Genomic DNA, 72,089 nt, shown 5'->3' on the forward strand with positions numbered 1-72,089 from the left:
ATTTAGATTCCCCCTTGGGGGTACAGCCTGACAATAATTGAAGAATTTTCACAGGAGAAAGACCATTGCTTAATTCTTATTAAATGAAGAAAGTGTTCCTTTTCCTTTTCTGATTGCAATAAATGTGAAGATTTAATGAGTTAGATTAATTAATTTTGCAGTGGTGCATGGGCCAAATGGACCATATCCTTCATCCGAGTTTGAGCATTCGTCCATCCCTGCAACTGTTAAGAAGATCTTCAATCTGAAATCAGAATTCCTGACGAAGAGGGACGCTTGGGCCGGCACTTTTGAAAGCGTTTTACAACTTCGGGACAGCCCACGAACAGACTGCCCGGGTATCTACCTATCTTTCTACCATAAGAATTAAAGATGAAGCGCCCCTATAGCCTGGTAGATTACGCTTCGATTTCAAATCGGATAGTTATGCTTTAATTTCTAATTGAATTGTTATTTTTGTGATCAGATGAGTTGCCCATACCGCCCCAGCTGAGACAAACGGAAGCAAAGGAAGATGCGGCTTTACACGATTTTCAGACGGAATTGGTGCTGCTAGCAGCTTCATTGAACGGAGATCACGCTTTGGATATCTATCCAGATGAACTCCCGAAGAAGATGAACGTGGGAGAAGCGTGCGCATATGCTGAGCGTGGGGTAAAACGTTTTCTTGATGCGTGTGAGACCGCCATTAGAAACGGTGAAGATCCGGAAACGATTGTGAAGGTTCCTTGTGAAACACCCCCTTCTCGTTCCCGAATTCGACAGTTTTTGGCGAATCTTGGATCCTGCCTCGTTTGCAAATCTGGCTAGTTACTGGAGTGTATTTTTGAAGTACGTTGTGCAGCTTATTTTTTTGAAGGAGTCAGTGTATTCGGCTGGCCGTAACTTTGAATTATTCGTCGGGTGTAACTTATTATTTCTGGTCCGGTGTCGTGCCCTACTCGAATATTCCTTCAGTTGATTCCTGGTCCGTTGTCGTGCCCGACTCGAATATTCCTTCCGTTGAGGAATGTTCCCTCGGAGTGAAAACTGAGGGTCTTAGATGATATTCAGTTGTCTGTACCCGATTTATTTTGTGCTTGTATTTTGGAAGAATAATTCGAACATTTTGATTTAATTGTAATTAATTAATAAATTTGTTTGTACCCGATTTATTATGTGCTTATATTTTGGAATAATAATTCTAACATTTTGATTTAATGGTAATTAATTAATAAATGAATGGATGTAGAGATTTTTAATATATAAAAAGAGATTTTTAATATTTTTAATAATAATTGTAAATTAAAGGGGAAGATTTTTAATATTTTTAATAATAATTATAAATTAAAGGGTAAGCTTTATTTAAAAAAATATAGTTATTATTAATTTTTTTAAATTAATTATTAAAATATTATATGGATAAATTAGGATATTATAGTACAATTTAGTAAAGTGAGAATGAATCTTCATGATTAAGGATTTTATATTTATAATCTTGTTTTATATATATATATATATAGATATAGTCTAACTTATATATGAAATGATTTTTTTCACGATAATTTTTCTAGTTAATTTAAAAAACTTGAGTTTAAGTTATTTAATCAATTTTTCTTGTTAATTTTAACCAAAATCTCGTAGAAATTTTAAAAAACTCGAGTTTAAGTTATTTAATCTATAGAATTCAAGTTTGCCATAGTGTTTTTAGGGTGCTGAATCCATAAATGGATTTAAAAATGTATTTTAAGAAATAAAAAAATCATGTTCTTGCTTTAAATTCTTTTGACAGATTAGTGATTAAATTAGTGATAGCATCCCACTAATTTGGTTAATTTTTATGTTTTTTTTTTTTTTTTTTTTTTTTTTAATTCTTGGCAATGTGATATGTATCATGAGCTTCTTCACATTTAGTAATTATGCCAAGACGTGCTCTACAACCCAGTTCTAGAGGTTGGAGATGTTGTCACTTAATATTACATTAAAAAACTTAAAAAATATATGTCTGTTAAAATAAAGAATAATATTGAATATGTTGGTTTAATTAAAAAATTTAACAAACACAACATATACACAATAATATTATTGATCACAAAAGGAAATAAAGGATAGAAAAAATTCAAGAAAACAAAAAAAGTATAAGGTTTGTTTAGGGAAAGAAGATCGATGCGGAAATATTCAATTAAGGCATGTTTGTTCTTAAAAAATTCTTAAACTATATAATATGTAACCTATAGTCATGAAATGAATTTATTTGTCTATAAATTCTTCATGGCTTCACTTTGGGACAACAAACTTACCAACACCTCATTCCTCATTCTAGTTAGCTTTGAGGGCATTAAGAAAAACATATTAGATTAGATTAAAAAAATCATATATTAGATTAGATTATTTTCCAAAATGTGAAACTAGATAAACACAAGGAAACTCTTACTACAAAACTAAAATGCTACCAACCAAAATTACCTAAATTGACATTATAGTTAAAACTTGTTTGTGTGATGTAATTTTTATCATAGTAAAAAAGAATTAGTATTTCAAATATATAAATTAAGTAATTGATATGGTTAAAAATGTTTTTGTGTGTCCTCGATCGGGGTGTGTGTTGATGGTAAATAGATCTGCAGGGGAATGATGGTGTTAATCCCAAGAAGTCCCCCTCCATCCTCCACATGCACGAAGCACATGGATCGGTGGCTCCTTGCATGCGGCGAGTAAATGAAGGCGGCATGGTCATTAACGAGAAATGATTTATCAGTTTTCTTCATGGTCAATTTGGTAAGTTTATGTATTTTGCTCTCCTCATGTCTTGGCTCTAGTCTGCGCAACACAATGATGGGGAGATGGACATGCTGGTGTGTTTTCCCTAGAAGTGGGCTCAGTCGCGGCTGATCCTAACTCTAGTCTTCAGGTATGTTCATAGTTTCTTCACCTGTGTCCCTATGATCCACTATATCTGTCTATTGGCTTTCAGATTGAGAGGTTGTGGTGCAATCTGATCTGGTTGGAAGGTGGTTTCTGTGGTTTCACTAACAAAAATTTCAACAAGGGAAGCAGTGGTTGTGATTTTTTATTTTCCTGTGTCTGTTGATTTTGGTATTTATCTGTCTCGAATGGGATTATGTTGTTTTTGGTGCTATGACTGCTCCTAGGTTCTTGTTTATTTTCCTCTGTGGTCTTGAGGCCTCCTTTCAAGTCTGTTTATTATTAATTTTGAGTTGGCTGCCCCGAGGCTCTGGTATGCAAATGATTCAACTTATAATTTCGTCTCTCAGCCTGAACGGAAGAGGATGTCTATTGGGTTATGGGGGTTTCTTCCTTCTCTCTTGTTTTCTTGTGTCAAGCATACGAATTGGAGTCTGGTTCAATTTTTAGATTTCCATCTGTTTCCCCTGGAACGTCCTCGGCTCCATGGTAGCCCCTGGAAGTTTGTGTTTCTGGGTCAGTGCTTCCACCTGGGTCATTTATGGGGTCTCTGTTTGTTAGATATTGATTTTTCAGGTATCATTGGACGATGGCTCGCTCCGCCTCTAGCAAGGGTAAGGCTACCCAAGGCTTGGGTGGTCACCATAAGAGTTAAAGGAATTCCCTAGGGGGCAACCGACCCAGCTCCTTTAGGGGTTGGAGTCACGTCTGGAAATCAGTTTCTTCAATTATCAATGAGGCAGCAATGACTTACCATGAAGGCACCTCGGCTTAGGTTCGCCAGTTGGTAGAGGAATGGGAGGAAGAGTTAAATCAGAAAGTAGGGCTCATGGATATTGATTTGGAAGACTGACAAACATTAGTGTTGGACCCTGGGCATACCTAGGGTTGGACTACCCAATTTAAGCAAACACTCCACCTGTATTGGTTAATGAAGAGCCCGCTGGCTAAAGCTCTTCAACAAATCTTGGCTAGGGTGGCGACGACCACTCATGGGTTCCGTGACTATAGTAAAGAATTTCAAAAAATTTAGTTTTAATTGCAGCAGTAGAATGGATGACTTAGTCAAATTGAGCAGCACATTTTGTGCATCCCTCAAATTGAGCTCCCTGGATCTAGCGCCAAAGACCCTACTCCAGTTGAGTCAGCAGAAGATGATTAGCTTGAGGTTGGTCTTTCAATCCTTTTTTTTTATGCAGAAGTTTAGTATAGTTCAGTATGTTTATAGCGATGCTTTAAGTTATTTAGAGTCAAGAAAGTTTAAAGACAACCAAACTTATTTGGCATGGATGATCAGACTTATTACATTTTGTTATTGGATGGCTTATCATGTTGTTAGGTGGCCAACAGACCTGGTTTCCCTCTGGTCAGGTTGAGGCCACCTAACCTTTTGGATCTGGATGTAATCTACCTTTTCTATGATGAAATAGAAAGGTACTATCAAATTTACAAAAAAAAAATGTTTTGTGTGATTTAAACTTTCTTAAAATTAAAAACAATAAACATTTCTAATATATAAACCAAGTAAATTGATATGAGAGTCAAAATGCTTTTGTACCAGTTAAAATTTATCCAATTAAAAATTAATAAGTATTTCATATACATAAATTATGTAGATTGATATTATAGTTAAAATGTTTTTGTTTGAGGTAAATTTTATCTATGTGAAAATTAACGAGCCTAGATTCATCTACCTCCCATCTACCAAGGGATGAGAGGGATCAAATCTCTTTTTACTCTAAAAGAGGTTTGCACCTCAAGAGAGAGATTTGATCCCTCCCCTCGCTTGGTGGATCTAGAGTTAAGATGAATCTAGGCTAGTGAATTTTAATTACGTCGTAAGGCGTTCCCTTTGAGAAGAACTCCCTTCCCATGTCACATGCGCCTTCGTCTTCCTTTGATTTGGGTGTTAGACAATCGAAATAGCTTGGGCCATCGGATTGATTGCACTGGTATTAATTAGTTACAAAATCTCGCATTCACTGTGGGATAATGGAAAAAGCGGCCGAAGACAAGACTTGTGACACAATAGTCAAGCTTCTCAGGATATGGCTCGAAGCTCAGACCCACGTTTTTTATCTCGACTTCAAGAAGATCTGAAAGGCTCTCTTCTACTGTGTCTGGCATGCCGACAAGCACCAAGTGGCTCAACATATCGAAAAGCTTTCCTCTCTGATTCGAACCCTCGACCTCGTGCTCGCTCGACACTACTTCCAGGTGTTTCTCTTAACCATGGTACACGAATGGAGTGGAATTGATCATCCACACCTAGACAAATTCTATCTCATGCTCAACCATTTTATTCATCATGTTTTTCTCATTTTAAATGACCAGGGTGGTACTATGATTTGACAAAAGGGTTCATGGCATATTTGAGGTACACAACCCTTTTAACCGATGATAAGTACCCAAAGACATGCTTGTTGAGGATTCTCCTCGAATTTTAGACTTCGAAGGGAAACTTTTCAATGATTTTTCTCCACTCTCCACACAAGGCATGATGAATGTTGTTGTTGTTGTTATATCTAGCGATGGGAACACCACAACAAGGTTCAGAAAATACAAGAGTCATGGGATCAATACTATTTCTCCAACGAATCTTGAGGACTTATTTGCCTCCGAGGTAACATCTCCTAGAGTAGAAATTCTTGAAACCTTCCATCTTTTCTTAGATGAGTCCCCAAATCCAAGCTCATAAAAATTCCCAGGCATATATGCAGATTCAAAACCATATGCTACCTCTTGTAAATACACAAGATTTTTTGCAGGGAATTACATAGATGTAGTAGGTTGCAATAGAACTTCAGAGCCTCGGTCATTCTTTGATGCAATCACCTTTCCAATCTTCCTCATATAGGTTAGGCTCCCCTAGTAGAATGTCACATCGTTGTGTGGATGTGGAACACGATAATACATGTTGGTCTCCCTTATCATCGGTTATGCCTACAACCATAGATTGAAGGCTTGGTGCTTTTGTTCAAAGGGAAAAACAAAGCCATAGTTCTCTTGAATTGGGAGCTAATGTGAATCCCAATTCATGGTATGATTGACGATCTCCTATAGGTAAATTTGACTGGGGAGTTCAAGGAGAAGAGTTGAGAAAATTAAGAAATTTGGCCTCATTTGGTCCCCACAATTATGAAGAACCAGATTTGTCTTGGGTTCAAACGTTGGTAAAGGAGAAAGTGATAGTGTAACACCCTCCTCCCACATTCACCCAAGCTAACCGGTCCATCGAGGTAAACATGTGGCGAAGAGTTACCATGATATGATTCAACTCCCCAAGTACCGTTAAGGAAGTGGAACCGACATGAAAAGACCAATTTGACCTTGCACACATGCTAGAAAACCTCTAGGAGCTAACCAACTCTTTTAGGTGACAAACCCTTGAGAAAACTTACCTTTTTTCTGAACTAGAGCCCCAATCACTCCCTTTCCAAGCCCTCCACGTGACTCAGAGACTCAAGTCGGTTCCATGAGCCTGCCTAAGTGTGATTGTAGCTTTTTTCTGCTAGTGCTATGCGAGCGACTGCGCGATTTAAGGCTATTTTTCAGGGCTAGGACCCAGTCATTGCCCAGAACTCCATGAACCTTCCAAAACTCATAAAAGACACAAAGACAATGCTTTTGATAACAAACATGATCAAGGAATTGACTGGACCCCCACTAGCCATGACAGGAATTTCGTCAAACATACCACAAATATACAATCTACAAGTCATAACAATAGATCTGAGCATAGGGGTCTCATACTTATCTGTGAATCACTAAGAAGCATTGATGCCTTTTCACAATAGCTGCACTATTATCTATTAGGTCATATATCCATTGTCATTCATTTATTAATCAAAACATGATGAGAGCCAAACATCATCACCGTCATAAAACTTACTCATAACCAACATATAACCAACATAAATAACAAGGATATGACAGCCATAAAAACCACATATGGAACAATACATTTACACATAAAATACCAAGGAGAAGGAGCTCTTATTAATGAATACAAAGGCCGATTAGGTATGGGACTTCCATGAACCACCCAACCATAGATTGGGCTAAGCTAAATATCTCTTTCAGCTAATCAACCCCGTCCATATTCCAAGCATGAATGTGGGATCTCATGAAACCAGTCCAACCAAACAGAACCAGGGATTCCAGAAGCCAAGCCACCTTAACCATCAACCAATGATTCCACCTCACAGTTGGACATCACTAATCATCACCAGATTGGTTTCCACCCAAGCTCTCCAGGGCTCCACAGAATTTGTTCCAACTAAGGCTTTTAGAAGCCAAAACACCTCAACCATCAACTAATGATTCTACCTCACGGTCAGACATCACTAATCATCACCATATTTTTTTCCACCGAAACTGTCCAGGGCTCCAAAGAATATGTTCCAACCAAGGCTTCCAGGACTAGTAACTCAACCCACAATTGCTGCTGGGCTCCAGAGCATTTGTCCAACCAAGGCTCCAGGACTAGTAACTCAACCCACCAAGGGTTCCAAAGTGTTTGTCCAACCAAGGATCTATGACTAATAACTCAACCCAAGTTGTTACAAGGCTTCCAGAGTGTTTGTCCAACCAAGGATCTAGGAATTAATAACTCAACCCACAACCAAAGGAATATGAAAACCAACAAAAAAAAGAAGAAGTAAAACCCACAACACCAGGACTATTCATGAAATGGAAAGGCTAGGAAAAACCATTGCCAATCCAGGAAATCCTCCATGCCAATGACATATCATAACCAAATAACCACATGCATATGCCATGTATGCCAAAACTAGCAAGGAAATCATACACAGAACTTGATACGTGCAAGCCAAACTCGTTCTAGTTATTGATCCCGATGTCCTCTTGTGTTTTCCTAGTTTTTTTTTGCCTTCTTGCTCCAAATCCCAAGTATTCCACACTCCCCCAAGAGTGCTCCAATAAAACTCTAATGTACAAGAGTATGAGAGAGAGAGAATAGAGAGAGAGCTCCAAAAACCAACTGAATAAATTCTGTCAACTGATCCTCATAATCCTTTTTATTAATGAAGCCTCTATTTTCTTCAATTTCCATTATTTTCCTTTGTTTTCCTCCTCACATGCAACCTGTGACATTTCACCTTCCTTATCTCCTAATTTCCATTATTTTCATAAATAAATTGTCAATTAATTCTACTTTGTCTTTCCAAAGCCTTAACCATTGCCTTTGCCAATTTCCATGGCCATTAATTAATCATAAGTGATCCCCATCACTATTTTTTTTCCCAACATTCAGCTTGGAATACATGTCCCAATAAGGTCTTATTTTTCCTTTATGAAATTTATTACATGGATTGACCAGGGTTGTTACAGATATGTAAGGGTGGATATGGGGTTGTCTACAAGGGTCGATTGTAGTTAAAAAACTTTTCAAAAATTTGTAGGTTTCACTCTCTAAGTTGGCCTATATTTTTTTATTCTTATTCCAATTTTCTTTACTTGCTTTTATTTGTTTTGTCTAGAAGAATTATGTACTTGTTATATGGGTTTTTCTCAATCTTTGAATATCTATGATGTGATCTAAAGGGCAAGCAAAAAAGGAGTTTAGGGCAGAAGTTGAGGCCATAGGTCACATGTGACACAAAAATCTAGTATGTCTCCTTGGATTATACATGGAAGGAAGGAACTCACATGTAAATTTTACAATACAATAGATTAATTTCCCTTCACTTCTCATAGATGTAGCTTACATGAAGTTAGTTATGTTCAATAAATTCAACTAGGAAAGATGTCAAAAAAATATTTTAAAACTTATAACATGTAAGCTATAACAATGCTAACTAATCACATTTGTTAAAATATCATAACCCATTGATCCTTCTGTTTCCATGTAATTCAATTCTTCATTTAAAAATATTTTTAAAATTTGGGAAATTAACGAAATCAAATAGTTTGCTTCATTCATGTAACTCAAATTTCCAGAATTTACAATTTGTCAATCTAGTCAAGAATGAGATCAATCTGTAGGATTTGATTGCTTGCACTAAACACATTGACTTCAGTGTAGATGTTGATTTCTAATTATATTTGATTGCTTGCACTAGATGCATTTATTTTAGTGAAGATGTTAATTTTTAATCCTATTTGATTGCTTGCATTAGATGCATTGATTTCATTGTAGATGTTGATTCCTAATCCTATTTTATTTCTAGCACTAGGTGCATTGATTTCAATGTAGATGTTGATTTATGATCCTATTTGATTGCTTGCATTGAGTTTAGTGATTTGCTTAGTCGAGCAGAATTAAATCTTTCTTGAGAACTTGGTATTATTTTTAGTCAATTGGCATCACTAGTCATAATTTTCCTTTCCTTTCCTTTTGGTACTTTGTATCAAGTCCTAGTTTTTGAAGAGAAGTGATTTTTTTGCATAATGCTACTATATGAGTATTTTAATAATGCTAATTTAGAGCAATGGCTTCATGGAGCTATGAGACAATAAGTTTTATTGACTTGGGAGGCCCGCATGAAGTTTACACTTGGAACTGCAAATTCGCAAGTAATTTGCCTGCCTTCTTGCATTGCTTTCTTTACTATACCTTTAGTTGTTAGATTTATTAACAAATTTTAATTGGTAGAAGTACACGTCATAATGTTGACTAGAATTATATGCCGCACATTGATTTTTTTGTGAATAAAATTTCACTACATTGTAGATTTTCATGCAATGATCTTTTTCAATGAATTGTTGGAAATATTAATTGACTGATTGTTTTTTAAATTGTAGGCTTGCGTATCTACATGAGGCAGTTGAACCAAAGGTTGTTCATAGGGACATTATGGGGAAAAACATCTTAATTGATAACGAGTTCAATGGAAAGCTCTCAGATTTTGGATTAGCATAGTTTCTTAGATCAGAAAAGAGCCACATCACAACTAGAGTAACAAGCACTTTTGTGTACTGTCTCCAAAAATATTTCCACAATTGTTTTGGTACACATGGAATTTTATTTTTGTTGCATTTTCATGGAAACCTTTGGTAATTCCCACTTTAGAAAGTATAGTTGGAAACTTGGAATCCTCTGTTCTCCTTGCCTACCTAATGTTATAAAATATATGCATGGCTCATCTCTAGTCTGGGTATTATTATTCAATCTCTGAGACTTATAACTTGTAGTTATTTCCATCTATATTGGAATTTCCTTGTGAGGAGATCCATACTTCTATGTGGCACTTGCTACGTATAAAATTTGCATGATTGTAGTTAATAACCTTTTTTACAACAATTTTTAGGTTTCACTCTCAAAGTTAGCCTGTAGTTTTTTATTCTCATTTCAGATTTCTTTACTTGCTTTTATTTGTTTTGTCTAGCATAATCATGTACTTGTTGTATGGTTTTTTCTCAATCTTTTAATATATTTGATGTGATATAGAGGACAAGTAGAAAAGGAGTCCAGGGCAGACGTTGAAGCCATAGGTCACATGTAGTACGACTCCTTGGATTCTGTGTGGAAGGAACTCACAAGTAAATTTATTAATATAATAGATTAATTTCTCTTATCTTCTCATAGATGTAGCTTACATGAAGTTAGTTATGTTCATCTCCTATCATTCTCTGCAGAAGTAAATATTTCTTGAGAACTTATGATGGCATTGTTGTCATTGATGGCAAAGGAGCAGCAACAAAGTAACAAGGGCAGAAAAAGAGTAGCAAAGGAACAACAACAACAAACGAAAAGGAGCAACAACAAGGAACACTAGAAAAGCATAAAAGAAGAGCAACAAAAGAGAAACAAATTAGCAACAACAACAAAACAAAGATATGTCATTGAGAAGCAAGAAGATCAACAAAGGAGTAGTAGTAACAAAACATAGATATGGCATTGTGTGTACATTGTATTAAAGGGATTGTGCATTGTAGGAGAAACAAGGTATGAAAAGGAGAAGATACATATGTTAGATGTTGCATATGTTGTTATAGTTGCAAAGTAACAAGTTATGCTTGGTATGCTTGATGACGACAGAACAAAGGAGCAACAAATATCTTCATGGCTTGGCATAACATCGATGCTTGCATGTGTTGTGTATACGACTAATTTGAAGATTGGTTCGTTGGAGAAAATTGTTGTGATGCAAGCAAAACTCCATGATAGCAAAGGAAAGGCTGGTAAGACAATGACATGAATATGTTGTGATGCAAGTCCAAGGCAAAGGAAAATATGTTGCAGAGATTATTGTGATGCATTAATGGTAAATTTTGTTACTGATCATGAGAAAGAATGCTCAATTATATAATCATATGTTATTCCTATAATGTTACATGATGTTGGCATTATGTTGATGAATTTAATCATTACACGTGGATGAAAATAATATTGGGTGGAGCATTTATTTTTGTGTTCTAATATTCAAAATATGAAGAGTTTGGAAACGAATGAGTGCAAGGCAAAGAGTCAAGCATGTTCACTTCATATTCTTATGTGGGAACAAAAGCAACCATCAAAGTTCATTTATAAATTCGTACAAGGCTAGAGATATGGGGGTTAGAGTATTAGAGAATGTGAGAACTGATTGAGAAGCTATGCATTAGTTACCTGGCACATATAGAGAAGATGTGATGCAGATTTAAGGAGAAGAAGAATCTGAATCAGAGATGGAGATATGCAGAACTATAGACCAGGTAAACCAACATATTGTTTTCATTTTTCATGAGGGATTGGGGTGTCCTTTCAAGTTGTGGTTGCAAATATCAAGTTGGAGCCTATTGAGGTAGGAGCCTCTTGAGGGTTGTAGCCTACAAAAAACGTATGGGAGTTAGAACTTCCTTGCATGTTGTATCTTGCAGAAAATTGAGGTATCAACACCTTGTAGGTTGAAGTATAGAAAATCAGATGTAATAAGGGAGTAGGAGCTTGCCTTTGCATCACAACAATACAAAAATTGTGAAATAAGGGAGTAGGAGCTTGCCTTTGCATCACAACAATACAAAAATTGTGATTTTCTCCCTTTATGGTTTTCCACTTATATTTGGTGTACATATGGGCTTGATTTTATGTGCTACTGTGATGTAAGGGTTTTCTTATTACTTGTTGTTCACATATTCAATATGTTGGCCATTATGTGTTAAGATGCTCATTTAAAAGTTTAGTTAGTGAGTTTTAAAGAAAATAAATTAATGTCCATGAAAGTACTAAACTAATTCACCGCCCAATCCCACCCCCCACCCCGCTCTCAGTTTAGCCAAGATTTCATCAACTTGGTATTATTTTTAGTCAATTTTACATCACTAGTCATACATTTCCTTTCCTGTCCTTTTGGTACTCTGTATCAAATCCTAGTTTTTGAAGAGAAGTGTTTTTTTGCAGAATGCTACTATATGAGTATGTTAATAATGCTAATTTAGAGCAATGGCTTCATAGAGCTATGAGAAAACATGTTTTTTCTGACTTGGGAGGCCCACATGAAGGTTACACTTGGAACTTCAAATGCGTAAGTAATTTGCATGCCTTCTTGCATTGCTTTCTTTACTATACCTTTAGTTGTTAGATTTCTTAACAAATTTTAATTGGTAAAAGTACATAGCACAATGTTGACTAGCATTATATACTGCACATTGATTTTTTTTATGAATAGAATTTTATTGCGTTATATGTTTTTAGGCAGTGATCTTTTTCAATGAATTGTTGGAAATATTAATTGACTGATTGTTTTTTAAATTGCTCGCTTGCATATCTACATGAGGTGGTTGAAGCAAAGTTTGTTCACAGGGGCATCAAGGAAATCAATATCTTAATTGATAATGAGTTCAATGGCAAGCTCTCAGATTTTGGATTAGCAAAATTTCTTAGATTAGAAAAAGAGCCACATTACAATTAGAGTAATGGGCACTTTTGGGTACTGTCTCTCAAAATATTTCCACAATCGTTTTGGTACACATGGAATTTTATTTTTGTTGCATGTTTAGGGAAACCTTTGGGAATTCCCACTTTATAAAGTATAGTTGGAAACTTGGAATACTCGGTTCTCCTTTCCAATCTAATGCTATAAAATATGTGCATGGCTCATCTCTCGTTTGGGTATTATTATTCAATCTCTAAGATTTATAACTTGTAGTTATTTCATGTGGAATTTCATCTATATTGGAATTTCCTTGTGAGGAGATCCATACTTCTATGTTGAACTTGCTACATATAAAATTTGCATGATTGCAGTTAAAAACATTTTCAACAATTTGCAGGTTTCACTCTCTAAGTTAGCCTATAGTTTTTTATTCTTATTTCAGATTTCTTTATTTGTTTTGTCTAGCATAATTATGTACTTGTTTTATGGGTTTTTATCAATATTTGAATATCTTTGACGTGATCTGGAGGACAACCAGAAAAGGAGTTCAGGGCAGAAGTTGAGGCCATAAGTCACGTGCGACACAAAAATCTAGTACGACTCCTTGGATTATGCGTGGAAGGAACTCACACGTAAATTTTTCAATACAATAGAATAGTTTACCTTATCTTCTCATAAATGTAGCTTACATGAAGTTAGTTATGTTCATATCCTATCATTCTCTGCAGAAGTAAATATTTCTTGAGAACTTGTGATGGAACTGTTGCCATTGATGGAAAAGTAGCAACAACAAAGTAACAAGAGCAACAAAAGAGTAGCAAAGGAACAACAACAACAAAGGAAAAGGAGCAACAACAAGGAACACTAGAAAAGTAGCAAAGAAGAGAAGAAAAAGAGTGGCAAACGAGCAAAAACAACAAAAAAAAGATGTGTCATTGAGCAGCAAGAAGATCAACAAAGGAGCAGTAGTAATAAAACATAGATATGGCATTGTGTGTACATCGTATTAAAGGAATTGTGTATTGTAGGAGAAACAAGGTATGCAAAGGAGAAGATAGGTATGTTAGATGTTGCATATGTTGTTATAGTTGCAAAGAAGCAAGTTATGCTTGGTATGCTTGATGATAACAGAACAAAGGAGTAAAAAATACCTTTATGGCTTGGAAGAACATTGATGCTTGCATGTGTTGTGTATAAGGCTGATTTGAAGACTAGTTTGTTGGAGAAAATTGTTGTGATGCAAGGCCAAAATCCATGAGGGCAAAGGCAATATTGCTGAGTAATGACATGAAGATGTTGTGATGCAAGTCCAAGGAAAAGGAAAAGATGTTGCAGAGACTATCATGATGCATTAATGGAACATTTTGTTATTTATCATGAGGAATGAACGCTCAATTATATAATCATATGTTATTCCTATAATGTTACATGATGTTTGGATTATGTTGATGAATTTAATCATTACATATGGATGAAAATAATATTGGGTGGAGCATTTTTTTTTTGTTCTAATATTCAAAATTTGAAGAGTTTGGAAACGAATGAGTGGAAGGAAAATAGTCAAACATGTTCACTTCATATTCTTATGTGGGAAAATGAACAACCATCAAAGTTCATTCATAAATTTGTGCAATGTTGGAGAGCTGGGGGTTAGAGTATTAGAGACTGTGAGAGTTGATTAAGAAGTTATGCATTAGTTACCTTGCACATATAGAGCAGATGTGATGCATATTTAAGGAGATGAAGAATCTGAGTCAGAGATGGAGATATGCAGAACTATAGACCAGATAAACATGCATATTGTTTTCATTTTGCATGAGGGGATTGAGGTATTCTTTCAAGTTGTGGCCTGATAAATATCAGATTGGAGCCTGTTGAGGTAGGAGACTCCTGAGGGTTGTAGCTTGCATAAAACATATGGTAGTTGGAGCTTCCTTGCATGTTGTAGCTTACAGAAAATTGAGGTATCAACCTCTTGTAGGTTGGAGCCTACAAAAAATTAGATTTAATAAGGGAGTAGGAGTTTGCCTTTGCATCACAACAATAAGAAAATTGTGATTTTCTCCCTTTATGGGTTTCCACTTATATCTGGTGTCCATATGTGCTTGCTTTTATGATCTATTATGATGTTATGGTTTGCTTATTACTTGTTATTCACATATTCAATATGTTGGTCATTATGTGTTAGGATTCCCATTTAAAAGTTCAATTAATGAATTTTAAAGAAAATAAATTAATGTCCATGAATGTACTAAACTAATTCACCCCCCCACCTCTCAGTTTAGTCAATCTTTCATCAACTTGGTATTATTTTTAGTCAATTTGACATCACTAGTCATAATTTTCCTTTCCTTTCCTTTTGGTACTCTGTATCAAATCCTAGTTTTTGAAGAGAAGTTATTTTTTGTAGAATGCTACTACATGAGTATGTTAATAATGGTAATTTAGAGAAATGGATTCATGGAACTATGAGACAACCAAGTTTTCTGACTTGGGAGGCCCCTATGAAAGTTATACTTCGAACTACAAAGGCATAAGTAATTTGCCATCCTTTTTGCATTACTTTCTTTACGATATCTTTAGTTGTAAGATTTCTTAACAAATTTTAATTGGTAAAAGTACACGACACAATGTTGACTAGTATTATGCACTGCACATTGAGTTTTTTTTATGAATAAAATTACATTGCATTGTAGGTTTTCAAGCAAACATATTTTTCAATGAATTGTTGGAAACATTAATTCACTGGTTGTTTCTTAAATTGCTGGCTTGTATATCTACATGAGGCGGTTGAACTAAGGTTGTTCACAGGGACATCAAGGCCAACAACATCTTAATTGATAACGATTTCAATGGAAAGCTCTCATATTTTGGATTAGCAAAGTTTCTTAGATCAGAAAAGAACCACAATAAAACTAGAGTAATGGGCACTTTTGGGCATTCTCTCTCTCTCTCTCTCTCAGATAAAATATTTCCACAACCATTTGGTACTCATGGAATTTTCTTTTTGTTGCATGTTCAAGGAAACCTTTGGGAATGGCCACTTTAGAAAGTACAGTTGGAAAATTGGAAACCTAATGCTATAAAATATATGCATGGCTCATCTCTAGTCTGGGTATTGTTATTCAATCTCTAACATTTATAACTTGCAATTCTTTCATGTGGAATTTCATCTTTATTAGAATTTCCTTGTGAGGAGATCCATACTTCTATGTGGCATTCACTACATATAAAATTTACACATAGTAGTAAATGGTAAATATCATTGTTTATTACATTTCATATTTCCTCCAGACCACTAGTAGAACATTTTTAGGTGTTACAAAATTTTTATTTTGGTGAGGTCATACCTACTGGCAATTATGACTATCTTATTCATGGGTATGTGTGTAAACACCTATATCATGACCTGTACCTTGAACAATGTAGATCTAATTGGTGTTTACATGTTATTACTTCTATCTGGTTTATCTTTGACATCTAGTTATGGGATAAATTTAAGCTTTTGGATTTGTGCATCAAAATGGGATATCCATGTTCATTTCTCAATTTGGTTTCCAAATACTGCAGTTATTCTCTATTGGCACTTATATATCATGCAATAAATTGCTAGTCAAGTTGGTCTTATTGACATGACTAGAAATATTGTGTGTATAATTGTCTAATGGTTATTTGAAACATAAAAGTGAGATAATCTTGGAAGTTAAAAGTGTTAATTTTTAATGCTTAAAATTATGGAATGCTTAATTCTTCATTTGTTTCCACATTGGTGAAGTGTTTCCTAATTATGTAGTTTGGGACAAAGCTTTTAAAAACTTTAAAAAATGACTCTATATTTTGTTGGTGTGATGGAATTTTCAGGTATTTTTCCCGAGAGTACGCAATTTTAGGATTATTGAATGAAAGAAGTGATATTTACAGTTTTGGAATCCTTCTCCTTGAAACTATCATAGGTAGAGAACCAACTGAATACGATCAGCCTACAGGCGAGGCGAGTTCACAAAAACTCTTTTAAACATGCATGTTGATTTAGTTTCTATGTTAAGGGTGTGTCTTTAGGTTTTGGATACACAAAATTCCAAAAGATTGACTTTTTTTTAGTTAGTTGTATGGTTTATGGTACAGGTGAACCTTGTAGAATGACTAAAGATGATGATAGGAAGTAAACACTCAAAAGACGTTGTAGACCCAAATATGGAAATGAAACCATCTACATGTGATTTGAAGAGGGCACTTTTGGTTGCCCTAATATGTGCCATCCAAATTCCGAGAAAAGACCTAGATTATGAGAAAAGACCTAGGATGGGACATGTGGTGCGCATGCTTGAAGAAGATGAGTTTCCTTTCCATGAGATAGGTCTAAAGATATCTATAATTTATCTCAAGTGCCATTTTACCTTTTCTTTGGCTTGTCTTCATGGCCAGAGGTGGGAATCTAACCTTTTAGCTTATATGATGAGAGAATAGAGAAAAATTTCTAAACCTTGACCTATTTACAAGATCGAAGAGGTAGAGCCAACTATGCCAGAAACAAAATACTTGGTGGTTAAGGTGGGGTAGCCTATAAAATTATAACAGAAGGTTCAACTTCTTGAGATGTGGAATCATAAAGAAGACATATACTGTAGCAAGAAAATACTAGGGAGAGAAAAAGGCGCAGGGTATTTGAACATTGATCTCATGCATGATTCTTTTATCGATTTCCAAGGCTTTTTTCTTTTTGTTAATTTTTCATAGGAAAAAAAAAATTCTCATTGCATACTTTGTTGTCTCCCACATATATGTTACATGGAAGATAGTCAAAATTTTGTTGCACTATATGGATTTTGTATAAGGGAGCTGGTATTGTTTTCTCAAACTTCTGAATGCATTGTTGGGCATTTTGCACCATGGAATACAACACAATTTATGTAGTCAATTTATTCATTTTCCCAAGCAAAGAACTTATACCTTTCTGCACCAAGCTCAAAAGATAACAAAATTCAACCTGCAATCTTATAACCTAGTAGAAACAAGTGTGAGGTGACAATCATGTACCAACCCCCATGGAAAGGTTGATCGAGATTACAGTAAAATTATGCTGACTAGATCAACATATCATACGCCCTTAGTAATGCACATTATGAATTATGGGAAGGATTTGTCATAATAATTTTTTCAATTCCTAACAATCATGTACATAATTGTTTCAAGCTTCAATTTATGCCTCGTGGATTAGGTCTATGTAAAGCAGAAAAGCTACGCCATTGTATTTTTTAGAGAGTTAATGATTTTTTTATTCAAGAATATTACAAATAATGAAATCAACCATTGACTTTGTGAAAGATCATACACCTTTGTTAATATATGTGCACAACATTTAGAAAGTCATGGAATATAGATACAAAATGATGCACATTGGATCTTGTCCTTTGTGATAAGGTAGCTCAAAGTTTTTGCCCTTGTGTGTGTGTTTAATGGCTTTTAGAGCCTTCTTATAGGAAAGTAGATTGTTCATTTCTACATTCATCTAAAGAGGACTCTTTTGATTATTTAGGTGTCTTTTGAATCATGAAGTTGATTTAGGAAGTACAAGATTATAAATCAAGTGCTAATATGATTGCAATATTTTGATTTTATCTCTTTATGCTTGAGTCTTGACCTTGATTTATACAAAAAGGTCAAATTCTAGCATTGAATTAAATAAGAAACATTCTGAGGGTGTAATTGTTTGAAATCAGAAAATTTCTTTGATGTGCAACATGGACTTTATTTGCAAAATTTTAGGTGCAAGGGCATAGAATTTGTCTGCTCAATTAACAAATTTTGTGTGGTGTGGGGTTTTCAAATTATCTAATTGATTTTTACATATTTACAATCACTCGGGAAATTTCTATTATCATATTCCTAAGAAGACCAATGAATTTGCACATCATTTTAATATATTTTTATGACTACTGCATTGTGATGCAGTATACTCGATGTCTGACAAAATAATGCCATATATTCTTGTTGATCTAAATCTTCTAGATGTAAATGTATAGAGTTTTCAAAATATCCGATGTTTTGAGTGGACGCTCCACCCATTATCAGAGACATACAAAACTTGTAATGAATGTGCAAGAGTCCAGGACTAACATTAAAGATTGTTATCTGCTATGACCTACACTCTTGCACATTCATTACAGCTTTTTTCTATCACTAATGATGAGTGAAGTTTCCACTAGAAACATCTGGTGTTTGGAAAACTCTACATAGTTTACATCCGGAAGATTTATATCAACATCATGATTACTAATTGTGAAAAACTACATATTCAGAATGCCATATAGTTTTTCATATTTTCCATCTACTAAGGTATAACAAATCAATATTTTTCATGACTAGTTATCCTTATTCAAGGTTTTGACTTAATTTGAAAGAGAGATAGAAGAATTGTTATGGTGGAAGGGACACAACACCAAACCATTTTCTTATAGTTTAATACAGGACTTACTATTCCATTGGTTGTGAAGGTAGGTACCCATTTATCGTGGATTGTCACCTCGTGACATTAGAAAACTTTTGATTTTCGAGGTAGGCACCAATTTAAGGTGAATTATCACCTCATGACATTAGACCACATCCAGGATCATGAGGCGTTGATAAAATAAATTTGGATGAGTATGTTTTTGTATGTGTGCAGGAGAAAGAATAGTGTAACATATTAACTTGGTTTTCTTTTGGTTTTTAGAGTCAACTTGTTTGTTATATCTAAGCAGGAGGTCAACTGTAATGTGGTAGCAAATAACTCTCCATAGCTATGTTATTGGATGTTATATCTATTGTATTTGGGGAAAAATCATGTTCATTAGAGAAGAATTCCAAACCACCATATTGTGGCCTATGCACTTTTAAAAAATGAAGTCCAAATAATAGATGAGTATCTCATAGAGTTCAAGTAATCATGGAGTAAATTAAGGTGCACAATTATGTATGATGGATAGAATAATGGTAGATCCAAAACCACTTTAAAGTTATTAATTACTTACCCAAAGAGACCATGTTTCTTAAATCTATGGATGCATATGATCAAGTGAATGATACATAGTTATTATTTTGACTTTTAGATGAAGTGGTCATGGAAATAGGCGTATAAAATGTTGTACTTGTGATCACAATATGGTGGTCCACACTTCTAACTTGGACATTTTTTCAGAAGATAATATGTCGGGTCTGATAAAATGTAAACTTATAAATTAAATATTTGTGCATGCGTAAAAAATTTGTGCATCTCTCTACGGGGGTCTTGGCTTGAGTGGAAGTGGTTATATTCCAGAGATATGTTTTTCCTCTAGTGAGATTTTCAAATTTTTGTCACTAATGAGCTACTTTAATCTATTTCAAAGTATTATGCCAAATGCAAGTCTTGGTGGGATAGTTATATCTCCATCTATGGTTTTCTAGGTGAAACAATCTTATTTAAAACTTGTAATGATACATTGATCCTAATATTTCTACATTGCTCCGTAAAAGGAAACCTTGTGTTAAAGAGAAAAAGAGTGCAATGGATGAAGAAATGATTGATCCTATAGGCAACACAAATGATGTTGCAAATAATGACCAAATCATCCCATCTTCAGATAATAATTCTCAAACTTTCATGGGGTTTGGCGATTCGATGATAAAGAATATGTTGCAATTAGTGCCCTTATATGAGTTATGCATTCCTGCTTATGTTGCTACCTTGGGGATGATGAGCATATAAGGGTGTTACTGCCTATGCTACCACCTTACAACGGTTCCTTTACAACATCTGGTGCAATTTATAGTTTACCGATTTACTATCAATATAAGAGTTATTTTTTATATTAGAAATTTGTGTTTTGTATTGATTTTAAGACTATTTGAAGTAATCTAATTAATAAATGTTTTTTTAATATTTATCAAATTTGGTAATATAATTTTGTTAAATTATGAATTATTATTATTTGAATGTAACATCCCTAATTCATATACAGATGATTTATTATTATTATTATTATTTTATATAAATTAACTTGGAGCATTTGATGCTCTGTTCCGCAACCTCTTGCTTACCCTAAATTTGATTGCAATTATGCTTAAATATTTGAGTTTGTATACATAAGGTCAACACATAAAATTTGTCTCTTTACCTTCTCTCAAACAATTGACAACTAACATTATTGATTATAGATATATATTTATTGTTCAGTACATGTACATACTAATTCTTGTTTGTCACAATGTCTTATTTTCCTTTTTATTGTTATTGGGATGGGCACATTTGTAATGCAACAACATGGGATGAAAATATTTGGGATATATTAATATAGTCTCGATGGTTCAACATGTTACATAATTATTTTCAAATCATATTCTGACAATGTTTTTGCATATGCTAACCTAGCGAGTGCTCATAATGTTGTGAAATCCCTTGTACTTAATGAACATTCGAGAAGTGATAGTCGTCAAGCATTGGGATTCTCAATCATTGTAATGATGTCAATTTAGGGTTATGTTGAGGTGTCAAAATATCCACGCTTCGTACCCTCTAGGGTTGTATTCAACAACATGGAGGCAGGGTGGTTGGTTATGGGGTAATACCCCTCTCCTACCACACCAAGTTAGTCTCAGTTGCACATTCGCTTTTATAGAAAGAGCTCTATAAAACTACTCACTCCGTCAATTTTGGATTACCTACGTTTCTCAATCATTACCCTCCCTTTAGTCAGCCAAATTTACCGGAATACATAATCCACTTCGTAAGAAGGTATGTGCTATTCAGGTAGGGAAGTGATTATTTAAATTATCATTTTGTTGGAGGTTTTTAAGTTGAAGAACAATTGGTTCTATGCAGTTATTCTTAGATTTATTTCATCTTGTCTAATTTTTATTTCTCATTGGCTATTTTTATGGATGGGTTGAAGTCTAATGTTACACTAGGGTTTGACGAATACTTAGAGCTCAGAAATATCTATGGGTTGCTGGTATTTATCTGACTGAGCCTAAATACTAATCTATCTCACTGTAAGAATTAAATGTTATATCAATTTTGTTCCATATCAGATCATATTAAGACCTTTACCATTTAACATAATCATAACATAACACCCACAAAAAATTGTTTACACCTGGAAGGAAACAAAACATAAAACAAAAGTTACACAAAATACTTATTTGTTTTAAATAAGATGGGCTACCATGAAAACCAGAAAGGAGAAAAGATTACTCCACCCAACCAATGAGTATAGGTATTGTCTACTAGAACTCCCGTTGAGCCAGTTTCACTTCCAAAATAATTTTCTTGATAGGGACTAGACCAGGTCCACCTAGGGCTTATCTAACCACACCAGGTCATGCCTAGGGTTTCACAGACCTCACAATTCTAACTAGGAATTCCACTCGCCAACTAGATTAAGAATTCCTTTTCCTGGAAGTGTCCTTCCTACCTCAATAATGTCATATCTGAGGTGTCGAGCTTTCAGTTCCCTCTCTTGGTCCTCCTCCAACTAGGCTCCAATTCACTAGGTTGCCTCAATATTTTTCTCTCACACCCTCTTGGCTCCATTTTCCCTAACTGGGATAATTTATCTTTAGGGAGATGAATAATTGCCTTCTAACTGTCTGGTATTTGAAAATTTCATTTAGCATATTTTCACTTTGTAATTTTTGTGGTTGATCATAGTTAATATTATTAATGAATTTAGAATAAAATAAAAATTTATGTTTGTTACCTATTCATATAAGGCCTTCTATATGGCCCACAGTCTGCTAAGTCATTTTAGTAAAAGTAAATTAAAATATTTACAATTCACTGGGGGGTATTACATCTTCCCCCTCCCCCGCCTGAGCAAAACACTATCCTCAGTGTTTCTTCCTAGCCTTTTAGTACAGATTGAGACATGCCTGACACATAAGATTCTCATCCTCATAGGTTGCCTCTTTTGGGATAAAGTGCCTCCTCTACACTTTAACCTGAGTGTTATATAACTTCTATAGCATGATTCCTCTCTGATCGATAATATACACAGGCTCGACTAGGAACTCTTCGTCCGGATTGACCTACATTCACAATCATCAGAGATGCCATTAGTTTCTCATCAATCATTAGTCAAGAAACATACATAAAATCATTTCAAATTTACTTTTTACTTGTACACCCTGCCAATTAATAGTCTGCTTATGATCATATATGTATTTCTTTAATAGAGAAACATGGAATATGATATTTACACATATATGACTAGGCGAAGACAATTGATAGGCTACAGGTCCAATTCGAGCAAGTATTTGGAAAGAGCCATAGAATCAAGGAGCCAATTTTGCACAACTTCCCCACCTCAAGGTGCTATTTTTAGGTTTGACCCTCACATACACATGATCTCCGACCTGAAATTCCTTGTAGGTCCTAGGTCCTTCTTTTATTTACATAAGTCATTTGATGATCATTCATACCTTTCTCACAGTGTGCTCCATTTCTTCCAGCATGTCGGGTTCCAATATTAGTTTATCTTCAAGATTGTTCTAGTTAATAGGGGTCTTACACTTTCTCCCATACAATAATTTGAATGGGCTCATGCTTAATGAAACATGATAACTATTATTATATGTGAATTCTACCAAGTGGAGGTAATATTCTCACTTACTTGGTTGTTGAATAATCTACATCCTTAGCATATCTTCCAACACTTGATTCACCCATTCAATTTTCCCATTTATCTGCGGATGGTAGGAAGTATTAAATTGTACTTGAGTGCCTAATCTTGTAAAAGAGCCTTCCAAAAAGCAAAGGTAAACTCCACATATCTAACAAAAATTACTACTTTAGGTGTACCATGTAAATGAAAATTTTCTCTCATAAATATATCAGCAATTTGAACAATTTTGTAACTATATTGTACAAGAACAAAATGTGTTTATTTACTTAATTTATCCACAACAACCATTATGAAATCATTTTTACTTTTAGACTTAGGTAAACTTGTGATAAAATCCAATGTGATGACTTCCCATTTCCATTCAGGAATGGGTAATGGGTGAAGTAAACTTGTTGGATGTTGATGTTCAAATTTTACCTGTTGAAACTCCAAACATTTTGTGAAATATTCTGCCACATCCCTCCTCATACCAAGCCAAAATTAATTCTTTCTTAAAGAATAATTAATTTTTGGTAACCAAGGTCGGAAACATAGGAACTTCGTGATATTCATATAAAATTAATTGCTTAATAACTTGTTGGTTGGGGACATAAATTCTGTTGCTATAGGTTAGCAAATTATCGTCATTAATGTCATAATCTAACTATTTTTCAAAGTTGCTCCTTTTCTTTGTTTTCTGCCATAAAAAATTATATTCTAGGTCCCTTAGGGTTGTTTCTTTAATTTGATTTGTAAAATCAAATTTTACTTTACTATATGTAATTTTATATATAAAATTCAACCTTCTACTTAGGGCATCTGCCACCCGATTTTCCATTCCCTCAAGTTTTTTATATCAAATTTGAATTCACTTAGGAAATTAGTCCACCATGTTTGTCGAGCATTAAGGTTGGGTTGTTTAAAGAAACTAGTCAAGCTACTATGATTCATCATTAAAATGAACTTCTTTCCTAACAGAGTGCCACCAAAACTTCAAAGCGTGGACTATTGATATTAATTATAAGTCATAAGAAAAATATATTTGTTCACGCTTCTTCAACTTTCAAGGCTCATAGGGCACCACTCGACCTTCTAGCATTACATGCCTCCTACCCCTTCCTGACATACATATGTATAGGAAGCAAATTCCTTTTTTGGGTTTGGAATCCTTAGAACATGGGTTGTAGTTAAAAAATGTTTTAGTTGGTAAATTTTTATTTTTGCATTCTATTTTCCAGTTAAAATCTCTCCACTTTTTCTAAAAAGAAGTTATGGGGTAGGCTAATCCAGAAAACCGCTCTACAAGGTGGCAGTAATAGTTTGTTAAATCCATAAAATATCGGATATCTACAAAAATTTTAGAAATGGGCCATTCCATGATAGTCTTAATAGTTTCAGGATTTACAACTACTTCCACTTGAGTGATTATGTGTCCCAAGTATTGTATTTGATCCTTATAGACTTCACATTTTCTATACTTGACGTATAGTTAGTGCTCCTACAAGGTCTGCAATATTATCTGGAAATGCCTTTCATGTTCTTCCATATTCTTTGAATCAATTAGGATGTCATCAATAAAAAATAAAACGAATTTGTCAAGATATTGATGGAATATACTACTCATAAGGCACATAATGTGGTCGAGGCATTAGTAAGCCCAAATAGTAGGACTAAAAATTCATAATTCCCATAACAAGTCCTAAATGCAGTTTTGCATATATCTTCATCTATGATCTGTATTTGATGGTATCTTGATCATAAATAAATCTTGGAAAACACAATAGCATCCTTAACCTGATAAAATAAGTCATCGATCCTAGGTAGTGGGTATTTGTTTTTAATAGTTAACTTATTTGGTTTTCAATAGTCCATGCAAAGCCTTAGGGTTCCATCTTTCTTTTTTACAAAGAGTACAAGTGATCCTTATGGAAATACGCTTGGGCGAATATATTTTTTTATCTAATGTCTCCTGCAGTTGCAATTTTAATTCAATTAATTCTGGTATGCTCATACAATAGGGTGCCTTGGATACTAGGGTGGCTCCCAAAATTAATTGAATCATAAAATCAATCTCTCGTTTAGAGGGTAACCTAAGGATCTCCTCTGTAAATACATCAGCAAAATTCTGGTAAATTGACATATTTTCTAAGGTGGTAGTCTTTTCTTTAGATTTAGTATATCCTAATTGGACTACATAAATCTGACAGCCCTTTCCACCTTTTGCAACTTCTCCAACAGTCTTTGTGATTTCTGCACTTCAGTAAGATGAGAAGCTTCAGTGTTGGCTTTATATACTTCTAAAGCTTTGAGATGCCCCTACAAAGTCTTGATCTCTTCTGACTGGATTGACATGTTCTCCAATGTCTTTGTTACCTATTCAACACTTGTAGTATGAGTGGAAGAAGTAGCTGCAGTGGCTGTTCCTGTTGCTGGAAGCTGAGAAATGGGTATGGCATCCAGGGGAACAATGGCCATCTTCTGACTCTGTTCTTTCTCCTTTATCATCTTCTCCATTTCTGCCTCCATTTGTCTAATCTGTATGTTCTGCTCTATAATCAGCTTCATCATGTCAACCTTCTGTGCCTCATTTTCTTCAATGTCCTTAGTTAAGGGGTCCTCTGTGGCTAGCAGCTTAAGCTGCTTTCTCAATGCTGCAATGTCCAAATTCTTCTTCTTGATAATCTCCTCTGCAACATTGACATCTTTAGGATCATATCCTATCTTTACCACCAAGTCTTCCAAAGACTTGATCCTATTATCCTTTGCTAAGGAGGATACCTTCTCCATTTTCAACTGAGACTGAATATTGGCAAATGAAACCTGCAACTTGGACAATGACATAGAAATATTAGTTAATGTAGAATATATCATCTCGCTAGTCTTCTTATGAATCTCCATTTGATCAATGGGATAGATGTCGTTGGTGCTGAACTCAAATGTAGTACTCTTGTATTCTGTTGATGTTTTTGGATGTGGAGTTTGGGCCTCGAGGAAGGCCATCTACGTCTTCCCATGCTCTGTGTCAAAAATTGATAACAATCTTCTTTGTGAGTTGGAGGTCTGCTTCCAAAACTGATTATAGGTACCCTTTTTAAGGATCTCATTCTTAATCTTAATCTCACTGTACGTATCAAAAACTGTCTTTTCCTTCTCTCCTTGGACCTTCTATGAATCTAGCTCTGTCTCCTTCTAACCTTGTGATGATGACAATTCAGTAGAATATGTTATAAATTTTCTACTTGAAGGTGGTGAGTCTATAATTATGATGGCAGCCTGCTCCTATGTCTCTTTGTCCACATCTACCCTAGGAGTCAATTTTGTCCTTTTCTTGTAACTGATCCTGAACTCTTTGGCCTCACTCCCAGTTGTTGATGATGATCGCTCCTCTCTTTTTCTTTTACTTGTTTTCTCCTGAGGAGTGGGAGTCTATAAACTTGAAGTGGAAAAGAGTTGTTCTTTAGCTTCCTACAAGGTATTCTATGTCCATTCCAACTAATTTGCATACTTTTCTATCTCAGGTCTTGAGGTATGGATGTAGGGAGTACTTATATTTTCTACTCTAAGCTTTGAAATAATACCATAAGGGTCATAAGACCATGTAAAACTCAAGCTAAACTTCATCTCTTTAAGCATTTTGTCTGCTTCTTTAACCAAATACGACAACAAAAATTTGTCCATATGCGCTTTCATGCTTTGCCTTCGAACTTAGGATAAAGATGAAGTATGAAATATATGTGAAAACACTTTATCCTCTAGCGCATGTTTTGCCTTTTTACACTGTCATAAAAAGTTAGGATAAAATGGCATAGGCACATATTTATAAAACCAACTATTTTACCTACCCTTAACTAAACTAACATTTTATTTATTTGAAGGGTGCACTTAGACTAGCAAACCCAGATTATTTTCTTTTATAAAAAATGAAAAAATATCTAACATATCCCTTACTTCTCCTATTGATTCATATTAAACAGTTGAATCAAAGTCATTTTCTACCTAACTATTGATTTACCAAGATTAGACTATTTGGAAAATCTTTATTCTCTAACCTAATTTACAGAAATTTAAACAAGTTTAACCATGATTACATTGTATGATTAAACAAAAAGCTAGTTATTATGGCATTTTGAACAAGCTGCACACAACCTTTATTTAACAATGATGAAGAAAACTAACTATTAGTAGTGGCATTTAGACTTGCAACACTTTCAGTATTATTTATTTTTTGTTTTCCTTTTGATGGGGTTCTATCTTTCATTCTTTTTCAATATTTTTGTTTTTTCTCTTTTTTATTTATACCCTCTTTTCATTTTTATTTTATTTTTCTTTTATTTGGAAATCATTGGTAGATTGACAATTATTTACAGTATAAGATTCCTAAGATACAATACTCAAATACCTTGAGATCCTATAAATTATAGGACCCTAATAGTGGCTCCAGCTGGGGATGGCACTCTCCCTGTGAGGTGCCAAGAACATTTGATCAGTAGCCTTGAGTGTTCTATTTCAGCAATATCCACACCTGATTTCCTTTGTTGTAGTACTTATGGTAACATATCGATTGAAGCTTAGGGCCTTCTCTGTGGGCTTCAACTTCTACCAATAGGTCACCCAATCAGAATAATAAAAACAATGATATTTACAATGATTGATTCTAGAAAACTTCTATTGCTTAAAGAAATAGTGCTTCAGCATTCTACCATTCACAGGTCTAGCAGGCATTTTTATCCCATCTAGATGTTTGAGAAAAAATGCATTGTGTCCCTTGAAAGCATAAATGATATAAGATCATGTCCATAGATTGTCAAATTTTCCATGCTTTCCTTTGTCCTGTCTTATGGAATCCCACTTTAAAACTCTATCACCCAAAGTGAAATCATCTTCTTTAGTTCTTCTATCAAAAACCTTTTTTATATTCTCCTGGATGACCTGAGCCTTATTATAGACTTCTTCCCTGGATTGCTGCAATTGGATTGTCTGATCAATTCTCCTTTGGATGTCATTTGGCTCAACCTGCAATTCCTGAATTATCTTCATGACTTGAACTCCCAAAGAGGATGAAAAAACAACATCCATTCCATAAACCAATTTGTATGGTGACATGCCAATTGATTTCTTTGTTGTGAGCCTATCAGCCCAAAGTGCATTTATCAACTTGTTGTGCCATGACTTTTTGTTCTCTTCTAACAGCTTCTTAATGATGTTTACTAGACTCTTATTTCAAGATTCGTCCAACCCATTACCCTGTGGGTAATAAGCAGTTGAATGTCCCAAAGTAATATGGTATTTGTTGCAAAAATCTATCATTTTCTTATATTTAAAAGCTGCAAAATTATTTGTAATGAGCTTGTTTGGAGAGCCAAATATAGACAGGATATTGGTTTCTAGAAATTTGATAATAACAACATCTGTGGCTAGTCTGGAAGGTGTGGCCTCAATCCATTTGGTGAAGTAGTCAATAGCAGTGAGGATCCATTTATGTTGGGCAAAGGATGGTGGATGGATTTCTCCAATTAAATCCAATCCCCATTGTTGGAAAGGACTTTCAACAAATATGCGCTTTAAAGGTAGAGGTAATAAATTTATTTTCCCCTCAAATATTTGGCATTTATGGCAAGAGGTTACTTTCTTATGAACATCAGGAAAAAGGCTAGGCCAGTAAAAACCAGCTCTAAGGATCTTATTAGCAGTGGTTTTCCATTATAGATGTCCACCACAATCACCTTCATGGAATTCCTGCATTGTTCTTTTTGCATCATCTTTCAATGGACACATTAGTAAAATACCACCAACATCTTTCCAATATAAAACATTATCTATGATGCAAAATTTTACTGCTTTTAACTTTAGAAATATAGCCTTTGTCTTAGTTAAATTGGGAGGAGCATTTGAATTGAATAAAACAAAAATGAGGTATGCATACCAGGGTGAGGTCATAAAAGCATCATCTAATTGTGGAGTCTCATGTTCCTCTTGATCATCTAATGCAACTACAAAATTTATATCCAATGCATTAAAGTTCGATTCAACCATCAATTTGGCTAATCCTTGTCCTTTGATAAGCTTGGTTGGCTTGATTTCGATGTCATACTCAAGAATTATGGCAATCCATTTGCCTCTTTTACTATCTGGTCCATTTTGTGTTAAAATATCCTTAACTACAGCATTTGGTACATAAGAAATTATGTGAGAATGGAGGATATACACTCTGAAATCTTTAATTATTGTTATCAATGTGAAAGCCTGTTTTTCCATTATATTATATTTAAGTCCAACATCCCTTAAAGCCTTGCTAAATAAAGCAATGGGTTGTTCAAATCCATCATCTTTTTTCTATAAAAGGATAGTTGCAACAGTGTGTTCAGAAGCAAATGAAAAGATTATAAAATCCTTAGTGAAATTTGAACTGATTAGGACTGGTGCTTTGGTCAATGCTTATTTAACTTGATCAATCATTTCCTAGCTTCAATATTCCATCTGATGAATCTTCTTAGGAAGTTTATTCCACCAATAAATGATTGAAGTTCCTTAATGTTTCTAGGATTATTTATTTTGAGAATAGCTTCAATCCTTTTGGAATCAATTTTAATACCTTCCTTAGCTATGATATGACCAAGAAGTTTTCCCTCTTCAAGGCCAAACATTGTTTTCTTAGGATTTAGTGAAATCTCAAACCTTCTGAATTTCCCAAATACTCTTCTAAGATGTAACAAATGTTCTTGATCAGTTTTAGAATGAACCGCAATGTCATCTAGATAGATCACAATAAATCTGCCAATTTCATCAGCAAAAGCAATATCCATTGCTCTTTGAAATGTAGCTCCAACCTTCATTGACCCAAAGAGCATCTTCACATACATGAAGGTACCCCATGGAGTAGTAAAGGTTGTTTTATATTGATCATTAGGTTGAACTAAAATCTAATTATAACCTGAGAAACCATCTAATAGAGAAATCCTAGAAGACCCAACTACCTTCTGCAGAATATGATCCATTTTTGGGAAAGGGTAGTTGTCTTTTAGGGAGACTTTATTAAGGTTACTAAAATCTATTCACAATCTGATTACACTTGTTTTCTTCCTAGTTGGCACAATATTGGAAACCCAATTAGAGTACCTAAGAGGAACTATGATTTTAGAGTCATACATTCTTTTAATTTCCTTCTCAATTAGAGGCATCAATACTGGATTTATTCTTCGAAGCTTTTGTTTAAATGGTTTCTGATCCTCTTTAATTGGAATTCTGTGTTGTATAATCTCTATATCATATGTTTTAAGATCTTCATAGCTCCACGAAAAAACATCACTAAACTCCTTGAATAAAGCAATGTATTTTTGTTTTTCAGCAGTTGGGAGTGATTTAGACAGTTTTATGATTTTGGGATCTTTTTCACTGCCTATATTACATTCTTCTACTGCTGCTCTTGTGGGCTCAATCTTAGGATTCTTAGCCACATCATTGAAATCAAATAATTCTTCTAGTGGAACTAGGCCTCTAGGTAAAACATTATCCTTTAACTGAAGCGTTTCAAACTCTTCTTTTTCTGGGTCTATCTCAAGAAATTCTAATTTATTTACAACTTTATCTATGGGTGTATTTACATCTGAGTTTTCTAACTGCCTTTCTAGATTAGAATGTACAACTTTTTGATTTTCTAATTCAGATTCCAAATCTATACTATCATCTTGAAATTCATCCTTAGATTGCAAAAAACTTTCAATTTGTTTATCACTACCAAACACCTACCAATACTTCATATTATCTGGTACAACATGCGATGTTTCACTTCCACTATATATTCTCGGTTAGGGTGAGGCATTTTACAAGAGCTGGCTGAAAAAGCCAGACTATTTGGAATGATATTTTGTTTTCTAGGAATTGCAGAAAGGTCATATTCAAGAAAACTCTCTAGAAAATCAAGCACAACATTTCTGTATGCTCTCATTCTAGGGTGTTTAGCTGAATACTCTCCTTTAATTTGTTTTATAATTAACTCAACATCCCCTTGAATGGAGATTCTCTTGGCACCTAATTTTTTCAACAATTGCAATCCTAATATAAGGGCTTCATACTTTGTTATGTTATTGGTACATTGAAAATTGAGCTTGTATGAGTGACCCTCAGCATGATTGTTTCCTGTGTTTACCACCCATATTCCTACTCTAGAACCATCTTTGCTACAAGATCCATCAAAGATCATGTTCCAAAGAGGTTCAGGAGGAGTATTTGGTTCTATTATTTGTGTTTAGTTTGGATATGTTTCAGAAATCTCAGTTTCATCTTTGATCACCTCATTGTTAATGTCTCCATCATTATAAATAATGAAAGAGTCTAAATCTGAGTGGACGGAGTAAAGAAGATAGTTGTGAGGCTTGTCTTGACTACTCACCATGAATTTCATCAAAGTTTCCCTATATAATCTTCTTTGTTGCCCAAAAACTGGGATGGTGGCAAAGGTCATATCCATCTGTAGGGTAGCTTGTAATTTTTCTCCCCATGAGCCTGACAACAACATGCCATACTTAGGGGGAATGTCTACAACCACTATGTCCATTACTAGACTTTTGGCAGGGATTTGAGCTAAAGTAACACATAGGTCTTTGATGAGACCTAGACATCTTACTTTGCTGGAATCAAAAGAATACAAGTCTTTATAAGGTCTGGTAATGTCAAGTCCTAGTTTCTCCATAACAACTTTAGGCATTAAATTGTGGGAAGCACCTGAATCTAACATAGCATTATGGAGAATCTTGTCATGAATATTTAGGCTAACATAGAATGGAGGAACTCCTCCTTCCTGTGGTTTTCCCTCAAATTTTGACCCAAATAAGAGTTCAGGCTGGTCATCATTTAGATTTACAGAGTCTGTGTTTTCCCCTATATTTAGAGCTTTCATCACTTGGGGTTTGTACATGTTTTTGTTCATTAACTCTGTTAGGGGAATAGGAATTTTCAATTTTGCTAATTCATTCTCAATGTTGAACGATGTTTGAATCTTAACCAGGTTTAGAAGTTCAAATTGATCTATAATTACTTTTGTTATACGCTTTTTTCATTGACTTGTGGTTAGGATATCAGTTTTAGTTTTAGAAACACTGTCAATTATCCTTTTGATAGGAATTTCTACTTTCTTTTTACGAGAATTATCAATAGTTTTCTTAGGAAGACTTTCTGTGGTTTTCCTAAGAATAGTTTGAGAGGTTTTTTTAGCAGGATTATCAGAGTTTTTATTGTTGAGATTGTCTGAATTATTTTTTTCTTAAGGTTATACTACCTATGGAACTCCATGATGGCATTTTCAAAACCTTATCTATATTCATATGATTCTTCAGAGTCAAGTTCAGTTTGAGCTAGGAGAAAAAGTTATTACTCCTCTTGAGTGAGGAAAATTGTTTCACCATCATTTATTCCCATCAGATTTATTTGACTATCATCCAAATCTTCAATAATATTACCCTCATCATCAGTGTAGTTTTCCTGAAAAGGAGGCCGAACCTGCTGGTCTGGACCCTTTTGTTCTCGTTGTTTGATTTGGGGAACATTCCTTATAAAGTTTTGGTTTCTATTTTGAGGAGAATTTTGGTTCTCTCTCATTTGAGTTTGGTCATTTATGTTTACTCTTTACATCATATTTTCCACTACCCTCACTAGGTTATCAATTTTGTGATCATACGCAGAAGTGGAAGGCTCTTCTTTTATGGTAACCTTTTAGTTGGCCTTCTTGGCTAAGATGTTAGCTTCAACTTTTATAGAATTAGCTTGCATTTCTTCCAAAGTTGTCAGGTCTCTCTCTCTAAGTTGATATTCCATGTCTACATCAAAACCATAAGGAAAATCAATTAAATTTAGGCCACGGGAGGGCTTGATGTCTATAGGAATGACATTGTAAACAGTGTTAAACCATTCACAGTATTCTTCCATAATTTCATTTGGATTTATTTTCAGTATTTTGTATTCATTTAGGAGTTGAAGTGGTTTTTTCTTGATTTTCCATCTAGCTAAGAAAGATTGATGGAATGCATCAAGGTTAGCTATACTTCCTGCAGGTAAACTCCTAAACCATTTTTTGACATCACCTCCTAAACTTTGAGCAAAAAATCTCATTTTTACATCAGCTTCATCTACTTCTTCAAGGTCAAACACATCATTCATTCTATCCACATGCTGTTGAGCAGTATGAGAACCAATGTTGTCAAAGGTCCAAATTTTAGATTGATAATCTCTAGGCATAGCATTTAGCTTGCTTGGTAACACCAAAGGTGCATACCTACCTGCCATAACTAGTCTGAAAGATTGACAAGAAGATGGACCTGTGGTAGGTGTAGTCGTGATAACTATAGGGATAGTAGGAATAATAGTCTTAGATATTACAGGTGAAGAAGTAGAGACTATGGAATGAGTAGGACTAAGGGGTTGTAGATTAATAGACTTGTAAGATTGGTTGGACAAAGAAGTTGCTGCAATGGTTAAAGTTGAAAATTCAACAGATTGTTGAATACAAGCTTCATCAATGGCTTGGTTTAAAACCGAAACCAAATCCTATAATTTATCAAATTTTTGTAGGGATTCAAGATCAGGATTTGTTTCAAAAGGTTGGGTTTGGGGTATATATGGTTGCAGTATGGTTTTGCCAATGACAATCTGATCTACAAAACTCTCAGATTTTGATTTAAACAAACTATTCTGGAAAGGCAAATCAAACTCTATATCTTGAATAGTTTCAAATTTCTCTGGAAGAGAGTTAGACCTTAACAAAGGACTATTCTTAGGAAGAGAATTGAACCTAGACAAAGGACTATTACTACCTTGACTCTCTGTAAAAAATTTCTTTCTCACCAATTTCTTTGGGTTATCTACAAATTCAGCAGGGTTGGGATCAGGGTGAGCTCTAGTGAAAAATCTTTTGGGAACTAGCTCTATTAAAATTCATCACACCACTAATAAAATTGAAATTAAAGACACACTCAAATATATACATGATAACAACTTCTGATCATGTATTTCATGATGATATATAAGCTTTAATTTATAGAAATACTGATTGAATCCCAAGGAATAATGATTTTTTAATCTAAAGAGTGTTCTTCCCCAGTATGGTTGACACTATGTTGTCATTTTGTACTTTTTAGGTTGAGGGAGTAAACACATAGGACAACATCAAAACCACTTTGGAAGTTGGGATTCAGCCCTACCAGCTTCAAAGAGGGATATCTCTATAAAATTTAGCTTTGTTTTATGTGAATTTTAGGCTAGTTATGAATTTATTGACTGTTTTGTTTGAAAGGTTTGGTTGATTTAAGTGTTATAATACCATTGGGCTATGGAGTCTGAATATTTAACTTGAATTGACATCAAATTTTAGAGGAGTTTCACAGGGAAAGCTAGGTTGCACTATTTGGATCTTTTTAGAAATTAAATGGATTGTGAAATAGTAGAAATGTAAGACTCAGTAGAAATTAAGGAGCAATTAAGAATTCCTTAATTTGACTTCAGTGGAAAACATGAAAATTACTAACAGCCAGAATAGGGTGCTCTAAATAACAAATCCTATTCATCACAGTTTCTGTTAAATAATTTATATTTCAAAGTAACAGAAAAAGAACAACAATGTTTAAACAAATAAACTGAAAAAACACATCACCATTTGGTACACCACATGAATCTTGTGAAAAGGTCCCTGTATTATTGATGCTCCAGCACTTTGAAAAATTACAATATGCAAAGGAAATTACATTCAAAAATCAACTCTTAATACTTCAAACAATGAAGTATTTATACAAAATAATTACAAAAACGTTGTCAAAACTGGCAGTGTATTATTAGCCTAATTCTAAGCAATAAGATTTATCTATGGCAGAAAGATAGGCCACGTAGACAACTGCATGTAAAGGTGGCTCTACTTTGGTGGGTTTGGTTGTTGAATCAACCCAAAACTATGTTGCATTGATGTGCTAGTTGTTGTGTTGGCTGGTGTGCTAGTCGTTGTCTTACTTCATCCGAATTACCTTTTTAATCTAGCAAATCGTAAAGTGCTTCCCATATATTTTCATATGGTATGGTTAATTTAATTATCCTACGGTAAATTTCATCAACCTTTGTGTATTTTTCAAAAGTTGGCTTCACTGTAAAAACATGTTTTACCTCATTCTGTATGTAGAAATCATTTTCCATGGTTTGTAAAAATGCTTTTGTTGTCATATTGCCCTTTAACCCACTGAACTTGACACTGCTTCTGACCATTTCTTTCATTTTCAAGACATAGTCTTCCTAAGTGATTAATTTATCATTTATCACATAAATGTTGGGCATCCCTTTATGGATTAATGCTTCAATTCTGTTGCAGAACCTGTTTACTCCCAACTCTAATGTTTCACATCTTTCTTCCAATTGATCAATGAGGTTCCTTTTGGTCAAAATTTTCTTGACTTCTAAAATAGTGGCAGTTCTGTCACTAATTCCTAATTCTTCAAGTTCATATTTTGACTTAGAATTCAATAATCTGATAATTTTGGAGGCTTCTGTGGGCATTTCTCCAAGCTTCTCCCATCCCTGAACAATGGTTTCTGTGTATTTTTCTATCAATTCTTTTTGTTCAAAGATGAATTGGATAGATGGCCAAATCTCATCCAAAGAGTCTAAAATACCCATCCAAATGGTTTCATTGGCTTGGGCCAAGGTCTGACCAATTGAGGTATCCCTTTCTACCTCTGTAGCTTCTCCAATAGTCTCTGTCATTTTTTCACTTCAGTAATATGAGAAGCTTCAGCTTTGGCTTTCTGTACTTCTAAAGCTTTGAGCTACCCCAAAAAGGTCTTGATCTCTTCTGATTAGATTGAAATGTTGTCCAGTGTCTTTGTTACCTGTTCAGAACTTGCAGTATGAGTGGAAGAAGTTGTTGCAGTAGTTATCCCTGTTATTGGAAGCTGAGAAATGGGTATGGCATCCAGGGGAACAATGGCCATCTTTTGACTATGTTCTTTCTCCTTTATCATATTCTCCATTTCTACCTCCATTTGTCTAATATGTATGTTCTTCTCTACAATCAGCTTCATCATGTCAATCATTTGTGCCTCATTTTCTTCAATGTCCTTGGTTAAGGGGTCCTCTGTGGCTGGCAGCTTAAGCTGCTTTCTCAATGCTGCAATGTCCAAATTCTTCTTCTTGATAATCTCCTCTGCAACATTGACATCTTTTGTTGAAAATTGGCAATGAGAAATTGCTAAAAATAGAAGTGTTAAAAATAGCACTACTAAAAATAACAATTTGGGCATCAGTGCTGGATTGGGCAACATGGAATGAAAAATGGAAGTGCTAAAAATAAAAGTTCTATTTTTAGCAGTTCAAGTTGGATTCCTATTTTTAGACAGTCCCTAGTCTAAAATAGGAAGTAAAATTCGAATTTGGTCTTACCAGCAGTTTGAATATTAATTAATTAATTAATTCTCCATGAGTTAATTAGTTAAGGAAAATCAAACTTGAAGTCTTTGTGAGAACATGCAATAATCTCTCCACTGATTGGGGAATGTGTCCTTGATTTGCTCCACTGATTGAGGAATTAAGGGTGAGTTCTATATTGAGAGGGTCAGTTGACTTAGTTTAACTTAGTCAAGTTCAGTTAGATTAATTTAACAAGCTGTTAAATTAATGAGATTCAGTATGTTGATGCTTGCATGCATGTGACAACTGGTATTTTCAGATAACTGAGTATTCTCTCATGGATAACTGATGCATGGCAGTTTAGACAGAGACCCAGTTGAGATCAGAGAAGGGACAATGTACTATCAGTTGGATGGATATTTTTCCTATAAAGGAAGCTCATCCATGATGAGGATTTATCTCCTTCAAGTTTGTGCAGCTAGATCAGAGGTTAGTGAGTGTGTGAAGAGGCCAATTCACACAGGTGGCAGCACTGGACTCCAAGGAAACTGCATAAGGAAATAGGAGGTTTGGAGGGCAGAGAATAAGATTTATGAGAAGCCTTTGACTGTCTATGAGCAGTAGAGGGATTGTACTAAGAGCTGGATAACTTCCGAGCTAAGGCTTTGTGTAATCCGGACTATATTTCCACTTGTATGATAATACAAAGATGGGGTTTTAGGCAGGTTCTTTCCCTAGGTAAATTCTTCTATGTTATGTGTGATTGATTCCTTCTTATCAGTTCTATGTATTCTTATTGATGTTGCTTATGGTTTATTAAGCTTCCGCTAATTTTTTTGTAGAAGTAGATCAAGTGTTTTGCTTTAGTACATTGCATTACTAAGTTGATCTACAGGTGGGAAAGTTCTACATGGTATCAAAGCTAGATGATTTGTAGGAAAAATTCTACATCTTTAGGATCATATCCTATCTTTACCACCAAGTCTTCCAAAGACTTGATCCTGTTATCACCCCAAGAAACTCTCCTAAGTTGTATATCAGAGATGCTCGGGAACATTACAAACTCAACAAAAATGTTGGAAAATGGTGGATGAATGGAAGGAATGATGCATATTCAAGCCAGATAACCACTTCTACTATGCTTAACCCCAGACATGGGTGAACACCCCCAGACTACAAGGCTTTAGACCACTAATTACTCACAATTTAAGGAATAGGTGAACATGAGGAATACTGACCACACCATCAGATGCACAGGACCCTGTGATGGCTAGCTGCAACCAATTGAAAGGTCTATAAATCTATTTCCTAATGCAAAAACAGGATGATAGCTATCTAGCATTAAAACAACAAAAACCTGCATACACATTCAATAATACTTACTAGATTCTAACACAGAGGTGGGATGATAGCCCCTCTAATGCTAAACATCAAGAGCACATGAAAAATGCATAACAAGCACAACCTAGAACAAAGAAGAAGTGGAAAGTGAGCAATTAACAACAAAAGAAGCTTGCATTAGCTGAAAATGAATACCAGACGCTGCAGCTATCACAGTAGTTACAGTCTCTAGAAGTTTAACCTTATATCAAGATAACATTCATCAACCCTCATTACATCTTCTTTGTGGGTATATATGGAGTTTGTTTACAAAATTACTTTGCTATGCTATGCGTGGAGGGGTCATAATGGACCACCAACCACATTTACAATTAGATATGGGTCTCTGCTGCAAACTGTGTGTTTTAATGAACAAAATCGGGCTTTTTAGATATTTTGATATACTTCACGAACCGGTGAAGTGCTATATTGAAGGGGTTCCATAACTAATTAACGCTTTGATATGCTCGAGGTCGTCCTTTCCTTCCTTGGTCATGCTATCTCTTGAATGAGGTAGTTGAAGATAATAAGTGCAGAGTGTTGGTGGACGATCGCCTTCATCCCTTGGAAGCACGGGACAGGCCAAAAACACGAAAATTGCATGAAAAATGAACGAAGGGCTGAGAATGAATGCTAGTCGTTGGATGAAATGGATGGACGACTGAGATCTCATGGCAGGAGGCGATGGGCAGAAACAGAGGCGCAATTGATTATAAGCCGTTGGATCTGACAGATTGGACGGCGGAGATCGGATTATGTGGGCTATCGGAAGGTATATGCGCGGGAAGATTGTAGGCCGTTGGATCTCGGGCGGGGAGATCCAACAGTCATCGGGCGATGAAGTAGCGCGAGGGTTAGTGAGCGGGAGGACGTACGAGAGGGCGGTAAGCGGTTTCCCTGCACCACTTCGGCATGGCAGTCAGTTTCCATAAGCGGGGGCACGAGCACATTCGATGAGCGACACGTGGCTGGTGGGTCTTGCGGGAAACCACTTTCTCGGTGGGCTATCACGTGCGTGGCTTGCGGGAGTGGGGGCAGCGTAAATCATCGGATCACAAGGTGGAGGATTAGACGGTGGTGGATTAATGCGCGCGTTTGTTGAATGATGTGACAAGGAGGGCCTCAGCGGTAGCGCCTTTTATATGCGCACGGTCATATAACCATGGACTCATGGGTTTAACAATGCACCCAGGACCCGAGGGAAATAGGATTTATACAGGGTTTATGGAGAAATTAAGAGGAAAATGGAGGAAAACAGGGGTGGTGGGAGTTATAAGGGAATAAGGCAAATGAAGGGAGAAGGATAAAATGAGCTGTTACGAGCTCCTCTGCAACTAAAATCAGCACTGCCCAACCTGTTTTTATCCATCAAAAGTTGAAGAACATGGCAGAGCTAACACTGGCTCCTTCTGGGGATGAGATCCTCCCTGTGAGGTCTCAAGAACGTGCAGATCAATGCCTTTCCAGCTGAAGACAAATTAGCTAAAATTCCTAGTGTTCCATTAGGCATGGAGTCTACTAAAACTGATAAAACCAAATATGTACAACTTTTAAGGCCAAAGACCTTAAACAACATAATTTTTTAGAAAACGCCCATTAACTGGGCCATCAAAAACTGCTTCTCCTCCCATAATTTTCAGTATGAAGGTGTTGTTCCCTTGAATCTGTGAAATGATGAATGGCCCTATCCAGAAAGCATCAAATTTCCCATGGTTGCCTTTCTTTTCTTTTAGTGCATCCCATTTCAGAACTAGATCCCCAACTTGAAAATTATTTGATTTTGCCTTCTTGTCAAAAGCCTGCTTGATCTTCTTCTGATGTGTTGCAGCCTTTTCAACCAGCTGTTCTCTAATCTGATGTACTTTTGCTAAATCAATGATCCTCTTCGCCATTTCCTCTTCTTCATTCTGTTCTGTTTGAAGGAATTTTTCCACAAGGAGAGTTAGCTGAATTGGGAACGTAGCTTCAATGCCATATACCAGCTTGAAAGGAGAATTCCTTGTAGATTTTTTAATGGTCACTTTGTCAACCCACAGTGCATACTTGAGCTTAGAATCCCAATTCTTTTTATTGTCCTCTAACAGCTTCTTAATTATCCTTATCAAGATTTTATTAGAGGATTCTGCCAGACCATTTCCTTGTGGATAGTATGAGGTGGAATGAACCAGTTTAATACCCATTGAATTGCACATTTCCACCAATTATTTTGCCCTGAAGGCTGCTGCATTGTCTGTGACCAGTTTATGTGGACAATCAAATCTGCTGAAGATATTTTCTGTCAAAAACTTCATGACCACATTATGATCAGCCTTTCTGGTAGGAATTGCTTCAATCCACTTGGTGAAATAATCAGTGGCTACTAATATCCACCTGTGCTGGCCACTGGAATGTGGATTGATTTCTCCAATGAAATCCAAGCCCCACTACTAAAAAGGTACTTTTGCCTGTATTGGTTTTAGGGGCAGGGACTTCAACTGCTGCTTTCCTTCAAATCTTTGGCACTTGTCACAAGATTTAACAAAAGAAAATACATCAGAAAATAAAGTGGGCCAATAGTACCCAGCTCTGAGAATCTTATGGGTAGTGGTTTTCCAACAATGGTGCCCTCTACACACGCTGGAGTGAAACTGCTGCATAACTTCTTTTGACTGTTCTTTGTCTAGACACCTTAAAAGCACTCCAGATGGATCCCTCCAGTAGAGCAGATTTTCATTAATGCAATATTTAGCTGCCCTAAGTTTTAAAGTTCTGGCTTGACTTTGAGTAAATTCTGAAGGGATTTCTAGCTTCAGTAAGAAATTAACTATTGCAGAATACCAATCACAAGAAGCTAGATTTTCGGCCACTGACTGCTTTCTGTCCGGTTCAGCTGCTTCCTCTTCTTCTGCCTGACCATTTTCTGCAATTGTGCACAGGAAATCAATATCTAAAGATCTGCAATTTTCCTCAGCTAACAATCTGGCAAGACCCTGACCTTTGACCAGCTTGGTGGGCTTCAATTCTATATTAAATTCTATCATCTTTGCAATCCATTTAGCCCTTCTTCCATCAGCATCAGGTTGTGTTAAGACATCTTTTATTGCAGCAGAGGGTACATATGCAATTATCTTGGAATGCAAGATATAAACTCTGAAAGATTTCAAGGATTTGATAAGGGCATATACTTGTTTTTCAATAATGTCATGCCTCAGTTCAGCATCCCTCAAGTTCTTGCTGAAAAATGCTACTGGATGTTCTGAACCTTCTACATCTGCTTGCAATAAGACTGCTGCAATGGTGTCTTCAGAGGAAAATGAGAATACATGGAACTCCTTGCTGTAGTCTGGGCTTATTAAAGTGGGAGCCTCCATAATAGCCTTCTCAAATGATTTTCTTGCTACATCAGTCCACTTAACTTCTACTCCTTTCTTCAACATGGAGGTAACATGCTTCACCAGTTCTGCAAAATTTGGTATGAACCTCCTGACAAAATTAATTTTGCCCAGAAAGGACTGGATATCTTTCTTTGATCTAGGGACCGACAAGGTCTGTATTGCTTTCACTCTTTCTGGGTCAATTCGGACACCTGCAGCAGACACAACATGTCCTAACAGCTTGCCTTCTTCTAAAGAAAATTGTGATTTTTTAGGATTGACTGAAATCCCAAACCTTTTGCACTTCAAAAACACTTTTTTCAAATGCTGCAAATGATTTTGATGGCTACTGGAGTATATTGTTATGTCATCAAGGTAGATAAAGACAAATTTATCCTTCTCTCTACAAATTCTATATCCATAGATCTCTGAAAGGTTGCTCCAACATTCATCAATCCAAAAAGCATCTTGGCATACATAAAAGTGCCCCAAGGAGTGGTAAATGCAGTCTTCTCTTGATCATCTGGATGCACATCAATCTGATTAAAACCTGAAAAACCATCCAAGAAAGACATTACTTTGGCTTCTGAGACCTATTGTAGCAAATGCTCCATATTTGGTAGAGGATAGTTGTCTTTCTTAGAACATTTGTTCAAGTTTCTAAAATCAACACACAGTCTAATTTCTCCACTTTTCTTCCTCACCACTACTAGGTTGGCTATCCATTTTGACTATCTAAGAGGAACTATAATCTTGGCAGCCAACTATTTTTTAATTTCTTTTTCAATTAGAGGAAGAAGCATAGGATTTATTGGTCTCAACTTCTGTTTGAAAGGAATAGTGTCTTTTTCCAGAGGGATTTTATGCTGGATTATGTTCTTATCATATGTTTTCATATCACTATACTCCCAGGAAAACACATCAGCAAATTGCCTCCTTAAATTGCAGTATTCAGCGCTTTGATCAGCAGACAGATGGGAAGACAGACTTATGTATCTAGGCTAACCTGGACTCCCTATATCATGCTTACAGACTGCAGATTGATCTTCTTTTTGGGCAGCTTTGTAAGGCACATCATTCTGGTCAAACGGTCTTACTAAAAGAATGAAACCCTTAGGAATATGATTGTTGGGAAGCTAGACAATGCTATTTTTATCAATTTTATTTCTAAGATGGGATTTGTTGCTTTCTTCCAAGGCTTCATTTTCTTGGTCAATTTCAGAAAATTCATCAATGACTTACAGGAACCTATTTATCTCATCATCATCAAAAAATTTCCAATGATGGACATTATCAGGCAAGGATGGTCTGTATTTCATTTGCACTTCATAAACTAGTCTGGGAGGCATGGGAGGGATAAACAGACTAGCAGACACTGCAATGGAATCAACAAGCTGATTTTGGGCTCTAAGGATATATGAAATACAGAAATAATCAAAAGAATCTCTGATTCTCCATACCTCATCTCTGTATGCTTTCAGCCTTGGGTGCTTTGCTGGCCTGCCATGATTGGGAAATGTGGAAGAATATTGGCAGCTTGAATGGTAGGAATTAATGTTATGGATGGTAGAGACAAAGGGATGTTTTGGACTGTATGGGAAACTTTCTTTGGACTGAGAGTGAAAGGGGAACTAACTAAACAAGGGCCTGAATTAATCTTTGAAGGAATTTCCTTATTAACGATGCTAGGCTCTAAATCTTCACACTGTATATCTTCAGCTATAACTTTATCTTTCAGAGTTGCATGAGAATTCTTAGGCTTACCTGATCCTGATGCCCCTTTGTGTGATGCTTTCTTCGATTTGATAGTCCTCTCAGGGTCAGGCGCTAGAAGCACTGGTGATTTCTGAGGATTTCTTCAAGTATGCCTCACAAACTGAGCCATAACTTCAATGTGGAGTCGCCAAAGGTTGGTCTTCCTCCAGTGGAGTCGCCAAATAGATGATTACAACCAGAAATGTGCCCAGACCTTGTCTATCATCAAAATATAGAACTTGTCTTGACGATGAACCACACTAGTTGGTTCGAAACGTGTCGATAAATGATATTCTATGTGATTTACGTTGAAGAATCTCTCATAAATCTAGAACTGTGTCGTTCTCCCAGGGAAGCTGAGCTTCAATCTCCTGTCCCCGGCAACGGCGCCAATTAATGTTATCACCCCAAGGAACTCTCCTAGGTTGTATATCAGAGATGCTCGGGAACATTACAAATTCAACAAAAATGTTGGAAAATGGTGGATGAATGGAAGGAATGATGCATATTCAAGCTAGATAACCACTTCTACTATGCTTAACCCCAGACATGGGTGAACACCCCCCAACTACAAGGCTTTAGACCACCAATTACTCACAGTTTAAGGAATAGGTGAACATGAAGAATACTGACCACACCAGCAGATGCATGGGACCCTGTGATGGTTAGCTGCAACCAGTTGAAAGGTCTGTAAATCTATTTCCTAATGCATAGACAGGATGATAGCTCTCTGGCATTAAAACAATAGAAACTTGCATACACATTCAATAATACTTACTAGATTCTAACACAGAGGTGGAATGACAACCCCTCTAATGCTAAACATCAAGAGCACATGAACAATGCATAACAGGCACAACCTGGAACAAAGAAGAAGTGGAAAGTGAGTAATTAACAACAAAAGAAGCTTGCATTAGCTGAAAATGAAGACCAGACACTACAGGTATCACAGTAGTTACAGTCTCCAGAAGTTGAACCTTACATCAAAATAACATTCATCAACCCTGATTACATCTTCTTTGTGGGTATATATATGGAGTTTGTTCACAAAATTGCTTTGCTATGCTATGCGTGGAGGGGTCATAATGGACCACCAACCACATTTACAATTAGATATGGGTCTCTGCTGCAAACTGTGTGTTTTAATGAACAAAATCGGCCTTTTTAGATATTCTGATGTACTTCACAAACCGATGAAGTGCTATATTGAAGGGGTTCCATAACTAATTAATGCTTCGATATGCTCGAGGCCGTCCTTTCCTTCCTTGGTCATGCTGTCTCTTGAATGAGGTAGTTGAAGATAATAAGTGCAGAGTGCTGGTGGATGATCACCTTCATCCCTTGGAAGCGCGGGACAGGCCAAAAACACGAAAATTGCATGAAAAATGAACGAAGGGCTGAGAGCGAATGCTATTTGTTGGATGAAACGGATGGACGGCTGAGATCTCATGGCGGGAGGCAATGGGCAAAAACGGAGGCGCAATTGATTATAAGTCGTTGGATCTGACAGATTGGACGGTGGAGATCGGATTATGTGGGCTATCAGAAGGTATATGCGCGGAAAGATTGTAGGCCGTTGGATCTCGGGTGGGGAGATTCAACGGTCATCAGGTGACGAAGTAGCGTGAAGGTTAGCGAGCGAGAGGACGTACGAGAGGGCGGTAAGCAGCTGCCCTGCACCGCTGCGGGATGGCAGGAGGTTTCTGTATGCGGGGGTGCGAGCACATTCGATGAGCAATACGTGGCTGGTGGGTCCTGTGGGAAACCACTTTCCCTGCGGGCTATCACGTGCGCGGCTTGCGGGAGCGGGGGCAGCGTAGATCGTCGGATCACAAGGTGGAGGATCGGACGGCAGTGGATTAATGCGCACGTTTGTTGAATGATGTGACGGGGAGGGCCTCGGCAGTAGCGCCTTTAATATGCGTGTGGTCATATAACCACGGACTCATGGGTTTAACAATGCACCCGGGACCCGAGGGAAATAGGATTTATACAGGGTTTATGGAGAAATTAAGAGGAAAACCGAGGAAAACAGGGGTGGCTAGAGTTATAAGGGAATAAGGCAAATGAAGGGAGAAGGATAAAATGAGTTGTTGCAAGCTCCTTTGCAACCAAAATCAGCATTGCCCAACCTGTTTTTATCCATCAAAAGTTGAAGAACATGGCAGAGCTAACAAATCCTATTATCCTTTGCTAAGGAGGATACCTTCTCCATTTTCAACTGAGACTGAATATTGGCAAATGAAACCTGCAACTTGGACAATGACATAGAAGTATTAGTTAATGTAGAAGATATCATCTCACCAGTCTGCTTATGCATCTCCATTTGATCAATGGGATGGATGTCTTTGGTGCTAAACTCAAATGTAGTACTCTTGTAGTCTACTGATGTTTTTGGATGTGGAGTTTGGGCCTCAAGGAAGGCCATCTGCATCTTTCCATGCTCTGTGTCAAAAAATGATAACAATTTGCTCTGTGAGCTGGAGGTCTGCTTCCAAAACTGATTATAGGTACTATTTTTAAGGATCTCATTCTTAAGCTTAATCTCCCTATACCTATCAAAAACTGTCTTTTCCTTCTCTCCTTGGACCTTCTGTGAATCTAGCTCTGTCTCCTTCTAACCTTGTGATGATGAAGGTTCAGTAGAGGATGTTAGAAATTTGTTGCTTGCAGGTAGTGAGTATGTAATAATGATGGCATCTTGCTCTTTTATCTTTTTGTCCACATCTTTCCTAGGTGTCAATTTTGTCCTTTTCCTGTAACTAATCCTGAACTCTTTGGCCTCACTTCGAGTTGTTGATGATGATCCCTCCTCTCTTTGTCTTTTACTTGTTTTCTCTTGAGGGGTGGGTATCTGTAAAATTGAAGTGGAAAAGAGTTGTTCTTCAGCTTCCTGCAAGGTATTCTTTGTCCATTCCAACTGATTTACATACTTTTCTATCTCAGGCCTTGAGGTATGGATGTAGGGAGTACTTTTATTTTCTACTTTGAGCTTTCAAATAATACCACAAGGGTCATAAGACCATGTAAAACTTAGGTTTAACTTCATCTATTTAAGCATTTTGTCTGCTTCTTCACCTATTGTCCTAGTATTACATACAAATGGGCCCACCTATGTCTTGATGCAGAATTGTGATTTTTTTTAGCCACCACAAATGAATGTCATCGGAATTTAACATCTATCTGATGTATTCAAGGGAAAAAATCCTTATGGGGAGGTATGTAGGGAGTCTGTATGGTGCCAATTCGCAACCATAAACCCTGATTTATGTATAGTTTTGGTATAATACCAATCTCCAATCTTGGCCTGATTTGTTAGATGTAAAATTATTTTGATATCTTCACTAATTCTGGGTTGTATGGAACTAACTGTTAAGGATTTTCATGGCTGGGTGAACAAATTCCTCAATAAACGTCTTGTAAGATAATTCATGTTTCTCTTTCATGACCAATGAGGTCCGAAAAATCACTCGCTGCTGGTTTCCTGCATCATCAAGCTTCTGCATTGCAAAATTGAACTTATTTCCTTGATAATAAAGGAGCATGTAGATCAAAATGGAAGTGTAATTAAACACATGTTATGTGGGAAATTTTAGAAATCGCTCATGAATTCTATCAACCAAGAATTGAATGAAATTGAAAATAATGGATGGTTTACTGTCTGTGGAAAATATAGAGAGGAAACCTAAAATGGGCTCATCTACCCATTGATCAAAATAATAACCAAAAATGTATGTGATTATGGATATAATTTGTTTAGATTGATCAGGGAAGATGGAGGAAGGGTATGGAGGATTCTTCTTACGTAACTGGGCATTTTCCAGCAAGAAAATCTCAAAGATTTTGGCTCTCTTAGCGAAATCCAACTTTTGATAAAGTTGGGTGAGGGCTTCTGAGGACAAAGGAGCACTATTTTCCCCAAGGGGAGCTAGCATTATTTGGTTTATAGACTGGGCAGTAATGGTAAAGAGAATGTAACCGGATGTGGTCATGATGGCTCTTTGGGTAGGGACATAACAAGACTGACATTTTCTGGTGAATTCAGGGGCTTGGAAGGTCAAAGGGAAGATGTAATGGGGAAGGTTTGACTCACAGAGTCCAATTTCATAAGTTTTATCTAAATGCTTGTCTTCCAGCCAACAATATAACTCCAAAAATTCACAATCACATTGGGTTTCACTAATCCGATAATCCCTGTTAGCTAAAGGGATGTGATCTAAATCTACGGAGGGAGGGATTAATGGATTAACAGGTTATCTTGGGTTTTGATCTTTGGAGTCATGACTGTATTAGTGGAAAGTAATAGTAAGAGCTGATCAGGGGAAAAGAGATAGAATGTTTTCAATTCTGCTCAGGTTGCGTGTCGCGGAAATTCTCTGAAAGTGGTCGTTGTGTAAAAGCTGTCAATAATAGAGAATAAGCAGTGAAAGGGAGAGAGGAGATGCTTCGAAATGTTTTTAAAGGCCGAGAAGTGAAATCCGTTGGAGGTGGCACTGGACCATTAAATTTGAATGGTTACTCAGGAATTGTGAATTTAATGTTGAACGATTATCTCTGCCGAGAAAGCATTTAATTGGTTAACGACTAGGCGATGTGGTGGGAGGTGAGTGGAGGAAGTGACGTGGTGGGGACGCAGTAAAGTGGGCAAGGGGAAAGCGTTTTCAGAGTGGGTTGATGCTGGTAAGTAGTTTCGGTCGGGGGTGCGAAATGCGGAGAGGGTGCCACGTAGGGATGGGGCCCGACGAGAGAAAAAGCCTTTTCGGACCCCCTCCCCCCCCCTTGGACGGTAAAGGCAGGTTGGAGAGGGGGGCCAAAGAAAGATATGGGTCGTGGATCATGAGGGGGAGAGATTCTTGATGCTTTGACAATGATGTCATTTAACCAAATACGACAAGACAAATTTGTCCATGTGTGCTTTTATGCTTTGCCTTCAAACTTAGGATAAAGATGAAGTATGAAATACATGTCAAAACACTTTATCCTCTAGCACATGTTTTGCCTTTTTACACTGTCATAGAAATTTAGGATAAAAGGCATATGCACATATTTATAAAATGAACTATTTTACCTACCCTTAACAAAACTAACATTTTATTTTTCTGAAGGGTGCACTTAGACTAGCAAACCCACATTATTTTCTTTTATAAAAATGAAAAACTATCTAACCTATCCCTTATTTCTCCTATTGATTCAAATTAAACAGTTGAATCAATGTCATTTTCTACCTAACTATTGATTTACCAAGATTAGACTGTTTGGAAAATCTTTATTCTCTAACCTAATTTACAGAAATTTAAACAAGTTTAACCATGATTACACTGTATGATTAAACAAAAAGCTAGTCATTGTGGCATTTTGAACAAGTTGCACACAACCTTTATTTAACAATGATGAAGAAAACTAACTATCAGTAGTGGCATTTGGACTTGCAACACTTTCAGTATTATTTCTTTTTTGTTTTTCTTTTGATGGGGTTCTATTTTTCATTCTTTTTCAATATTTTTGTTTTTTCTCTTTTTTATTTATACCCTCCTTTCATTTTTTTTCTTTTATTTGGAAATAATTGGCAGATTGATAATTATTTACAGTATGAGACTCCTGAGATACAATACCCAAATACATTGAGATCCTATAAAGTATAGGACCATAACAGGTACTTATTCCCATTTTTCAAGGAGCCCTCATCCCTCTTGTAGTGGATCTCATCCTTGGACTAAGGATCTCAAACTACTTCCTTTGGCCTATTAATCAAGTCATATGTGGGGGAATTGAGGGAGGTTGCTGAGGGTAAGTTTACGCTGGAGTAATCAGGTTGGAGAGCTTATCATTCTTGGAGAGGATTGAGATCAATGGGAGGAGCTTCAAAACATCAAGGCACAGGTTTTGTAGCTCCTTTATGTTTCTAAAATTAATAAAAACAAGAATTTCTTCTCACTTCATTGGTTAATGGATTAATTGATCAGTTTCATGGATCATTTATGTTATTTATATTTTTCCATTGGAATGATGTTATTAATATTTGTCCATTGGAATGATATTTGTTACTAGTCTCCTTGATCACTAGTTTGAATTATTGAATCATTTATGCTACATATGCCTTTAATCCTTTGTTGTTTCCATGTGTGCAGGTTTAGATTCAAGCATGGAGGAGCAACACTAAAGCACAAAGAGGGATCTTCATCAAGCATGTCGTAATAAGGTATGAATTTCCATTTCTCACCTTGTTAGCTTATGATTCAAGAAAAGATAGATTCAAGGAAGGAATTAGCTTGATTGTCTGTTTGTTTCTAGTTTCCATTTAGGATCTAGGGAGATCGCTCTTGTCCATAAGAGGAATTTATCCACCTAACACATGGGAGCTCTTGTTTCTTTCCTCTTTCAAGTGATGTGTTTCCTGCATAAAGGAAGCATTGTGATCATTGATCAACTTACATTCATTGGTCTTGAATCAACTCCCAGTCAACCATCATCCCTAAATGGTTCTTATGTGCAAGCGGTATCACCCCCAAAACAGGTTAATTACGTGGCCACCCTTTCCGTGCCCACATCTATTGATGATCTAGTAGGTGATGTAGTACGCCATGTACTGGGGGCATTGGGACCTAATTTTTCCATTGGATCCCTGGACATGTATTCCTTCCAAAGTGTTGTTCTCCCATCTTACAAGAACCTCTTGGAAGCCATGGCCTCTTTTGGTCTGTGATCAAGTGTTTGGAGTAGAGTTCCTTGTCTTGTGTCAAGCTCCTTAAAAAATGAAACAAGGGATATGAGGATAGTTCTTTTACTATGTCAACCTCGTTAAAAAATGAAATAGGTCCCATGAGAATAGTTCTTTTACTGTGTCAGCCTCGTTAAAAAATGAAATAGGTCTTCATGAGAATGGTTCTTTTCATATTTCAAGTTTGTTAAAAATTAAACAAATCCCTTTCAAATTTGAGTCTTTGATTACATCTCATAAAATCCCAGTGAAGTCTTTCACTTAATCTCGTAAGTGAACCTTCATTCCATCCACCTATTAGTAACCAGTAGTCTACTTAGCTGAATGAAATGAAGCTTGGGGAGCACGTTCCTCAAATTGAGTCATTATGTTGAGGGCATGCAAACTTATCTCAAGCATAGTTTATATTTGTTTCAAGCTTGTGTAAAAATGAAACCAAACCCAAGCATAGTTTGTTTTCGTTTCAAGCTTGTAAAAAATGAAACCAATTTTCAAGCAGAGTTTCCATGTTTCAAACTTGTGTAAAAAAGAAACCATGTCTGCTTTACATCTCATGATTGTCGTTTTTATCAGTCTGTTTTTCTATATGAGCCTTGGTTTTTTCATTTCATCGTCACCATCTCTTTGGCCGATCATATGCTTTCGCTTGGTTGTTTTACCCTTTCTTGAGGAACATCTGTGATGAGTGGTCTTATTAGCCAGCCTCTTGACCTTTACATGGTTTGAGCAGTTCCATCATGACCAGAACCAGTTGATATCCCTTTATACCACTCGTTTCTCCAATAGGAGTCATGTTTAAGCTATTTTTTGACTCTCGAAAAATGAAAAGATTTTCGAGCACTTGTCTTTTCGAACTTGTTAATTTAAATGAATTAATGTCATCTCAGTATACATTTACCCCTTTTTCAATACAGGATTGACTATTTACGAAAAAGGAACACCTTGGTCGACATGGTCAAGAGGTTCTCTCGAATATTGTTTTCTACCTTTTCAGGTTCGAGAGAAAAATTACGAAAAGGGACCTAATGGAGTTTTATTTTTCGTCTCTTTTTCAAACTCTCTAAATATGAAAAATACATCAAGTTACTCTTCTGTCGGACTCGTAAAAATTAAACGATGAAAGACTTGTCACCATGACGAGACCGAGTTTCTCCTTCCTAGGACTCGTAAAACTTACGAGGATGGATTCAATCGAAGTGTGAACTTATACGACAAGAATATCGTATCCTCTTCAAGCTTATGTAAAATTGAAGAGGTACTCACTAGAAATAGTGGGGAAAATGTGAAAGTGAAACATTCCTTATATAGGCCGCATGTCGTTCTTGAACATGACACTTATCTATTTCTCGTGTTGGGTTTGGCATATCCTTGCTCAATCACTTGTCTTTCCGGGTTTGGGTAATCCATTTTGCCTCTCATTTGACTATTCCATTTCATCCTCATGAACCTTATTCTTATGTCGATTCAAATGTTTCCACACTCCATAGTCGTGTCGCCGATGTTCAAGAGAAGTCCTATCTGCAATCTATTACCTATACATTGTCTGACCCTTTGCTACAATCTTGGATCCTATTCATTTCATTCCACTTTATTCCTCATTTCGTGTCGATGATGGGGGACTCATCATGGCCCTCCTTTGACGGGTCACTTTTTGTCGACTTCATCTCATTATCCAAGAAGGTGACTTAGATACTCTCTTTCAGTACCTTAGAGCTTTCATGCCTTAATGACAACTTATTTGTATCCGATGACAGGTTTTCATCAATCTCCTTCGATTGGATGTTTCCATGAGTGTTCGACATCAGCTTCATTTTCATATTCACGGATTGTAATATCATACCTTGAGAACCATTGTCATTACTGGTGGTTTCTCTCGTGCCTGTTAATGGTCCACATCATTGGCCGGTAATCAGGTAGTTTTCTAGCATGTTCAATTTCAACACATTTATTTGCATGTTAGAATTTTTACTTTGATAGAGTTGGGATGGAGCGCAAGACCTTGAGTTTTGTCTGATATGACTCAGGTTGCATGGAGTTATGTATTATTCATGATTGTACACATGTTTCTTCTATACGAATGGTTGTGACCATACTGTGGGACTTTACATTTATGATGATCCTTCTATATTGGGTGGTTGCATCCATACCTTGGATCTTAGATTTACAGATGATCCTTCTCATTCAGATGGTTGCGCCCATGCCGTGGATATTTTTCATAGTCCTTACTATCCGGATGGCTGTGTCCATAACGTGGATTCATGTTTTGATATTAGATATGTATATGTATATGTAAATGCGTCCTTGATTTGCAAGTCTTCTGACACTGTTTTTTATTGTCCTTTCAAAGCTCGTAAAGCATCTCAGCCATCACTCCCTATTCTGCCTTCATGCTTTAGGGGGCATCTGTTAACACATTATTTTGTCACACCTCCCACACTTCCCTGTGACATGCCCGGAGGTGCCCAAAACATGACCATCATGCAGTGTACTCATCCAAATATGCAGCTCAAATCCTCCCTAAAACATTGATGGAAAAATTGCTTAAGCTACCCCTGAAGAAAAGGGCTCTAAAACCCTAATTTGAGGATCGTCGCTCCCCTGACACTGGAAACCCGTGTTGGTCGCTAGTTGCACTATATTAGCCTCACGATGCCAGCGTGCTTTTGACTTGGATACCCGTGATGATCCCTAAAAGGAAAATTTTCCCAAAGATGACAAGAAGATTCGTGATCTAGAGGCTTCGAGAACAACGAGCTAGAGGTTGTTCAGCGTGGATAAGGTCGAGTTCTATCAACTTGGCCCTTTGGTATTATCCCTATGAGCTACCTCCTTGAGATGAGGACCTTCTCCTATCTTTGGATAGATCCTAACTCTGTTTCCCTACCTATATATTCATCTTTTCCCATTCCCAAATGGTTGGTCTTTGGTTATTTGCACCCTTATGTTGAGATTGTGCCTACATGCTACTCATTTGGCTTGGAGAAGGAGTGCTTGGAGAGCTTGAGCTTGGAGTTGGACATTCACTCAAGGAGAGCTTATTGACATCAAGGCTTGGTTGTATGCTTCCTACTTTATTCTATTAATGTATACAACTGCTAGTTCATTTTCCATAAATGTGTATCTTAATGCATCATTTATCTTAATGCTCCTTGATCTGTTAAGTAGGTTACTTTCAATTATGCTATTTGTACTTGTGTGCTTTGTTGTGACTTGATCTCTTGTGCAGGCATTCAAATGATGTGAGTAGTAGGACCGAGCCTGTGATGCAAGTGATTTGAGGTCTTCAACAGAGGAGGATGTTATAACATCAAAATGAGGTAGGCCATCTTCCTCTTCTCTTATTTTGATTGTAACTTAGGAAATGTCTAGGAGATCGTCACGTAGGTTGCTAGTCCCACTCATTGGGCTAGAGGGATCGTCTATGTCTGCAGAGAGGATTTCCTAGACAACATGAATATGTTATGATCTCTCTTGTTGTTTCCTTTTGATCTCCCTTGCAGTTATTCAGATGCAAGGAATAACAAGGAGCGAGCCTGGGAGCTAAGGTATCAGGATCATCATCAAAGGTCAAGTGTATAGGAGAGAGGTAGGCCATCTCCCTTTCTCATTTGTCATTATGATCTAGGTTAGGGAAGTTTTCTTGTTTTGTCACTGTTGTTACTTGACCCACACATTGGGCTATAGGGATCGCTTCTATCCATAGAAGGGATTTCCTGATTAGCAAATTGGCACATGTTGGATAACCTTACCACTTCTCAACCTCTTCTTCTGACTGGTTATCAAAATATTTCCCTTGATCCTCCACTAGTTGATCAAGTGATTGATCAAAACTCATCTCTCGTCAATCCCACTCTCTCTGAAATTGAATCTCATGAGTCCATTTCCAACCAACCATTGGTTGAGGAAATGGTTAACCCAATTCCACCTTCAGGTGATCACACCTTTCCTATAGAGAGTGAACCTCATTCCGCTCAATTTCTTCTGGTTTCTTCAGATTTCAAAGAATTTGGGGGAAATCCTCATGTTCTCACAGTACAGGGGGGTGATCCTCCTATACCCACATTAGAGGGGGGTGATCCTCGCGTTCTCGTAACACAAGAGGGAAGTTCTCCCATTCCTATGACACTCTCTCCAAGTATTCTAGTCACTTTCTTTGATTGGAGATGACTAGTAGGATATCTCCTTCCTTCTTATGTGCCTTTTCAGATCACAGTACAAGCTTATAATATACCCGTACCTGGCACAATCATAGATGAAGGAACATCTGTTAGTATTTTATCTTCAACTACTTGGAAATCTTTAGGTTCTCCATGGCTTATGCCCATTACCTAGAATTTGTTAGCATTTAATAGAAGAACCAATCAACCGTTAGGGATCCTTCCTAAGTTTCCTATCACTTTGGGAGGAAAAATTGTCTATCTCGACGTGATGGTTGTCCAAGACCCCTTGGATTTTAATTTACTCATCGGTCATGACCATGCTTATTTCAAGGGAGCTCTTGTCTATTCTATCTTTCATGTCATATGTTTCTCACATGAAGGAAGAATTGTGGCCATTGATCAACTTTCATTCGTTGGTCCTAATATGGCTCCCAATCAACCATCTTCCCTAAATGGTCCTTGTGTGCAAGAGGTATCACCCCCACCACAGGTTAATTATGTGGCCACATGTTCCATGCCCGCATCTACTAATGATCAAATCAATGATATAGTGCATCATGTACTGAGGATATTGGAACCCAATATTTCCATTAGATCCCTTGACATGTATCCCTTCTAGACTGTTGTTCTCCCTATTAGGACTCCATATTGTCCCTTTTTGTTTACACATTTTGTTATCTTCCATCCTCTTTCAAACTATAATTAAATCCCATGTTATTACTTTGATCTGTTTTCCAAGGTATATAGCATTTCTTCTCATTACTATATGTTTGATTTATTTTACATGTAATTTTACATTTCCTTCATGGTTAGTCGTTGATCGGATCGTTGCTGAAACAGTTAAGAACAATGCGCAAATCACGTTGCTGAAACAGCCGTGATTTGCATTTTTAGATTTAGCAGCAACAGAAGAGGATCATCGAAGGAGCTGTTACATGGGCCATAACAATTGTATTCCAAAGTCAGGCATTGTCATAACCATTGTAACAGTATTTTGTTAATGGAAGACTCGGTTATCCTATTTTAGCATTTCAGGTCAAAATAGGATTGACAATGTAATTAATTGTAATTGATGTCTCCTCTTTAAAAAGAGGAGACATCAACATTAGAGGGATATAGAGAGATTACGGGAAGGTCTAGCTGGGAGCAAGGAACTTTAATCTTTTGTAATATGATACTTTGTCAGATGAATAAAAGATTGTTCTGTGCATTTTCCCTTAAGTTCCATCGCTTGGGGAATCTTGTGAGAAGGACAGGACCCACCTTCATCACAAGATTCACCCCTTAAATTCTGTAGTGATATAAGTATTATTTTTACATTCATATCTTCTTAAATTCCTGTTTGCTGAATTTACTTATGCGTTATTGAAACTCTGTATTTGCTGTTGAAACTTTGTTTCTACTAGGTTATTGCATTGTTTCCATATTAATTTCATTCATAGGTAATTAGTGATTATTTTGATTGGTTTTCCAGAGTGAGTTTGTGAATCATAGTAATCAGAAACAGGTGTTGAAGGTTCCTGCTTGGGGAATAGGGTCCTGTTCTCTGTTAGAGCACAACTAGTCTTTTCCTTTGCAGATTGATTTCCTTTCTAGATTGTTCTTTTTAACTGTAATCCAGGATTTCCTTGATCATTGTCTGCAATAGAGAGATTTCTTTTGCTGTAACTCAAAGTAGAACTTTAGTTTTTTGAAACAAGGTGTGATTAGAATAATTATACTGCAACATTTTACCGCTTTTGGAATTGAGCATATATAGTGCGTAATTGCCTTTGAAATAAACAGACTTCCCTGGGTTGACAATTTATGTAGCACTGGTTGTTTAGATTAATAAGAAATTAAAGTGACCAACATTTTGGCGTTGTTGCTGGGGAAGGCAATTGTAGATTTCAAAAGCATTAACGTTTCTCTTTTAGATATGCAGAATGCATGAGAGGACGCAAGAAAAATAACCATACATGTGGCAAAGGTAAAGGAGGAGGAGGAAGAAATACCTTTATTGACGATATCATATCAAAGGCTAAAACTTCTCAGAGGCTGAGCTCTCGGAAGCCCAAGCCTCAGATCTCCCTCCAAGCAAACTACAAAACAGAGGAAGTTGTGGGTCCTGAAAAAGTTGAGGAAACAATAGAAGAAATTGAAGAACCAGTAGAAGATTTTAAGGAGCCGGTTGAGGACATTGAGGAACCAATTGAAGACATTGAGGAGCCAATTGAGGACATTGAGGAACCAATTAAAGACGTTGAGGAGCCAACATAAAACATTGAAGACAAAGAAAGTGCAGCATGAGAACAACCAATGGAAGAGAATAATGAAGGATTCTATAATGGAAGACAGGTAGAACATGAAGGAAGAGGTGAGAATTCTCTCTCTACCTTGGGATTTCCTATTGGTGATTTTCCCAGAGGAGCAACTCCTATGAAGAATATCCCACTTTCGGCCTTACCTAACTTCCATGGGTTATCTTCTGAAGATTCTGATGAGTTTCTTTTTGAATTTGATATATTATGCAAAAACTATGATTATGTTACTAATGCTCAAAAACTGAAGCTGTTTCCAGCAACACTAAAAGGAAATGCATTAAGATGGTTCATGAGTCTGGGAGGCCATGTAATCACAACATGGGAATAGATGAGACAGAAGTTTCTAACCAAATATCAGGACTATTGCCGGACGAGAGAAAAGAGGGGAGAATTATTTAATATGGTGCAAAAGGAGGATGAGAATTTGGAGGACTTTGTGGAAAGGCTGCAATATAACTTGCAAAGATCCAATCACCCCGATGTAAGTAAAGATATTCTTAGAACAATATTATTGAATGGGGTGAGGGATGATTGTCTAGGCATGTTAAACATGCTTGGTACAGGGGATATATCTAAGGAATCATATGATGAAATTGTTAACCTCTGAAAAAGATGCTCAAGAGGAGCTGCAAGGAATAGATCAAATAGAAAGGATAATACATATTCAAGAGTTCAGAAATCAGCCAGTGGAGGAGCAACAAGAGCTGAAATAGGTAATTTACTTGAGGAATTTAAAACTAAAATGTTAAGTTCTTTTGCTTCACAGATTGACACCTTGCAGGCTAAGAAGAAACAAGCAGAAGCAGAAGCTGCTTTGGCCATCTTTTGTTCTAAATGCAGAGAAAAACATCCACTAAGGGAATGCCCGTTGGACAAAGTGATAATTTGTACCATTTGTGAGAGGGATCATGAAACACAACAATGCCCTTCTTTACCAAGAATAAAGGCAGCATTGCAACCAACTGAAGAAGAAGCTGAAGCAGTTTATCTGCTGACACAGAGAAGGCAATGGCAACCACGAGGACAAGGTATGAACTCTAATATGCCATTTTCTAATCGTTGGAACAATTACCCTTCTTTTAATCAAGAAAATTACCCTCCCTTTAACCAAATGCAATACTCGCCCTTCAATCAAAGGAGTTACCCACCCATGCAACAACCAAACCCTCCCTTTGTAGATCCAGCAATGTGGACTTCTTGGCCCCCACAACAACAATCTTATTTTAATCAATGGAATCCAAACTGGAGGGGTCAACAACTCTCGTTTTCAAACCAATTTCCTCAGTTTCAGCAACCACTCTTGCCATCAAGCACTCCACCTAATAATCAAACAATGAGACCCCAGCTATCGGTGCAACCGAACCCTAACCCCAATAATAAAGCCGTACAAGTTATTGATATTCAGAACCAGCCTATGCAGTGAAATGATATCCACTTACGATTTGGGAAAATAGTTGAACCTATTATTGATGACATTACCTCTTCTAATTCTGATAAAGAAGAGATTGAGAAAAATAATTCTCGTAAGGAGGAATAGCCACCCTATAACAAGGGTGCTGAAATAGCAGAACCACCATTCCCTGAGCATTTAGTTTTGACTAAAATGCCTGAACCACCTGCTTTTAACCTTCTGGGGAATTATATAATCTTTATGTTAAAAATCCACTTTTACAAGCATTAAGAGATGTACCAATCTATGCTAGAACTATGAGAGATATTTGTATCAAAAAACCTAGTAGGAAAGCTAAAGATCCCCTTAAAGTTCATGTTATGGGTGATCTATCATCCTTAATGACCGGAAAGGCTCCCCCTATTAAATATGGTGACCCTGGACATCTTACTGTTACAATTCAAATTGGAAAAACTATCATCTCACGAGTTTTGGTAGATTTAGGTGCTGCTATAAATATTATGACTCTGGAAACTTCACAACTGTTACAGCTGAAGAATGTGATCAGAGAGACACCAACCATTCTAGAATTAGCTGACCGTTCTACAATCAAACCGGAAGGAGTCATTGAAGACCTAATCATTTCAATTGAGTCCTGGAATTACCCAGCTGACTTTGTGGTATTACAGACTAAAACAAAGTTGGGGGGACACCCTCTAATTCTGGGAAGGCCCTGGTTAGCCACAGCCGATGCCTTTATCAGCTGTAGATCTGGTTCAATGACAATTTCTAATGGGTGTGAAACCAAGCAGCTTACCCTCTACCCTCATGCCACACCTATGATTAATAATGATAATTATGTATGGTTGGACTATGATGATGATGCTACTCAACCTATTTTGACTATTGGACAAGCTTTAAGCCTTAAAGATACCATTGAGGATGAATTAATTAATAATTTTATTTGTGAACCTTCCTCAGTCACTGCTAAAACACACAACCAGTTGAATGCAATCTTAAAATCTAATACCCAGGAAAAGCTTAAATCAGAAGATCTACCTAAAACATCAACCACCATCTCCTCTAAAAGCATAACAGTAGAAATCGAACTTGGCAAAACATTGAATATAAACCCCAATTTAACAAATGCGGAAACACAACAATTAATGAAGCTACTTCATGAAAATAAGGAGGCATTTGCATGGAATTATACAGACATGAATAGAATCTCTCCTGAATATGTACTCATTGCATCTAGATTAAGGAATGTTGCCGACCAATCTGTCAACCCCAGTGACGAATGAATCCCAATTTAAGGGAAATTGTCAAAAAAGAACTTCAAAAATTACTTAATGCAGGGTTTATATATCCCCCATCTGACAGTGAATGGGTTTCTCGATTGGTTATAGTACCTAAGAAAAATGGGAAATGGAGAGTATGTGTAGATTGTAGAACCTTAAACAAAGCAACTCAAAAGGATCACTTCCCCTTGCCATTCATTGATCAGGTGTTAGATAGTTTGTTAGGAAAAAATTCTTCTCCTTTTTAGATGGTTTTAGTGGGTATAATCAAATCAAAATTGCACCCCAAGACCAAGATAAGACCACTTTTACTAGTCCCTAGGGAACTTTTGCCTATAGATTTCTCCCATTTGGACTATGTAATGCTCCAGCAACTTTCCAAAGAGAAGTGATAGGAATCTTTTCTGATATGATTAATGACTCCATGGAGATATTTATGGATGATTTCACCCCTTATGGTGTGTCTTTTAAAGATGCATTGCAAAACCTTGAAAAAGTACTTAAACATTGTGTACAAGCTCACCTTTCCTTAAGCACTGAAAAATGTCATATGATGATGAATGAAGGAATTGTACTTGGACATTTTATTTCATTTCAAGGAATTCAGGTAGATCCATCCAAAATACAGGTAATTCAGAATCTTCCTATTCCTAGAACACAAACTGATGTAAGAAGCTTTTTAGGACAATCAGGATACTATAGAAGATTTATTTAAAAAAAATCTAAAATAGCTTCTCCTTTGTTTGTGTTACTTATGAAAAATTTTGAATTTAAGTGGACTGATCTTTGCCAGAAAGCATTTGATGAACTCAAGCATCAGCTATCTACAACTCCTATTTTAAGGGGACCTGATTCGGCACTTCCCTTTCACACATCCTCTGATGCTTCAGATGCTGCAATTGGAGCTGTCTTGGGACAAGAGGAAAACCATCTTCCTTATGCTATCTATTTTATTAGTATGAATATGACTCCTACTGAGCTTAATTACACAGTTATTGAAAAGGAATTCTTAGCAGTTATTTATGCTATTAACAAGTTTCGACATTACATTACTAGTTACTCTACTTTTTTCCATACTGACCACTCGGTTATTATGTATTTAATGAACAAATATGTCACAAATGCCCAAGTTACTAGGTGGTTATTATTATTACAAGAATTTGATATTACAATTGTAGATCGACCAGGTAAAGAAAATGTAGTTTCTGATTTCCTTTCTCGGTTAAAAGCTGATGATAATAATCCAGTAGATGATTCCTTTCCTGATGAGTATTTATTTGCAGTATCTGCTCACTCACCTTGATATGCAGACATTGCCAATTATTTGGTTGCAGGGAAGTTACCATCACACCTATCACATCGAGAGAAAAGAAAGATCACACTACAACAAAACCAGCGATTAGCGTCCCTTTTTACTTCTTTTTTTGCATCTAGAGCCCATTTTTGGTGCTATTTGCATCCATTTATCAAATATGGTGCAAAACTTGACACAAAATTTGCATCAAGTTTTGCACCAAATCTTACACCAAGTTTAGCACCAGGTATTGCAATAGGTTTTGCACCACGTTTTGCACCAAATTTTATGCCAAGTTTTGTATCATCCTTTACACCAGGTTTTGTTCCAGGTTTTGCATCAAGTTTGGCACCTAATTTTGTTTGACATACTTTTGCATCCTCATTTGCATCCACTTTTTGCACCTACACTTGCATCAACTTTTGCATCGACTTTTGTATCCTTTTTTAAATCATTTTTTGCATCCATTTTTTCATCCATTTGTGCATCCCTTTTGCGCCAAGTTTTACATCGTGTTTTGTGTCTAGTTTTGCATAAAATTTTGCATCTAATTTTGTTGCATCCACTTTTCCCTCTTGTTTGGCACCCATATTTACATCCTCTTTTGCATCTATTATTGTACCCACTATTGCATCTAATATTTTTGTGCCACAATTAGTGCCTAGTTTGGCACCTCCTTTTGCACCCACTTTTGATTATAATTTTGCATCCACGTTTGCATCCTCATTTGCATCTAGGTTTTCATCAACTACTACATCTATTTTTGCATCCTTTTTTGTATCCAATTTTGGACCGGGATTTGCATCGGGTTTTGTGTCTCGTTTTGCATCTACTTTTGCATCGACTTCTATTGCATCCACTTTTGCACACAATTTTGCATCCACTGTTGCACCCATTTTAAATTTCACTTTTTGCATCCCTTTTTACATATTCATTTGCATCATACTTTGATTCTTTTTTTGCATCTATCATTACATCCACTTTTGTTATGCCACAATTTGCACCATGTTTTTCACTCACTGTTGTATCCACGTTTGCTTCCAATTTTGCATCCATGTTCACATCCTCTTTTGCATCAAATATTGCATCTATTTTTGCATCCACTTTTATGTCAGGTTTATGCATTGGGTTTTGCATCTCGTCTTGTATCTACTTTTGCATCTACTTACATTATATCCATTTTTTGCATCCAATTTTGTTTTGCCTGTTGCATCAATGTTTGCTTCCACTTTTACATCCATTTTTGCATATTTTTTGTCTATTGTTACATCCACTTTTGTTGCACCATATCTTGTGCCTACCATTGCAACCACATTTGCTTCCACGTTTGCATCCCCTATTGCATCCACTTTTGTTTCATCCATTTTTGCATATACTTTTGTTTCCGTTGTTGCATCCACATTTGTTTCACCACAATTTGTGCCAAGTTTTACACCTACCATTGGACCCATGTTTGCTTCCACTTTTGCCTTCATGTTTGCATCCAAGTTTGCATTGACAACTGCATCCACTTTTGTGTCAGGTTTTTCATGTTGTTGTGCATCTACTTATGTTGTATCCACTTTTCATCCAATTTTACTTCTATTGTTGCCCCCATTTCTATGTTCGCTTTTGCATCCCTTTTCCAACACTCATCATATTTTCTGCATTGATGATATTCCTTATGGCATTGACAATTATGAACAATTGATGACAATGTCAATAATATTGACAATGATGAAAATGAAGATGATGGCGATGACATGAATTGTGATTATGATGATAAAGACGATAGTGGTTACAATGACAATGATGATGATGGCAATGATTATGATGATGACGATGCTAATGACGTTGGCGAATCTTCCCAATTTTAGATGTTGTCATTGTCATAATCATAAGCATTATCTTTGGTGTCATGATCATAATTTCATCTAGGTCATCATCAAAAACAATAATGGCATGAATGATGATGATGCATGATTACAACAATGTCGATAGAAATTACATTAATGATGATGATGGGGATGATAAAAATGACAATGACGATGATAATGGTGGTGATGATCATCATCATCGATCATCTGTCAAAAATAGAGTTGTTGTTTCTCTTATGTATATCAATGTGTCCTAAACAACCCTTTTCTAGCACTGATCACATTTTTTGGGTTGATGATATTTCTTACAACATCTACAATTATGAACAATTGCAAACAATGTCCATAATGATGATGATGATGGCATGAATGGTGATTATGATGATAATGTAATGATGGCAATAACAATGACAAGGATGATGGTGATGATGATGACAATGATTATGATAATGAGAATGACCTTACAATCTTATGGATTCGTGAACAATTACTAGTTTCAATACCATCTTCTGGATACGTATTACTATCATACTTTTTAAATTTTCTGTCTCTCTTGAGGTATCTTACTATAATGGTGTTGTCAACACTAGAAAGATATCTTGTTGTAATGGTGGTTCTAATGTTAGCACTAGCAAAGTTTAGTAGGGCGGATTCTACTACAAGAGGAATTCCTTCTAAGTGACTATGGCATTCAAAATGAGGCTTTATGGGCTGCTTGTTAACACATGTTCTCATGCTCATATAAAATTAATGTGAAAAGTTGCTTTAATTGGTTCCCATGCATAATTGATATTGATAATGGGGTGGTATAAAATTGTAATGGGCATATCCGTTAGTTAGTTATGATGGGTCAACAACATTGAAACCATCCAAGTGACATTTCACCTTGGAACAATCGTCGCTCGTGCGAAAACACGAAGTTTATGTAAATGAAAGTTGTGATTGTAGTGGAATTAAAACCATCGAGAAATATCAAAGAAGACGCTGCCTACCAGTTTTGAAAGACAACCAAGGCATTGAACAACTATTTGCGTTAGGATGTAGTGAGGGAATCGAAGGAAATTTGGCAGCCCTAAGTTGCCATTACTATTGCCAATCACACATTCAATAGTAACCATAAAAGGTAGCCACATATAAACAGAACTTCGAGGTGTTGACAGTCAGAATCTATTGTAATAGCTTTGACGTATATATAGTTTTGTGTTTAGATGAGAATGAAGTGGGCTTCATCTAGGGTTCGGCTCAATCCTCGTCCATTCCATGCAGTGGTGTTTAATTCGCCAAGCACGAGAATATTACGTGAGTGTTCAGAGTTAAATCAACAGAAATCAAGGACGTGTGATTGTCAAATTATTGCTCCTCCCTTATGATTGAGCGCTTGATGCGATGGTCATTATCCTTGGGTGATACTTTTATTCCCCATTTTCTATTGAAAAAGTAGCGTTTTTCTGTTCGATTATGATATGATTGGATGAACGCCGGTTTGGGTGGATGTAGACCCATGTTTTTTTGTGGTGATCTTCAAATGTCTTGAGGATAAGAAAAAAATCCTTGACCAAGGTCCATGGTTTTGGGGATGAGTTGGTCTTCTAGTGAAGCCATGGTTTCCCAACTTCAATCCTCTCACTATGTTGCCGATGACTACTCTAGTATGGGTAAGATTCCCAGTTTTCCCATTCACTTTACCCATCTAGATCTCTTAGAAAAAGTGGGCAATTTTATTGGAAGATTCGTCAAAGTAGACAGGGAAAGACTTTTGAAAGGCATTTTCACCTATGCTTGCATATGTGTTTAGGTAGATCCCAATGAAGTTTTGCGAGATAAAATTGAGCTCAAGTGGATGGGAATTGTGTATTCCCAACCCCTGGACTATGAAAATACAACTTTTTGATATAGGAATTACCAACAAGATAGACACCTTCAAACTGTCTGTCCCTTTCCAATAGGGGCTTCCTCCTTACAGTCATCTAAGAACTCTAGCTGCTGTTGGAGGGATCTTAAGGAAAGAGAGGGATCCAAAATGTAACACCCCTCCCTTGTGTGTCAAACTTTGCAAACCTAAGCTGAGAAAAGCTAGGTATGATGTGTAATATAAAAAGTAAATACATTATTAATAAATTAATCACTTGGAAAAGCGAGACACCAAGAGATGAGATTCTTGCCAAATCACATTGGTGAATGGGAAAGGATAATTCTTTCATGGTAAAGCTTCTCGATTTAATTCTAGATAAGTTGGATGGATTGGAGATAAATATCCATTGAGAAAAACATAAAAGTTGTGCGGGAGAGAAAGGCAATCTTCTATGAGGAAAATCCTCATGGGAGAGAAAGGTGAGCTTTTATGAGATAAGCCTACGCAAATGGATAAAAAGATCCATAAAAGCGAGACACCGCTAATGGAAACCATATCATGAAAGAAGGTATTAAATACCCATTGCATAGATCAATTGGAGGCGGTTGATCCATGGCAAGAACCTCGACTCGGTGGTGAACTGAAGAGTCATTTCTAGGTTGGGTAGCGGTGCTCTGTTTTCCAAGTGTCGTTCTCTCTTTTGATCTAGTTTGACTCACTTGCGTGGATTGTTCTGTATATTGGTTTCTTACCCTCTATGTTATAAATTCCTTAGCATATGAGAGAATTTGCTTGAGTTTTAAATGCACTGCATGTGGCGTTAATGAGATGATTTTATGGATGCACATAAATGAAATTCTAATTACAGTCACAGTATGTGGATCTTATGTAGAATTGGTGTTAACCTGTCTTTTGTTAAGATAGTGAATAGTCGTGCTTGAGCCGCTATGCAAATTTGTTAATTGTGGTTAAGGCTCGACTGTATAAACTATGGTACAAGTTATTTGTGCTATGCATCCAATGCTGCGCTTCTGATTAATTGTGCATAATCCCTAAGATACACATGTTAACGTGTCATGCAACTGTGGTAGACGGATTATTGATTATGTATGATAAATGATTTTGTTTTGAAACGGTAGAGCCTATGGTTCGGGTTATCTAATATATGCATTATGCATTATAGGATGAATTGCATCCATTGAGGCGTTCTAATTATTTATTCGTATTGCATAAGATATAGGTCGGTGGTACTTTCGGCCATGACAATAGGAATATGAACATGCTATATGGCAAAGCTAGTTATTGTAAATGGATGACCTGATCTCCATAAATGTTGGATTGAATCCTCAAAGGAGGGATACTCGAATGCGGGATATTGAATAATATTGATTGATTCCTCCTCTGTGATGTGATGTAGGCATGGGTAGAAGTGCTTGTGTTAGCTTTGTTATGAGGTAGTTGTATATGAACGCGTGTGACAACCATTATATCTAAATTTATTACAAGCTAAAATTAGTAAAGGAAACCAATATGTTGCCTTTAATACTGTGGCTAGGAGGTGTCTACTGAAAGAGGACCCAAAGTTGATCATAATTCATCGAACAAGGTACCAATCAACCTTAAGCACAATGCAAGAATAGGATGAAAACCTCAAGCATGACCACCAACTAATCGAATGGCCTTGAGGCTACAATATGCAAGAAGAGGATGAAAAACATTGACTTTGAAAGCTTTTACAACCAGAGAACCTTAAAACCCCAACTCCCTCCTTAGGACAAGTGTATTTGAGTTTACCAAGAGTTGGCTTCCAACACACCCAACGCTCAATGCCAAACATGACATGGTACACTAAAACACAAAGACCGTAAAACCTTTCAACATATCGACAAAGTACACATTCTTCCTTGAAATACACATTCTAAGGAAACCCACAAATGACTTCTCCTCATTTTGAGGATGGTACATAAGTTAAATTGGATTGCATAGGGATTTCTTAACACAGAGTTCAAAATTATTACAACAATATACTCATTAATCACTAAATATGTCATTTGTAGGAATTGCAGTTAGGTGGGGAGGATAACACTCCTATCCATTTTTAAAGCTACACCCAATTAATAAGTTCTCCATGTGCCACAATAAATGAAATTTTTATGACTATAGTGACACATCCCTCGAGATTTCCTTCCACACCAACACTTTTATCCATGAACTAAAGAGTGACTATTTCATTATTATATTATACATACATGTTAATATAAGCATTAAAATTTGTATTCCTTTGTAAAAAATGCTAGTCCAAGAGATACATTTGATCACCTTGTCTTGTATCCAATATCCAATGTTGACCCCTATATCCTTAGATCTAGAGTGAAGGTTTCATTTCTAATGTTGTGTTTGAGCTTAAATTCTAATTAAATATTCTCCTCTCCTTGTAAGAAGAAAAACTCTAGCTATTCTCGCTTTCCAATGTAACATTTCTGCAATTTTATGTATTCTCCTCTCCCGATAAAAAATAAAAACTCTAGCTATTCTCGCTTTCTACATGTAACATTTCTTGCATTAAGGGTTCCTTGTATTATGAGTGCGAAGAAGCTTACCGTATACTAATTACTAATTTTGAAATAAATACATGGGGTGTCTTTCTCGTCCCCTCAGTTGAAGAATGGAATTGGCACATACAATCCTACCTTGTGCAACCTCCAACTTAGCAGAATTTCGTCACATACTTAAAAAGGAAGAGCATGTAAATATTCATGCACACTCTAACATCAACATCAATGGCGATGCCTATCTCATCCATTGTCGTAGCCCAACTGTAGCTTCCACTACCATTAAATGCAAAACCACTGACAAACAGAAACAGACACAGAATCCAAACGCCGTTATTGATACTTACGAAGGTGTGGCTTCATATTTGCAAGCTTGTACACACATATTCAGATTTGGGTTTCATGGAAATATTTTCTTGCTAAGCAAACTAATAAACCTCTATACAAAGTTGACCGCATGAATTATGCACGACTGGTTTTTGAAAATTCCCCTAAACGGGACTGTGTTTTATTGAATGTGCCCATCAGAGGGTACGCCATGAATGGACCCTGTGAGGAAGCCCTCCTACTCTATTCCCAAATGCGGCAGAAAGGCATACAGCCCGATGAACTCATTCTTCCCTTTATTCTGAAGGGGATGAAGGTTCATCATATTATAATAAGAGCCGGATTGGATTGCAATCTATTTGTGGGGAACGCCCTTCTTGCTCTATATGCAAAATGTGGAAGTATAGAGAACGCACGCCAAGTGTTTAACAAAATGTGTGAGAGAGATTTGGTGTCATGGAACTCTATGATTGTTGGATATTCTCAGAATGGACATGCCTATGAGGCATTGACGCTTTTCCATCAAATGCTGCTAGAGGAGGTGGTACCGGGTCCCGTTACTATGGTTAGTGTTCTCCGAGCATGTACATAGGTCGAAGCTCTTCAACGAGGTAAGTGTGTGCATAGTTACATGATTAGAAATGAGATTGAGATCAACATCTTTGTAGATACCTCCCTCACAGATCTCTATTCGAAATGTGCAAGTATTGAAATGGCACGTCTATTGTTTGACAAAATGACTTGACAGAGATGTTGTGGCATGACTACATGCAGTCAAAACACCCACGAATGTGATGTAGGTTGGCTTCACGCCACTGTGCTCCATTTGAGAAAAGAGCCCAAGAGCATTTTCAGCATGCCCGTTCATACCAAGACCCTCAATAATGTCTTGACCGTTTCAGAGGGGCTATTGCGAGGTTTGCGTAATGGAGTTCGGACAGATTCAGGACGGGGGGGTTTTCTGCATTTTAAGACAGTGATTCGAGGTTTTGTTTCTGAAGCATAAAATCTCTGTAGCGAAAATGAAGTCTTCTCTGAGGAAGCTGCGAGGGTTTTCACTCAGCAAACATGGAGTTAAAGAGAAACTGGGTGCGGTCTATCACAGCCAGAAGCAGCAGCAGCTGCCACCTCCGGCTTCCCTGGACGAGCTCGTTCAAGCTTCCCAGGTACCGATTTCATGGATCATTTTTCAAGTTAGGGCATGTTGTTGCGTTATTTATATTTTCAAGAAAATTGAGCTTTTTCCTTTAAAAGAATTCGCGATAAAGAGGTTCTTGTTGCGTTTTAGAGATACCCTGTGATGAATGATTTTCAAAAATGAAATGCGAAGCGTTAGTTCTCTTGATGAGTTCAGAATGTAGTGATTTCTTTGATAAATTGTAAAGTTAGGACAGGTTATGATATTTCAGGTTTCAAGCATGGAAGTTGAGCTTTGCCTTAAAATGAATTGCATTTTTTTTTGCCCAAAACGGTTTTCTTCGAGTTATGCAGATCGAATTTAGGCGATGATTTAATCATCTAGACAATTCTAGCGGTTTATTAAGCCTGTCTTAACTTAAAAAAATATAGTGCATGAAATCACTACATCCTAGACTTCTAACATTTAATCCTAATGTTTTTTACACTGGATCTGTAAACCCGATAACAATCACTTCCGACGTAGCATTTCAATTTCTTTAAAAGCAAACCGCGGTTCGATGCTTAAAACTTCCAATATCACAACGGCCTGTCCTAACTTTAGAGATAATCAATGAGGTATTCATTTAAAAGCAAAACTCTATGGCCGTGTGTGAAACTAAAATATCACGACAGCCTGTCCTAAGTTCATAGATAATCACTGAAGTGTTCCTTTCGAATGAAAGATTAATTTCCATGGGTAAAAGTTCAAATATCAGGATAGCCTGTCTTAACTTCACAGATAATCAATGAAGTCGCTAGATAGAAAATCCTAGAAGTTTTTGATCACAGTGGCGGAAAGAACATAACTTGTTAGGTCATTGAGATGTTGCCTTTGGCAATCGGTGACCCCAGGGCTTGATCTCGTCACCTCTAGCTGGCATGTGTAAAGGGCTATCATGCTATGTTGAGGGTTGATTGTTATGCTATTTGAAGTTTTATGCATGTAGGTTGAGCTTTACCTTCAAATGAATTGTAGCATTATGTTAAAAGGGTTCTCGTTGAGTCTTTGTTGTTAACGATTTGCTAAGTTGATCAAATTTAGGGCTGTAAACATGAATCATCACGCTTCTAGATAATGCGAGAACTTTTGTGTGTTATGTAACATGTTGAAGTGCAGAACTGAGTGGCTCGTTGAGAGGTTTACTTTTGCAATTGCTGATTCTGCACAGTTTGAACTTGTGACCTCTGGCTGGCATGTGACAAGGGCTAATCGTATGACTCGCTGAACCTAAATTGAGTGAAAAATACAGCTCAAAACACTTCAAGTCAATGAGAAGCCATCTGCTGTGGAGGAATTAAATTGTCTATGAAATTTAAATACAGAAATTTTGAGTCTTAATTAGCTTAATGTTGCTTAGGTTCCATTCCCAGAAAATGATTGGCATTAGGAAGTTTGAATCTCTTTTCATTCAACAATGCTGTTTAGATAATATCTCAGCACAATCGTCTTCAATATCGTTTCATGCTGCATGCTTTGATTTTTGGGGTAATTAAGATTTTATTAAAATACAACTTGTAACAAAATGAGGATAATAATGGTTTCCCCTGTTGATTCTGAGTATGTGCTATATTTTTCATTGCTTTACATCTTTCAAAAAAAGAGAGGACTTTAACATCTCCTTACTTGAAATTCCTGGTTTAAACCCTTATATGTTCATATTGAATATTTTGTTGCATGTGCTGTTAATCAGGCATAAGTTTTATTCAGTTCTGAGTAAATATTGCAGCTCAAAGTACAACAAACCTAAACTTATAAAAGTTTCATTCTAACACTTTTTCATCCAACTTTTAATTTACTATTAACAACCACTGAAAGTTGTCCCCATTCTACTAATCAGTTATAGTTAGCTTATCTTAATTAATTAAGCGTAAGTTGTATCCAGTTCCAAGCAAAATGCTGCAGTTCAAAGTACAACAAATATACTAATAAAAATCATATTCTAACCTTTTGCTATCCAACACATTATCTTAAAATTTATATCCATGAATAACCTGTGGCAGTCATTCCTAATCTAGTAAGTACTAAGCAGCTAGAGTTAGCTTATCTAAAACTACTTCTACATCATGCATTTGCCATTTTAAACACAAAGTCAAATTCTTTTTCGTTATTGAGAGTGTTTATGCTAAAGACAATAAGGGTGGCTCTTAAGTTTTTTGTTTATGTGCTACAGAATCTCCTCTACAGTAAGCGAAACCATTCTAGGTGCGGGGTAGGATGTGCAGGGTTGAGAGGGAGACAGATGCTACTTGCCTTCCTTTGTTCTCTCGACTCAGCAACTTGTCTGTTTGCTAAACATTAGAGGAATTTTTAACCTTTTAGAAGTTGATTATATGGGAGAAGACAGTCAGGATTCAAAATAATAAACTTATGTTCTTTAATGAAATACCACTGGAGTGTTTTTGGTCATTCGTACTGAAAGAATTTTTGGTCATTCTTACTTTCATCTACATTTTTGTAATTAACTTGTACTTCAGACTCTCTTTTTTTTAATTTTTTTTTTTTCAACTCGTGTCTCCCATATCTCTATTACTTTCCAACTATGTTGCATGGAGAGTCAATATGTGCCTGATGACAAATCCCTTGTACCCTGCATTCCAGTGTTTTGGGGACTTAAAAATGGCTTGGGAATGTCCCAGAATAGCTGGGGGCATCATTGGAGACATGGGAACTTCTAGGGCATTCCCAATCCGTCCCTCACAAAAATATCTCGGACAGTCAACTGACCCTTGAACCTACTGACAGTTCAAGATTATATCTATATATATAGATATATATAACCTAAATCCATCCCTGCACCTGCCTGAAGTCTAAATCCTACCTGCTTCTAATTTTCTAAATCCTACCTGTCATCTCAGCATATCATTCTAAAATTGTTCTCAGCAATTCCTTTCTGCGGCGCTGGCACTCACAGACTCTAGTGCATCATACTCTCAGTCAATACTTGCTATTCCTCTGCAATTCTTATCCCTGACTGTATTTATAATCTTTATCAGTGTCAGGGGGGTGGGCATCAACGGTGGCTTTTGGGATCTATTTAAATTTTCTCTTTGAATTTATTTAAATTCTTATTCACAGTGTTTCTTATTTGCAATTGGAATTTATTTAAATGTTTTATATTTATCGTGGTGAATTAAGAAAAAAATATTATTATTATTATATTTAATATTTTATTATTTTCAAAATTTTAAATATTTATGATTACTATTACTATTATTATTATAATATATAAAATAATTTATATATTATTGCCATCTCCAACTTTCTGTCCCCTGAAAAATTTGGGGGTGCACTCTGGTGGTTCCGGAAACTTACCCACCATCCCTGCTACCCCCCGTCCCAAAGCCAGTGCGACATAGCTTTCTAACTATGTGTTTGCTGCAGCAAGGTGGTACAATTCGAGTTCAATTACTTTTTCCAGAAAGGCAGAAACAAGTTAGTTGCTTGCAGTTGTCTCAAGTTATTTTGCTTCATTGAATAGAGTGAGAAGTCCTCATGAGTCAAGGCTAGTATAATCCCCATGAGATTTGAACCTTTCTGAACATTGCAAGTATGAATTCTATTCACCATTTGGACTGACCATGGAGAGTAGTTGCCTAAGATACAACTGTTTGCAGCTGAGTTAAGGTTACTTTTCACTAATAAATAAACTAAGCTAAATAAAAGTGATTTGTAGACTGGTCATCTAGCATTCCATGAATTCTATTTTACAATTTTGTGGAACTTCCTATTCTTTCTATAGAATTCTGTGGAACTAAATATTCTTTTCATCCTCCCCAAGTTAATGGTTTATTCAATCTACTGCTATTGTATTTTACAGGATTGGTCTGTCCTGATCTATATCCCAGGTTAAATGGAATAATTTTCAATTATCTTGGAGTGTATAAGATGTTTAAAACAGAGAAACGGTTTGTAAATTCTTTAGTACTTCCTCTAAGATTGAAAAAAGCAGA

The 72,089-nt window shown here is 36.4% G+C and overlaps 2 protein-coding genes and 1 pseudogene across 2 annotated transcripts in view; all 3 read left to right on the forward strand.

Moving 5' to 3' along the window:
* LOC149192434 (non-specific phospholipase C4-like) overlaps positions 1 to 1,081 on the forward strand; it is a 1,895-nt gene extending 814 nt beyond the window's left edge. The window contains exons 3-4 of the mRNA XM_089406930.1: positions 162 to 338; positions 467 to 1,081. Of these exons, the coding sequence (XP_089263056.1) occupies positions 162 to 338; positions 467 to 810 (521 nt within the window). The 3' untranslated portion in view covers positions 811 to 1,081. The remainder of the gene's footprint in view (positions 1 to 161; positions 339 to 466) is intronic.
* Positions 1,082 to 10,880: 9,799 nt separating this feature from the next.
* LOC149192435 (putative receptor-like protein kinase At2g42960) lies at positions 10,881 to 39,030 on the forward strand (annotated as a pseudogene).
* Positions 39,031 to 67,924: 28,894 nt separating this feature from the next.
* The window catches only part of LOC149192436 (uncharacterized), an 11,426-nt gene continuing 7,261 nt past the window's right edge, over positions 67,925 to 72,089 (forward strand). Inside the window, exon 1 of the mRNA XM_089406383.1 lies at positions 67,925 to 68,125. Within this exon, the coding sequence (XP_089262509.1) occupies positions 67,982 to 68,125 (144 nt within the window). The 5' untranslated portion in view covers positions 67,925 to 67,981. The remainder of the gene's footprint in view (positions 68,126 to 72,089) is intronic.

The sequence above is a fragment of the Pinus tabuliformis genome, chromosome 2_2 (genome assembly GCF_031772625.1).
Source record: "Pinus tabuliformis cultivar Carrire ecotype Pingquan chromosome 2_2, CPIR1, whole genome shotgun sequence".
Taxonomy (NCBI): domain Eukaryota; kingdom Viridiplantae; phylum Streptophyta; class Pinopsida; order Pinales; family Pinaceae; genus Pinus; species Pinus tabuliformis.